This window comes from Athene cunicularia, assembly GCF_003259725.1.
Source record: "Athene cunicularia isolate RWA chromosome 3 unlocalized genomic scaffold, athCun1 chr3_part1, whole genome shotgun sequence".
Taxonomy (NCBI): Eukaryota; Metazoa; Chordata; class Aves; order Strigiformes; family Strigidae; genus Athene; species Athene cunicularia.
In genome coordinates, this window is record NW_020799097.1 from 73492591 (window position 1) to 73564340 (window position 71750).

Genomic DNA, 71750 nt, shown 5'->3' on the forward strand with positions numbered 1-71750 from the left:
ACGTTGGTAATGTATGGCTCCAGCAGGCTGCTAGCTGTGGCATTTTAAAGACTCTGGAAGTCTACCATGGTTGTTTCTGAGACTTGCTTTCCTGATTTTTGCTGAGGCTTTGTTGACTTGAAGGGTTGATTTTCTTCCCCAAATACCCCTCTTGCTGTATATCCCACGGGTCAGGGATGCTCTGTGCCGTGGGGAGAAGCTGCAAGTTTTGCACCTCAACATTGGAGGCCAAACCATCAGTTGCTCTGTAGATATTTGTATTTTTGGTTCTAGATATCCCTGGGCTAAACCAATAAAGATGCCATGGATTCTCTTCTACAAACCGGCAGAGCTGTGAGTGCATCTTTTCAGTATGTTCAGCTGCTTTTCAAGGGTATTAATTCTATTAATAAAAAGAAATAATAAATCTATATAAATCTAAAATAATAAAATCTTGGGTGATCATCCCAGCTAGTAGTTGGCAGATCATGGTGTGTAAACGGATGTGGTGATTGCAAGTGGCTGCTGCTGTTTGCCTCAGTCATGTCTGCTCGGATATGGTAGGACTAGTTACAGAGTAATGTGTTATGAAGCCCAGGGCTTTGCATGAAGATGCTGCTTTGAATATGACTGCAGACGTTTGCTTTTTGAAAAGTAAATTAAATAAGAAGGTCATGTATCAGTAATGAAGGTCTGTTCTTATTCATTTCTTATCTGAGCCCAACCTAGTGCAGAGCTCCTTAGAATACTGATAATACTATTCTGGCCATTTCCTTGGCATGCATTTTACCAATTATCTGTAAGTTTTGCACTTTGGTTGACTTAGAGTGTGTGCTGCTAGCTCTCTTTCCAGGGTACAAAGCTATGTATGTACTTTTTGAAAAATATTGTACAATAAATAATGTGGAATAAAGTTCTTTAGAAGAATCAGGGCTGGTGTTATTTCAAGATGTGAATTGTAAACAGTTTTATATTACAGGTAGATAAATAATGTTTTAGTGTTTTAATTTGCATTTTTTGTGAAGAGAAAGAAGCAGAGACTGTGTTGTTTTAGGATCTACTTTTTCCAATCCCTGTGAAGAAACTTAATCTCTGAGAGCTGCTAATGAAAGAGCAGCGATTAACATTGAGCCAGTGTTTTGTTCTTAGCAAACCTGTATCTTGCAAAACTCAAACTTTTCTGATTTATGAAAGGTTTGCAATGTGAAATAAAAATGGAGAGTTTTAACTTTTTTTTCCCCTTCAATGCATGATGAAGCTTGAATTCCTACTCTCTGACTTGGCGAGTCTGAGGCATTTTTGGCAGTTTCAAGTGGAAAGTTGAACGTGCATTTTAACTAGAGATGGAATGGAAAGACTTTACATAAACATGTGAATCTCCGGTAGAGTAAAAAATCTGTGCTACTTTACAGGGGAAGGGAGATGGTTTGGATATATTGAGGTGGTTTTGGAGAGAGGTGTAAACCAACCCCCCCACATGCATGTAACCCAGAGCTCTTAAGGAGGATGATTTGGTGGTCTGTCATGTGCGTAAATGTATGAACCAAAAGCAGAGACACACCATCCAGATTGCCAACACTTTGGATCCAAAGTTAATCTTTGCTTCATAAGTGTCTCACTGACCCTCTTTTTCCTCCTTTTTTTTTTTTCTTTGTCTGTGTGTGAAAATTACAAATTTTCAAAATCCCACATATATAAAGAAGAGTTGAAGCCATGAGTTTCTGACAGCTGTGGCTTGGTTTACACTTCTTGATGTTTCCACAAATGACTGATCTAATCCATTTGATGGGTATTAAAGTGCCCAAAATGAACAGGTTTTTGAGAGGCTCTGTAGAGTGGGGATGTACAGGTGAAGCCAGCTGGGAGTTGTCCCCCTCCACAGCCTGACACCCCAAAACAGTACAGAGAAGGTAAGCATTTGTCTCCTGCTTTGAAGATCTGCCATAAAACGTTGCAGCAGCCAAGAGTTGAGCGAGGTTTGGAAGGAAATTAGGTGTTTGAATAGCAGTATTTCATTAAAAATATTATACAATTCACATATGAAGTGAATAATAGGAGCAAAGCATAGAAAGCTTTGTGCTTTATGGATGTGGGTAACCACTGCTTGATGAGGCTGGAGTAAAAGCTGGTGCAGAAAGAGAACTGTGCTGCCTGCTGTGACTTTCCGTAAGACTAGTCTCTATCTACCATCAGGGTAATTATGCAAAATGGGTTTTTTAGCCTTTGAATGAGAAGGGCCTCATTCTTCACTTGACTGCCTCTGTAACGTGCCACTGATTTTAATGAGATTGCACTAATGTGAAAGCAGAGCAATGGAGTGAAGGTTTAGGTTCATAAGAAGTAATCCAGGTGCACAGCATAAAGATGCCGCCACGGTTTAGTTAGCCTCCTAATGAGTAGTGCAATTTTGGTAGGTGTGTTTTCCTCCCTGGAGATCTATGGTCATACCTGCAGGAAGCAGGACAGAGGTTGGCTCACAGGAGCGCATGCTCTGGCTTTGACTAGTGTTCCCTGCCAACCCACTTCAAAGCTAGCTCAGACCACTGGGACGCGGGGAGAGGAGCAGTGGTGGAGGGGATGCATGACAGCCTAGAAAGAATACTCTTTTTACTACTTTGCCTGTGGGCATCCTTTGAGGCCCACCTAGAGGGGAATAGGCTGACTTACCTGCAAGCCATCTGTACAGGGGGGCAGAGTAAATGTGGGTAGGCTGCAATGCAGGGACTCCCAGACCCAGGTCCCATGTCCAGACTGGGCAGAGCAGCATCATGCAAACTCCATTCTGGCGTCAGTGCTGGAGAGAAGGGCACACGTGGGCTTGTGGTCCTGCACATCTGGGTCACCTTTTCCATCTAGTCATACTTGTGTGGGCATCAGCTGAAGTACCAGTTTCATTCTTCAACTTAAAGCTCTGCATGTGTTCTCTTGTGTGGAAATCTCTAAAGAAAGCTTTCTCTGGGTGGCAGCTTCACAGAATATGAGAAAGCCATTAAGTCAGTCTGAGCAAATTTTTTGTTTTATTCCATGTTTTCATGAAACCATCAGAGATTTCAGATAAATGGAGCAGTGCTAGCAGATGATGTCATTTCTTCCTACTGCCATGGTGGATTTTACCATGTGCATTTGTGCCAGAGGTCAATTATTTTGCACAGAGACACATGTAGATATTATGGCTCAGAAGTAGCAGGTCTCAGTGTGCGAGTCAGTATATTTTACAAGCGGGATAATATCCATCCTGGTGCAAGCTTTGTGTTATCTTCGTGCCTTCTTTTGTTGAAAAGTTCCACGGCATTAGAGAATGTTGCTGCTCATCACAGGTTATGCAGCCAAAATCCTGCCTGGGCTCCAAGGGGTTCTTTCAGTAGCCTCATGCCCCTGACAGCCTTTGACCTGTTTGGGGGACAAGCAGCAGGCTGGGGCAGTGGAGAGCAAGTGGGAGCCCCGCTTTTCAGGAGCTCGCAGTAGAAGGGCCTGCTAAAATACATGGGTTTGTCCTGGGCGCTGGTCACAGATGAATCCTGCCCATACAGGCAGATAGGCTCATGCGTGTGTGCCCTTGGGTCTGCCATGACAAGCTATGGAGTTGCTCAGAGGGATCCGGCTTCCTCTGGAATCTCTCAGGGGATCATTTCTTCTCCTACCTTCTTCTGCACTCAGAGAGCACCATGTGAAGTGCACTTAAAGCCGCTTCCTCTCCACTAAGGGAAAGTGTTACCTCTTGTGACACCAATGGGCTGCTTCACCATCAATTAAACTGTGCATCCAGGGCCAATTCAGTTAAAGGCCCCAGGCTTTGTAGAAGTGGCTGTGAGAAGTGCGTAAGGATGGTGCATGCATGCAGGTGGAACTCAGGGATGTCTCAGGAGAGACATGGCTTCCAAGTGTTCAGCACTGTGTGGTGGATTTGTCCACCATGGTGTTCACCTCTTCTCTTCAATGGACAGTGTATTTTCAATCCCTGATTTGACAGCAAAATATGCATTAAAAAAGCAGTACGAGTCAGGTGATCCTGATTTATAAGAGGAGGCTGACCAAAATTGTACCTTTGTGGCAATGTTATATTTGTTCTTTACTTTCCTGACATGGTTTTTGAGATGCTGTATGCTTCATTTTAAACTGTCAGAAACAAAGAGGTTACGTCACTTTTGAGTAAATAAATAATGCAATTATGAAGACAAGAACAAATTGGAGGTGAAGACTACAGTCATAAGCACAGCGTGGAAAGACACCAGCTCTGAAGGGGTGCATTTTGTTCCAGATAATGTCTTGCCACAGCATGAGTTGCTTGGTGTGGGTTCATATTCTGATTTTTTCAGGCAGATTTCCTTCCTGCCATAGAACTTCTGACCAGGTCTGGAGAACAGCTTATACAAGGATTAACTAGAGGAAAACAAGCTCAGTTAACTTTATCCTGAGTTTTTGTCACGTTTGTGATTGCAGTCAGATTAAATTCAGACTGCATCACTTAAAGCGCCCTTGGGCTCTGATTTATCTCAGAAACAGGGCTTAAGATGTTGTAAGTTGATATTTGTGCTATTTCTGCAATTGAATATCCACTGAAGCCAAGGAATGTGAATTTCTTGCCACTAGGAATGATCTGAGCATCATGGGATCTGCCAGCTGAGACAGCCAGGAGTCCTGGCAGGGCTGTGTAGTGTCAGCACTGGGAAACCTCAGGTGCATCTCAGGGGAGAAGCACTAATATTCCCTCCTTCCAGAGGACAAGTGACTGAAGGGATGTGTGTGGAGGAGTCAATTGGGATCAATGACTTTATCAGGCCTGCTGACAACTCATGCTATTCCTCTTTGTCATATGGACAGTGTAAAGGAAATAGATTAGTTTTGCCATAAAGTTGTTTTTCTGTTAAATCAGTGAGTCCCCCTTCTTGCAAACCAAATTTCCAGTGACAGACATGATAAAGGAGAGTTTCCACTGAAGCTGGGGAGCTCTGTGTCAAACCTGGAGTACCACAGAGGTCCAGTCCCTCTTCACTCCCTTCTATTTGATGTTTACTTCGTGGTGTCTTTTTTCTGATTTTTCCAATATATGTTGTCCATTCTAAATTTCACCCATAAGTTGTATATCTGTGTTTTATATCCATGTATATATAACTCTAGGGAACTATTAAGCCTGCAAGCACATGCCTATTACTAGAATGTCTTTATTATTATATGCATATGTTTTTCACAAGTGTTAGTGTTACAAAACCTTAAACAATACAAATTCAGGAAACTCTAAGTTAAAAGTTGCATTTTTGGTCCCACAGTGGTGCTGAAGTCTGTTCCAGAGGGGCTGGGAACGTTGAGTCTTCTGCCTGCATTAGAGGGAACAGCCTGGCACCATTTCTGCAGTAGAGCTCATGGAAGCCTGTTAATGCAGTTGGTTAGTTAAGTAAAATCAGTTGAGGGTAAAAGTTAAATTGTTATTATGGTTTATGGACCAGCTACTAGGCTCTTTTTCATGGTCTGGAACAAGTATTTGGAATAATTTTTGTTGGTAGATAGTATCATAGTAAAAGTATGTACATCTACCATTTTGGATGCATCAGGAAAGGCAGGGATGAAGCTGTTGTCCGTACAGATGCTGTGGCATCCCACAGAGCCGTACTGCTCACAGGTCTTCTGCCCTGTCCTCCAAGCTTATGGATTTTGAGGTATTAGGAAAACATCTCAGTTTAGGGCATGTGTTTGACAATGGAGAAGTGAAGCTTGCAAAGGGGGATACAGATAAGTTTTGACTTTGAACGTGATTGCTCTGCCATGCATGGGATGAATGGGGTAATGACCAGGGTCGGTGTGCGAGAAGGGGATCTGTGATGGAAGGTATTTTGAAATAAGCTGGTTGTGGCCCCTTTGCCCTTCCGCCGCTATGAAAGAATTGCTTTTTAATCCTCCCCCAGCTCAACCTGATGGTGAGGTTGGCCATGATTAGGGCATCTCCACACCTTTGCCAGCTGGTTTCACCTGCTCTATCCTCACAAGGAGCCCCCAAAGGTGATGTCACTCCACAACCATCTTTCCTCCAACTCAGTGAAGAGGCAGTTCTTGGATGACACACTGAATGGACATTTGCAGGCCAGAGCCGTGGCTGTGGTGTGCTTTCACAGGCCCTTCAGGCTTGCTGGGGTTTTTTACCACCGTTACAGTTTGATTACTGGAGAAGCCTGGACAGGAAATGTCCAGAATTAACATATGAGAGGATGGTAGCCCAGGCTTGGTGGGTTCCCTTCAAAGGGTGCTGATGCAGAAGGAAACCTGTGTGTGGACATCAGTGAGAGAACATGAAGCGTTCAATAACTCACTGTCGGTTGTTCTTAAGTCAATACATGTATTAATTCTGTAGGAATATGTTGTTGAGTTTGGAAAATGCCCTAGTCCTACTGTGCTTAGCATTCAGAGGGCTCTTCAAAGGGAACACTGGAAACTTCTGTTGACGCTGTCAACTTAAATAATGTCCTGCGGATGCCAGGTAACTCCTCTACAGATGTATAATGAATTGCTTTGCTTAAATCAGACATTACCGTTGGATACTGGTCCTCTGCCCAAAACTCCTGGCCAGGTCTGGTGAATTATGGCACACTTTCCATTGTGCTTTGTAGGAACTGAAGCGTTCCAGTCTCCATTCTCTGAGCCAAGCAGAAGTGTGTGGAAATGTGCTGAACGATTATTTTTTTTCTGCAAGAAACAAAGGATGTATATGTCACTTGCGTCCACTGCTTTAACTGATTGGCTTATTTCCAGGAGGAGATGTGGTGCTGAGTGTGTAAATTAGTGGCATTAAAAAAGCTGATCAGCCCACACAGGGACAAGGTTGACAATATGTTTTAAAATGCTAGGGAACCTACCAACCCACCAAGTTTGAGGCTGGATTTGTCCTCCCATTTGAGTCCTGCTTTCTCTGATGGTATACTTATTCTTTTACACATGTTAACTGTGGCAATGCTATGAAGATGCCCACTGGACCTCGTTCTGTGCTCTGTGCCATGTCTAGTCTGAAGTAAATCATTGAGCCCAGAGTCTTCTGAAGTTAGAGCAGTCAGCACATCTCGGTTCAGAGGGCCACATCAGCACTGTTTGAGCTGGCTCACCAACTGCAGGAAATATCTTTGCAGAGTGAACTCTTCTCGGGATGGCCCCGATCCAGCCTTCACTGAAGCTGGTGGAATTGCTCCCATTTTCTCAACGGAGCTTGGATCAAACTGTCAACTTAAAAATAAAATAATTAAAAATCCAGTAATACTTTGCCAAAATGACATGGTACATTAATTTTTGGGTGGAAACCAAGTATCTTCCTGTGGTATTTTGTCTGTCTTCTTTCTTCTTTACTTTTCTGCTGATGTGGTTTTGGGAAAGCTGTATGGAGATAGGTAACAGTGGGAGTATGCGAAGGCGAGGAGCAAAGCAGCTGCCCCTGTGTGGGTTGCTGGATGAGAAGGGTGGGGTGTTCTCTTTCTCTTATGCCTCGCAGTTATGGTAAAATACCTTTTTTCTTTCCTGTTCATGAATAACAACTGGATTGAAAGCCTTGAGTTGCACAAAGGACAACAGAGGTCTAGATGTCTGGCTCTGCTAGTAAAGCTCTGCTTTCTCCCTTTTCAGATACACTCTGTTTTGTAATCTATTTCACATCAGGTGAAAAAATAAAATGGTGTATTGGATTGCCTCCTGGAAGATGGTAGCGCAGCATGTGGAAAACTATGCCCATTGTAGTATGAAAAAGGGATGGGTGATCATGTTGCAAAGTGTTTTTGAAAACAAGAAACTTTTTCCCTGGCAAAGGGCTGGCCATGATACAGCACTTGGTACATGAACATTGCCACCTGATTGCGGGGCTTTCCCTCCCTGGCTTCCCTGGTGCCTCCTGCGGGACTGGTGTCCCTCAGACTTTATGCGCCCCTGGGCAGGTTCCTGTCTTGGTTTCACAAGTTGCCAAACAAGGGTGATTGTAGATGTGCCCTAGGATGTGTTTGCCATGTGTGCTGTGAATGGGAGTGTCACCGCTGAAGCAGTTGCATTTAGCAGAGGCTGATGAAATAGGTTTTAGGAGTGTGGATGTTTTACGAAGTCTCTTACCTCACAAATGGAATTAATTTTAGAGTTGCCAGCTGAAGAATCAAAATGTAGTGCCTCTTACTTTCTGTTCAATTATTCACTGTCATTTTTTGCTACCAGTACAGCTGATATCTTCATGGTGTAGGGCTCAGATGCTATGAGAATACATGGTAACAGGAGTGTTATATCTCAAAGAAATATATAGCTTAGAGATCTAGGAACCACAGCTGGCTGTGGTACTTACTTTTCTAGCCCTGGTGGTGGGTTTTGGGAGGGATGCTGCAGAGCGTTTGTAAACTGAGTTGCTCAGCTCCGAAACTGGATTGCTTTTGCAGTTTGACAGTGGTGCAAGGTTATTACCTCAGAGGATGATTGGTTGTGCTTTGGAAGCAGTTAAGGACTTCTTAAGACAGGGATCTACTCTTTGAGGAAGGTGAATGAACTGAGCAGTTCGGCACTTTTTATTTGTCTTCCATACTGTTTTGTCTGTAAAGCAGCAGTAGTCTCAAATCCAGGGTACAGAGTCAATCAGTCTGATTTGATGCTTAGAACTTATTTTTAAAATAAAAATAATAAAAACCAAACATCCCCTACCCCCCCCCCCCCCTCAATACTGAGGCTTTAATCAACCCTGCATTTTGGGGCCCAAAACTCTATACACAAATTCCTGCAGCTGTAGGTAATATTGGACTTCTACACTGAAGAGAGCACAAGGGAGTGACTCTTCTTCATTTTCCAGAACAAAAGGATTTGATTTTATTTTTATTGCAGGTAGCTCTTTAGATGAGGTCTGAAGATGTTTACCATTTAGTTTGGTCAGAGAGGAGGTCCAGAAAACTGTTAAATCAGTTATGGAACCAAAAACGAAAAATAAAAGCTTAGTGATATTTACAGGGGAAAATAGCGGGGAGATGGAGAAGAATCAACCTTCAGTTCAATCAAGCACATGGTAACTGTTCCCAAAATTTATTAGAAAAAATAGGAGTCAGGAGTGAATGCATCTGAAGACTTAGGTTTTTCATTGCTACTGATTTGGGACCTCATCCAGTTTGTTGAGATCCAGTTGAATTCCTGGTGTGCTGGAGTAGGTGTTAGATGGGGAACAGACAGCCACAGTCCTGTATGCTTTCATAAAGGTCGTATCTACTGTCTGAGATAGGAGAAACCACAGACACTGTAGTAGCTGTCAGCTGTGCAGCCTTCATGCTAATCCAAAATCTTGGTTTGGAATCTGTTAGGGCCATCGTCCACCGAGGATTCAGGCAACATGCCCAAGCTTAGACCATTGAAAAAGGTAAGGAGAGATGCCTGTCAGGATCAGACTGCAGCCCAGGGAAGTGGTGGAAATGTTCCCCACTGCTCAGGGGCCCTAAAAGTGACTGATGTCCTGGGCCATTCCTGGATGCCCGTTTGTCTGGGTTGGAGTCATCTGGCCTGGATGGAGCTGTGGTATTGATGCTGGGAGTGAGCAGCAGTGCAATGCATCCATCCTGTGGTGTAGGGCTGTTATGCTGGGTAGTGAGCAAGATACTGGGGTTTGTGCTTGGTCCTCCTGTTGGTAAATCTCCATTTCCTGCACCACTGGGAGTGCAAACTCCCAGATATAATCTAATGTGTCTTTTATCCCTCTGGAAGGATGAGGTTTTATTTACAGATCTCCACACCACTGTTGCTGAGATTGGTGTACTTGTATACTTAGTGGATATTTGTGCTTAAGTGAGGCAATTTTTATAGTCACATTAATCTGTTTGGGGGAGACTGGAGGATTTGTGCAAGATCCTGCTGAAGGTGGATGAATCCCAGCATCCAGTGGCTACAACTCTGTCTTGTCCTTCCCTCATTTCCACCCATACTACTTCACTCTTAGGCTTTTCTCAGTTTCAGCACTACCTTTCTTCCCTGTCTGCATCAGATTTCCATGTGTGTTTCTATTTCTGTGTCACCTTTAATATTTTTGTAGTAGTTCTTTTCACTGACTTGGATCTCCCCTGTTTCAACTCCTTCTCTCCATGCTCCTTTTCTTGGACCTATTCTTGTCTCCATTGGTCTAGGATTGAAATGATGCCTTGATTTTTTCAAGAGGTTTTGCTTTCTTTAGCCCAATATGGTAAAAAAATCCACTGAATAGTCTCTTGAGCAGGTTCAGATCTTGCCATCTCTAGGTTCACATACAGCACCTAAATGTGCAGTGAATGGGATCCTAGTGATGCGAGAAGGTGATGGGATGTGTCTTCATAGTGCTTGATCTGTGGTGACAGCATCCTCTAATTCTTTCTTCATTAGCTGTGAGATGTTCAAGACTATTGTCCCTGGGGAGTTAAGTGTCCCCACAGGAAGGGACTACTTTGAGAACTGAATGTCTTAAACGATGCACAGGATTTATTTCTTCCTCATCCCACACCTTCCCTGATGAGTGTAGCTTGTTTAGGACAAGGTTTTTCTTTTTGTTTTTTTTTCTTTGGAAGATCAGTGAGCCTGGTCAGCAGGACCAATCTCTGGTCCTTAGGACACAGTAAGCTCTTTTTGTTGCTCAACCTCCACAGTCTCAGGGTTATCCTCCCCACAGAAATCTAGACTATTTCCTGGAGCCAAGATGACAGGAGGAGACCAGGACAGGAGAGTGCTCATATGCAGGGCCTGTGACATCAGGAAGCTGTGACTTGCTGTCACATGGGGGACTTAAGGAATGGGAAATGTCCTGACTGGGGAGTCCTGGCCCTACCGTGCAGGTAACCTGGCGGGACAGCAGCCCTGCAGGTGCTTGTACGAGGTGATGTGAGCTCAGCTTCACCTTCTTCCTCTGTGTTGCTGAAGTCAGGGCCTTCAGCCTCATCCCAGACCAGGCTGATAACTCCTGGGTTGTGGACTACAGTGGGGTGGTCAAGGTCCTTCTGCTGCTCTTCATTTTTAATGAGAAATCATTTCCTTGTCAAGTCTGGCACAGACTTCACACAAAATTACTGGTTTTGGTGGACCATCAGTTATCAGCAAAGTAATTTAAACCATTCTCTGATAGCTCCATCCTGGATGCCTTCAGATTCATGCTGGTCAAAATGTGAGAAGGAAAGATAAATAAATGCTGGAGCTAACTAGTGAAATGGGAACAATGGGCAGTAAAGTGTGGTACTACCACAAGGAAAGTGATCGAAGCCTTAGAAAGCCCTGGTTTTAAAATCTCAGCTGATCCCCTGCATTCAGCATTAGGGTTGATAAACTTCTCTTTGCCTAAAGCCACATTTGTTTTAGATTGAATACTTTCCATATGTCTCTCTGGCTGGGTGGTTCCTTTTGTATCCTTTGTCCCTTGTGACTTTCTATTTTAATTCCAGTTGGAAGCTGCAGCTTTGACTGGGGAAGCAGAGCTGATGGGCTGCAGTGTTTCTCCTGGCCACCCCGGGCCAGCGGGCTCTCAGTGTTCCATGACATAACAGGACACTGAGAGGAAACCTGAATGGCGTGCTTGCACCACAGCCCAGCAAGCCGCAGGCACCCAAGAGAGCATGGCAGGTCAAGGGGATGTGCTACTCCCCTCTGGCCAGGGATGAGCTGCTCAGGAGAGATGTTGAGGATCTGGGGAGGTGGTGGCTACTTGAAGCAGGTGGGCTACAAGGAGAGACTGTGGGAGCAGGGCTGGCCCAGTCTGACAAACAGGAGGGATAGGGTGACATCCCACAGCAGCCAACTGCTACTTGATTGGGAGCTACAAGGAAACCACTTCTTGGTGGTGGCAGGCCACAAGTTGCTGTTTGGGAGGTTTGGGTTGGACATTAGGAAAATATATCAGAAACAGTGTGGCCAGCAGGACTAGGGAAGTAATCATTGCCCTGTACTTGGCACTGGTGAGGCTGCACCTCAAATACTGTGTTCAGTTTTGAGCCCCTCACTACAAAAAGGACATAGAGGTGCTGGAGGGTGTCCAAAGAAGGGCAACAAATCTGGTGAGGGGTCTAGAGCACAAGTCTTAGGAGGAGCAGCTGAGGGAACTGGGGTTGTTTAGCCTGGAGAAAAGGAGGCTGAAGGGAGACCTTATCACTCTCTATAACTACCTGGAAGGAGGTTGTAGTGAGGTGGGTGTTGGTCTTTTCTCCCAAGTAACAAGCAGTAGGACAAGAGGAAATGGCCTCATGTTGTGCTAGGGAAGGTTTAGACTGGGTATTTGGAACAATTTCTTCACCAAAAGGATTGTCAAGCATTGGAACAAGCTGCCTAGTGAAGTGGTTGAGTCATCATCCCTGGAGGTATTTAAAAGTTGTGTAGCTGTGGTGGTGCTTAGGGTTGTGGTTTAGTGGTGGACTTGGCAGTGTTAGGTTAACAGTTGTACTCAATGATCTTAAAGGTCTTTTCAATATAAATGATTATGTGATTCTATGATAAAAGCTTTCCCCCTAGGCAGCTGGCGCAGCATAGGAGCACGTCCGTCCGCAAGGGGGGCTGTGCCATCTCCGTCCTGAGAGGTTTTGAAGACTGAGCTAGGGGAAACCAACGCTGGCCTCACACAGTGTTGGTAATAGTTTCTTTCTGAACAGAAGGTTGAGAAGAGATGTGCAGGGGTCCCTTCCAACTTGAGTTTTGCCCTCTTTCAGTTCTCCATGGTGGTGGTGTGAATGAAGGCTGTGTGCCTACGTGATCAGTGACTAACGGGCTTTTGAAATCTGTGTCGAGCAGCTGCTCAGGAGAGAGCAAGAAAAAGAAACGGTGTGGGAACAGGTGGGGTTTTTTAATAGAGTGCATGACTGAGAACATTCCTTGAAAAGTGGTCAGAAAGCCTCATGAAAGCAACCATATTTATTGTGTAGCAAAAAGTATTTATTGTTTGTTAAACACTTAGGACCAGATCACTACTGTGGTCCAGCTAGTATACACTGCTCTGGCAACATAAAGTGTCTGTAAAACCAGCCTAATTGGCTGATTAATCTGGGTTTATAACTTCTTTGTTTTGCTGGGCTGGTGAGGAACAGCCAGAAGAGAGAAGCTGCTGAAGTCCAAGTGTTTAAACTGATGATCTGTCTCTGTGTAGGCAAAACAGAAAGGCAGGGTTTACCATGCTGAGCTGTTGCCCCGTGTTTCAGTAGAAAAGTAGAGTTCCCTGGGAGTGTGCAGTTCTCTGCATGTTTTACCCCTCATCAGCACTGAAACCTTGCATTTCTCAGTGGGATTTCAAGAGAGGCTTAGCAAACAGCTTTGAGAGTTGCTACGATCCTTTCCAAAGGGTAATTTGATAGAAAAAATCTTTGTTGGGAGCATGTAAGAAGATGCAGCCTTGTCAGCAGATCAAGACCCGTGAGCACTTCAGTTATAGGAGGTGACACTGAGCAGAAATACTGGAAAAGGTCCTGCTTTTGGTGTATATAGGGACATGCAGACATCAATACAGACTTAAAGTAACATGTTTAAGCGCTGTCATGAATAAATATGAGCTCTCGAAGTGTTGCTGGAAAGAGGATCTCACTACTGTTTTGACAGGGTACTTTGGTGCATTGTTTTTTGTTGTCTGTCCAGGTTCCTGTCCCAGTCTCTTGTTCCCTTAACACTGCTGTGATTGCAATGACTGGCTTAGCTGGCAAGTGAGAGGGTTTGAATACAGCGTGTGGCTTCTGTGCTGGCAGGTTTATGCAACCTTGTGCTTGGGGGAATGGCATTGCTAGAAGAGACTGAGAGAGTCCTGCTTTGAATGTGAAATGTAAAAGATAAGAGGAAAAAAATCACTAGAGGTGTGAGATATCTCAGTCCTGGTTGGTGCTGCCAGCACTTTCCTTCCTGCTGTCTGCTCTGCTTGCAGTCTGCACAGTAGCATGGTGCGGGTCATATGCAATGGAGAACGCTACAAAAAGTGGGGATGCCATTCAGAGCAGCAAAACTGATTGCTTGAGTAATCCTTTTATCAGTGCCACTTCTTAAAAGAATGCTGCCAACTTGCGAGCAAGTGTAAAAATAAATGACTTGCATAAGGTACCTATTACAGTGCTAGATGCTCAAGCGTTAGTATAAAGGGAGTTTGGGGAGTCGATGAAGCATGTGCAAAACAGACCTGTTAAATGCGGGGCTGTCAGAGAACAGAACTGTTAGTGATGGGTTTAGGAGAGGAGAACCTGCTTTTAGTGTGGATTGCTTTCTAAAAGAAAGTTTAAAAAGAGTGAAAAAGTTCTGTGCTTCATTTTACACTGACCTTTAGCACTTGACAGAGATATAATGTACTGGTGTGCCTGACTAGGGAAAGGGGATTTTAAAAAGAAAAAAGGAAAAGATTAAACAGGAAAGCTACCCCAGTTTCTGGCAGGAGTCCTTGTATTACGATATGTTTTCACTTTCAGTGTCTTGCAACCATCTGTCTGGAGAGCCTGGGAAAAGATCCTATTGAGTATGTACATCCTGCCTGGAAAACTTCTTGTTACTGCAGTTGAGTTTTATAGCAAAATTAAAAAATGATAAAATTATGCCCTTTATTCTGATGTTATTTAATAGATGTGCTTGCAACAGACATATGTGGGCTGCTATACATGTCATGTGCTTCATAATAACTGCGATGTGTGTGTTTGCTTATTTTTTGAAGAGAAGGACATGCCAAACAGACCTTTGAGAGTGCGCGCCCAGTCTCCAGATGGCAAGTTATCTTTTCGGTGGAAGCCACCTTATGGAGCAGGCTTCAGGGGTCCACGCAGCAGATCCCAAGGTTACCTCCGTGGGTACGGAGAGAGCAGCCGAAGGATGAGCTATGCTTCACTCCTGCAAGAGCGACAAAACCAGGAAGCAAGAAAACTAGGTGAGTCAGAATTCCCTGATAGCATCTAGCTGAGCTAGCATACTTCTGTAATCCCCTGCAGCTGCTAGGTGATCACAGATCACATGTTGTTGTAGCCATCAAAATGACTTCTTCCTATAAATTGAAATACTCACTATAATTGCATTCTGAACACGTTCTTAACAGAAAAATATGATGACAAGGGTAGAAGGTGTAGCAAATTTGATGCTGCTTAAAGAGACACCATGTGCAAGTTATTCATTAATAGCAGAGGGAAGGGCTGGGGAGGAGAGCCGTAGCTCAGATTCTCCTTACATGCAGTGGGACCACTCTGAAATCCATTGTTTCTTGTCCTCTTCTTACACTTTGTGTCCCTATGTTACTTCAGGCCAGTGGAGAAGAAAATAATGCTTTAATTAAATGTATCCATGCTTACCATTAAAACTGTTTCATGGGCTCCATAGCAGAGTGTTACACTTGGGTGCCCATGTTCTCTCCAATTCCTTCATGAGGTCCTGGTCACTAAGGGCTCCTGCGACAGTCAAGTTGGCCTCTTCTGTGCCCGGCACCCTGCTGTGCTGTGATGGTTTGCACTCATGCCCTAGCTCACCTGCCCTTGATTTAGAGGATTTCCTATCTAATGGTATCAGTGGAGTTTGCAACGTTTTATGTCCCCAGTGGCTGAGCATCTCCCTTTGCACTATTTGTGTCACTTGCCTGTGTTGTGGCTGACCTACCTCTGTCCTGCTGCCGGAGCTCCTCTTGCCTGAGTGGGTGCTAGGCCTGCACTTACAAGCCTTACTTTGCTCCTGGGTTGTTCCAGTGCATTTGCTCGAGGTTAGGCTTCTTTCTCAAAATCTATCCTATAGGCTGGAAGCTCGTCCCACAGATAGTTTGGTCTTGGCTTACAGAACGAGTGATGATTCCAAAATTACACATCTGCCTGAATTCCTGGCTTTGCAATGTCAATGTCTATTTCCCCTTCTGCTTTGTGGGGTTTGTATTAAACACACATCTTTATCTATGTTTCTCCAAAGAGAGGGAACTCCTCAGTCACCTTTCTCAGTCATTCCTCCTTTTCCTAACAGGAATCTCATACTAACTTCTCATCCCTTCTCTAGTATTCACTTTTTTGTCTTTCTATGCACCACTTATGGAGGTGCCAAGACACTCTGATGTCTATGCCAAGGTAACAGGGCCAAAATATATACGTGTGGGAGATGTTCTGCTGTTTGTTTGATGCACAGCATGTACCACTGCTCTGCAGGTTGAGAACCTGTCCAGGCAGTACAGAAGTCAATGGAAATCTTGTCATGGACTTAGTGGGAGCTCAGTAATGAACTTAATCTTGATGAGAAATACTATATAACATGGTTAGGAGCACCTACTACTTGTTTTAATTACTTTTATACTATTTTTTTTTAAAAAGGGAGAACAAATGTTATTTAAATAATCAAATTATCAGATTAACTCAGTCTTAGAATATAGGACTTTGTCCAACTTTACCCTTCTTACTGCATGCATATTGAACTGACATAAATGCTGTGACTATAAATAAATTTCAGGTGAGCTTCTCCTTTTGTATCTCAAAAAAGAATAAAACAGAATTCTGCCTGATAAAGACTAAAATTTTTTTTCAGTGAAAAAAGTTACAGGAAAGCCTCTGTTTTTTCTCTGATTATACAGCCTCTGAGCCAGTTCATGTGGTTTCGCTGCCATCAAGGAGCTCCCAAGGACGGAGCCAACCTGTCTATAGGTCATCTTTAACTAAAAGAAAAGTGACAGGTATGTTTCTTTCATATTTGTTGTCAATTCATGGAGACATTTGAATGCATTGAGGTAGCTTTGTGACTTTTTAGACTGCAAGTCTTCTGGTGCTGGAGCTGCTAGGTTTTTTGCTGTGCATTAAAGAGCTTGGTGGATGTCTCCAGTTGCTTCTGTAATTCAAGCAGGATTAATAAATGATACAACTCTGCGATATGAGTTGGTTGGGTTTCTGTTGTTGTTTTTTTTGTTTTGTTTTTCTTAATCTCCTCCTCTCTAGCTACTGGCAAATGTTATGCACTGCAAGAAGACTTAATTAAATCAAAGCCAGAACCTCCACAATAGTATGCCTTCTTGTCAGATCTTCACCCCCTTTTTTGAAGGGTTGATTTCCAGAAGCCTAAACCTGGTCAGCAAAAGTTTTCACTTTTTTTTGGGGGGGAAAGAAGGCATTACATACTGCTTCCAAGGTTAAAAAGGATGAGAGAGATTCTGAGTCATCTCCATGCCAGCGCTGCTTTCTCTCCCCCTCGCATTGCGATGAAAATGCTGTGGGGGTGACAGAGTGTTTTAGATATTTTGATGGTGATAGAGAACACCTTTGTCAGAACTGACAACTATGGTGTATTGAAATCCCACATCGCACCTTTTCTGGTGAGGTGATGTCATCCAGTTCTCACGCTCACTCTCTTTCTTCGGGTGCTCCCATTGCAAAACTTTGTGAATATGTCCCCTAAGCCACTTGTGGGTAGTAGATGGGTCCTCTCAGCCATTTTTTGTGCAGTAGCTGTTTGGCTTGGAAAACCTGGAATTGTCTGAGAACACTCTGCATTAGAAACCTGTTTGGAAAAAGTGAAATGTGCTTCCCTGCTGTTTGCCTTTTGTGGGGGCAGTGCTCAGTTTTGGGGTAACATGCCACCTGCTGAAGAGAAGGGCAGTCTTTCCCTGGACTTAGTCATACATGACTAAGGTCCCTGAAGAATGAAATTGTACTCCAGAGTTTACTGGCCTCTTTCTTTTCCTAAGACATTGATTTTTTTCCAGTGTTACTCTTCTGTAAAACTTGGGCTGGAAAGTTGCACCTTGTGCATTCTGTGCCTCTGGGAGACAGTAATAGTTGCTGTGACACTAATAGGAAAAGTAAATTCTTCATGAGGCTGTAGGTAGACTACACTGGAAAAACTCTGATGGACAGATAGAAAAAAGAGCCTCTTCAAAATTAAAAACCTCAAAAAATCAAATTGGTTTAACTTAATTTTAAAGTTTTGTAAATGATTTGCAAAAGATATTCTGATACGTCAAAACAGCCAACTTCAATGATTTTATTTTTTTCTTTCATTTTTAAAAAAATTTTTGTCTACCATAAAAAATGAAGAGCTGAATTCAAACAACCTGTTTGAAGCACTCAAAAATGTAAAATATGCAGGAATTCATTATGTGAAGAATTTTTGATAGTCCTTGATTTTATTGCCTTTCAAAATGAAACCAAATTTTGAAATCTCAAAATTTTTCATAAGGCAAAATTTCTGCTCACCAGGCAGCTCTAGCAGTGAATTTGCCAGAGACAGTGGATGTCGGTATGTTAATAAGACATTTGCTGTAGGTGACAGTTTGGGGACTGATAGAATAGTGAAGGGCTGTAGAATATATTAGTACTCTGGTCCTGTAAGCAAATACCAAAAGAAATTATGTTTCCGTGGATTACCATCAGTAATCAATGTACTTGGTTTTCCACTTCCACTGTATTTGTTATTCATCTTTGCTGTGTGCACGTTATAACATCAGTTGAAGACAGTTACTGTTTTTTATGAGAACTCCGATGTTGTTATTGATATGCTATTTTGTTTTGCTGTTTCAGAGGAGGAAGAGGTGGAGGTGGCACAAGACATAACTGTTCGAGTTATGTCCTCTCAATCTGTGCTCGTTGCTTGGACAGACCCACTGTATGAAAAACAGAAGGTTGCAGCGAATAGGTAATTAGCCCTGTTTTCTTTTCTGAATGCATGCTGAAGGTGAACTGCTGACAATGCACTGCTGATGGCTTTTGCTTTATTTAATTACAGCTGGCTATGAGAATAATTGAATTTGCATATCCTCCCTATAACAATGTCTGGTAGGGGATGCTTCAGAGAAGTTAGAAACCTGATGTGGGTGGATGTGGGGTGATGTACCCTCCTTGATTCCCCGTGCCCTGGTCTCCAGTATTTAGAGGTCTATGTAAGTGCTGGATGACTGGGCTTAGGATCCCTTCTGAAATGTCATCACCATCAGCTAGGGATATTTCCCTATTCAAATGCTGGTATATCACCACGGTCAGAAAATCTCCATGCATGCATGGGAAAAGATGGGATGGGGGACACAGAACAAACAGCCCACAGAGGTGAGGTGTTGAGTTGGGTTGTCAGAGAAGACTACAGCTTTGAGATGACCCTATGGCAGGTGAAGGAAGCATCACTGCAGTGGGAAAGACGCCCATCAGTGCCCCTGCATCAGCATGCCGCAGCAGTTGGAGACCAAAACAAACACAGAAACTGGCTGGAAACTGCCAAAGGTTTGAAAGTGCTGGATTCTGTTGCTCAGCCTGGGAACATTGAAGGGCTATGCAACCACACACTAAAACACCCCGAGGGGCACAGCAGGAGAAGTGGTAATTTTAGATGCTTTCAGTTTATGCAGTTATCTGAGCAGACGTGTGGGAACCAAGCTGCTGGTGCTGCTCTGGGAGTGAGGAGCTCCCAGCCATCCGGCCTCACTCATGGCCATGAGGCGGTGAGATGGTGGTGTGGAGCCCCCTGGGATGCCTGGCTTGTTTCGAAAAGCCCTGTGGCTTCCCCCCGGGGCAGGGAGTGTTTTGAGTAAGAGGCTGAAAAGAGTGGTCTGTCCCTTGGGGTGGAAGCAATCAGACTCGGTTAGAGGAAGGCACAAATGTTTGCTTAAAAGATGTTGGCTCTTGGTGATGGTGGTACTTTGTTGTTTGCATTTGGGGAGAGCAGCCCTGTTCCTCTCTGGTTCTGCTAATGCTAGGTTTTGACATCTGAATTTTTTATCTTTGTGTGTTTCTGATCCCAGGCAATACAATGTTCGCTATCGGGAAAAGGGAGAATCAGCAAGGTGGGATTACAAGCAGGTGTCCAACCGACGGGCGCTGGTGGAGAATCTGGTGCCAGACACCATGTACGAGTTTGCTGTCCAAATCTTGGAGGGAGAAAAGGAAGGCAAATGGAGCGTGTCTGTTTACCAACGGACCCCAGAGGCAGGTATGTGTTCAAAACATCCTTGACATAACACGACTTTTACAGTTTGGTCTGTGAAATAAGGTTGACTTGAGGGAAATCCAGAATAAGTGGTTGCCTGGGGCAGCAGAGGGTCGGTAATGTAGGAAAATCCTCTGTGCTGCTGCCTTGCCTCCCTGCAGCAGTGCTCTGGGACCTGCTCTTGTGGTACAAGAACAGCTGCTCTTGTGGCATGGTGAGAACAGGGGGAGATGGTTTGGGTATTTCTGGGGGATGGGTCAGTACCTTGAACCCATGCAGCTGGGTGTGCCCCTTGCTTTGGGAGGAGCAGCCTGCCTGCTGTTCTTCTCTGTGGACAGCAAATTTAAATTCTGCCTTCACCACTGAGAATCTCTGGGGCTCCTTTGATACAGGGAAGTGGTGCATAACAACTGAATTACCATGTCGTTCCAGCTAAACCACAGCAGCAGTCTCATGCAGACAGCCTGTTCCTAAAATTACAGAACAAAATTTCACCACAGGAGTCTAATAGAGAGATGTAATTTAGGCACACATGGACCTGAGCCGTATGTGCTCTTCACATTTATCTTTGAAAAGGCTGTATAGGAATTTCTGCTGTGAGAAGAAGAACCAAAAGGTGCATGCTAAGTCAGCTGTTTTCACTTGCCTCTTCTACCTATGGCTGTTTCACAGCTCCTGCCAGTGCACCTGAAAATTTGGATGTTTGGCCACTAAAGGGGAAGCCAACCTCCGTAGCAGCATCTTGGGATGCTCTCCCAGAGAGTGAAGGAAAAGTCAAAGGTAAGTCACCACTGTCAGTTTTTAACCTCATCAAAGAGCTGGTCTTCTTGAGACTAGACGGCCACTCCACAGCAAGCTGGAACCACTGACTGTGCTGGGATTTTTTCTCTTGTTAATGGCTTATACCCAATCAAGATTTTCTTGTTTCCAGCCCAGCATCTCCACACCGCCACTGGGAAGCCATCATCACCATGCACCTGGGATGTCGCAGAGCTTCCTGGGGTGTCACATGTGCACGCTTATCTCTTCTTCTGTTAATGAGCAGGTGTAAACAGAACTCAGGAAGGAAGTTTCCCAAAGGATTTGTAACAATTAGGTGAAGAAGAAGTTGGTTAGTTGCCAAGAAAGCGCGTGGGTTTATGTTGTGCTTTATTTCTAGTTTATCACGGAAGGAAAACCTCATCTTAAGAAGCAAGTGCAAATAGTGATTTCAACAGATATCACACATAAGCCTTGTGTACTGCAGTATTATTGTATGTGGTCCTAAAGCTAACTTGTCAGTGGCTACTTATTTGCATAGGACTTTAAAAAAAAGCTTTATTGGATTTTTTTTTTCCTTTTTCCCCCTAAAAATGAACTGGCTGATTTTTTTGGCGGCTCTCATTCTCCAGCGGTTGATGGGATTGTGTTCTCAAATTACAGAAGTTTCTGGAGGTGCCTTATCAGCACTATAGCATCTCAGAATTTAAAAAAACCCCTTTGGCCTGGAGGGAAGTGCACGGTGTCTGCATACAAGACCTACTTTATGTGTTCTTCAGGCAGTGGTAGAATTCCTTCCTCTTTGAAGTCAGTGGGAGTCTTGCCAATTTCTTCAATGGAGCTGCAATTGTGTCCAAGAACTATTATTTCATAAAGTAGGGTCATGCAGGGACATTATCTGAAATTTCAAATCTGCTCCTAATTTTGAGCAGTCTGTAGCCCTTTGTCCATTTTTGTCTGCTGATCTTTAGATTGTTCATCCAAGGCAATAATTCTAAAGATACCTGATATTCAAGGGCTGAACACTTATATGTGTCTCATATATCATTGTTTTTCTTGAGTATGAAGTATTACAGGAGAGGTTTTATTTTTAAACTAAATAAATGACAAAAATTTCATTTATACTGGCTAAGTGAAATCACTGAATTAGCACTTCATAGTTGTTTTCATGGCATATGGTAATCAGGAATTTTTGTCTTTTAGTCCTTTTGTTTTTCAACCCTGTCTTTTTATATATTTATACCACATATTAAAGTAATGGGAGAAAATGCCCTCTAGTAGTCTTTTGAGAGTTACCAGAAGTTACACCAGTGCCTCTGCTATTAAAGCAATTCCTGTATATCTTAAAACAAACAAAAAATCCTAATCCAAAGCTTATCATGCCTTCTAATAAATTGATTTTTGTTTTCAACTGAGTATTAAATGCATTTGCATATAAAATATTGATTTTTTTTTCCTCAATTTTGATCATCCATCCATGGCTTATTTCTTAACACAATTAATATGGGCTCATTTTCAGAAAAAAAAAAAAAATCATGTTTTTAAAAGTATTACTATGTTCTAGAATTTTCCCATTGTGGCACTGTGACTCCTCAAGTGTTATTGTGTTTCTTTGTGTAGAGAGGCAAAACTGTCAGCCTTTGGAATTTTATTTTCAAAACCCTGTTTTGGTCCAATACCTGTGCCTCTTACAGAGGATTGAAAAGAAAAGGAAGCCTGTGCAAGGCCGAAATCTTACCTGTACTCCTTGGGAGTTTAATGGGAAGACTCCTCTTCATGGCTACGATTATTCCTATAGGGGTGGAATTTCTCTCAATACAAAAAGCTAATACGAAGCACAGGTACCACAGTAATCCTAAACTGGAAAGTGAGGGCAGGACAAGTTTCTTAAGTGGCAATATGACCTTGCTTTGCTTTCTCGGCAGTGGTGTTTAGCCCTGGCTATAGTTAAGCACAGTGTATTAGATTTTGATTTTGTTGGACAGGAGTGCTATTGCTGCCATTTGGCAATATACCGTGCTGTTATTTCCTGGTAGAAGTATCTTTTCTGAATAAGAACCTCAGTCATCCAGGCATGAATTTTACCTACTGGCCTGTAGATTACAGCTAAAACCCCTCTAAGCAAAGACTCAGCTGGAAACACTTATATTTGACTGCAGTAATATTGTTTCCAAGATTAAAGTAAGTGACTTGGTGTTTTCATGGGGATGTCCCTGCTGAGGAATGAGTATATGGCCTTTGGAGCTGATAGACTTTCACCACGGTGGACTGTCAGAACTGCTTTTGCATGACTAGGGTCAAAAAGTACAGTACAATTATAGCCGTGTCAAGTCTCTGTTGGAAATGTAAGATAAGAAATTAATTAATAGTAATGAACAGTGTCACCTGAATTTAATACTAATGTCTTGAATGATAATGATGCGAATACACCATTTTATGCTTCCAAATAATTTCTGTGTGAAAGAAAGTTTTTTAACATTCTTATTTTCTGTGGACATAGCTACAGTCAGCAACACAATTGTGTGTTGTCCACCATTATGAGCAAGTTATGTTTTGGAATAATATTCTTGGGTTCATGTGTTGTTGATAGCAAATCTGATAGCTAATCAGTAAGTTCAAAATATCTCTTTCTCTTGGGAAGTCTAAAATCTGCTCATGGTTCATCAGCTGTAACCACACAGGTATTCTGATAATAGCAATCCTCCCTACCTAACATTTTGCAGTCTTTCAGACTAGTTTTCCACAAGTAATAGGACAGTACATATTTTCCTGACAGTTTTCAAACATGTTTTCTCTTTGTAGGTTTCCTCTGTTATTTCTGATTTAGGGCAGTTAATTTTTTCAGAGTATTCATTTCAGAGGACTCATTCAGAGGACAAAAACAAGGTCTCCTGGTGCAGCATACCAAATCATGCAATAGTTGGTGCTGTAACTTTATCCTGTCCCTGACACTTTCTCTGGAAGTGCACATGGCTGTCATCCAGCTCCTCTTGGTGATACTTCACTCTAATGGACATTGTTGCTTATGTATTTTTACAAAGGTATAGCTAACATATTTTGTCTCAGTCACTAGGTCATTGATGTGATTTGGTTTTGTCTGTTAAGATGAACAAATATTCAACTTACCTACATACCTATGTATATATCTCTCTCATGTCTTTATACTCCAGCTGTTGACTCGGCGTGCATTGCTAGTGTATTAATTTTAGTAATGCACGTTCTAATTCATCCTACCCATACAGTCTGTCCGCTGGAAACAGGACTGTTTTCAGTTTCCTCCTTCCAACCGTCTGCCAAATCATTTCAGAATACATTCTTTCATACGCCCCGGCTCTCAAACCATTTGGAGCAAAGTCCATCACCTACTCTGGAGCTACAACATCAGCCATAATAGATGGTCTGCAGGCTGGGGAGCGCTATATTTTCAAAATTCGTGCAGCAAACAGGAGGGGACCAGGTCCTCAGTCTAAAGCCTTCAGTGTCGCCATCCCAGCAGGTGAGCACCAAGCCATGTACCAATTCTATAGTCCACCCATTCTTGCCTCAGTCCCAGTTATGTTAATTTTTACTGACAGCTTCCTCTGCACTGCATCTAACCTGTGGGATTTTACTTTCTTAATACTGTTTCTGTTAGCTCTTTCATCATTATATTGTCCAAAGAGATTCTTGTAGGTAAGCATTTATCACTCTGCAGCATGTATAAGGATATTTTATGGACATTTTAACATCTTAAATAAATGCATATCATACTCTATTTCCTGCATGAAAACACTTGTGTGCTCTTGTTATCCAAAGCCTAAAGGATACAGTGCTTTGGGTCTTTGGTTGCTCTATTCCTGACAACTCTCAGTCTTGAAAGCCACTTAGAGTGGCTTACTCAGATACGATTCCTTGCTTTTGCTTCTTGTTGAAAAGATGCTGTTGTGGGAACAGCAGATTTGCTGAGTTAACTAAAAATGTGGGCCACAGCCTCAGATGGGATAATGCAGCGCCATGCCTCAACATGACTAAGCTCTGCTGAAGATTTGATTCCACTGATAGGATGATGCAGTCCCTGCTTTTAGATATTTGATTTTAATTGCTCTAAGTTTTACCCAAGCTGCAGTAATTCCACACAGGTACTTTCCTACAACACAAAACTTACTCAGCCAGACTCCAGAGACTGCCTAATACAGAAATAATTGTCGTCTCATACTTTCATAAGTTGTTTTGTTCTTGCTGTCTGGCTGGTTTCTTTGCTTGGTGTGTTTTTTGTGTTTCTTGTATTGTTGTGAATAAATGCTTTATTTTTTTTTTTTCCCCAGCTGCTCATGAGGAGTCAGTTGCTCAGCAACAAACAAGTATTCAAGATAATTCAGAGGTTAAAAAAACTGTGACTGCTGCCTCATCTCCTTCTCAAACTTCTGTTTCTTCAAAAGTCCAGCCATCACTTTCCTCCAAGCAGTCATCTGTTCGTTCACCTAATGTTAGTGATAAGAAGAGTCTTCTTTCTGAATATAAGAATAAAGTCTTGACTCGAGGAGTTCTAAGTAAATCTCAGTTGCCTTCTAGAAAGACAGGAGAGCTGGAACCTGATCTCCAATCCACTGAGGTGACAGATGATCGTGATCCCTCCCAAGAAATTCCAACGATGCCACCAAAAGCCCAGGATCAGAAGAGGAATGTTAGACCCTTCTCCCCTAGTCGGCCAGTCCACCCTGTCCTTGCCTCAGGGAGGACCTCTGTTCGAACCCACACATCAGAGGTGTCACAGCAGATGAGCACAGAGAAACATGAGCCACCATCGTCAGCACAACACTCTTCTGCCTTGTCTGGTCCCAAATATACAGATAATGAAACAAAGCAACTGAGGCAAAGCAGCCTTAATGTGCCTTCTCAAGCCTCTTCCCATACTCTGCCTGTCAAAAATAATGATCTTGTAGGTAGTGTGGAAAGAAAGCCAGACACCATGCCGGTGAAAATGTCTTCTAAAACTTCAGAACCTAGCCGCCTGGCTTTGCCATCAAATCGGCAGTCTGCTGTCTCTCATGAGGTTGTCCAAAGCCATCCTAGTAGGTCTGGGTCTCTAGGTCATTCACATCAACCCTCTTCCAAATCAGCAGATTCCCATGCTCGTGATAGCCGTAATGAGTTTGGCAGTGAGGAAGCAGAAGACAGAGGAGGACAGACCAGTTCTAGGTCACAACAAACAAGGCTTCCCTCAGGCTCCAGCTCTCGCACATTGAAGGATTCAAAATTAGCTGCAGTGGCAGTCTCATCAAGGTCTGCTGTTTCTGGTCACACTCGCTCCTCCACCAGTGCCAAATCTGACAGAAAGGATGTTGATAAGAATTACAGGGAGGACTCACAAAATGGAAACCCGTTATTTCCTTCTCTACCCTCTTCCAGGCAGTCTTCTTCAGCAATCTATTCCAAGAGAAGAAATCCTCAGGTCGATTCTGATTCTCACCTCAGAGACACACACAGTGAAAAGTCATCCCACTCTGACTCAGAAGAACAACGAAGTCAAGCAGCTGCTCCAGAAAAGCATACTCTTTTGCAATCTTCTCTTTCCAAACATAAGTCTGAAGAGCAGGACAGTCGAGAGGTAAAAGAAATGCTTGCTCAATCAAAACCAAGTGTATCTTTACCTAAAAAGACACTTCCCTCTCGTCTTCCATTGGAGAAGACCTCTCACTCAGAGCCTCCACAGAGGGCACAAACCAGTCCTTCGTTACTACATTCAAGGGGCCGTCGGCTCCCATCTCACGTCTCATCCCAGAGTAACGAAGAATTGCAGGAAGGTGATGATGGGGATATAACAGAAGGGAGTGACAGAGCAAGCAGCCACTCAGTGTTTCCTAAAAAGGTGTCCTCTTCTAGGGGATTACCTGCATCTTTCTCTCAGGGAAGCTCAAGTTCATCTCTATCAAAGCAACAGCAGACAGGTTCTCAGGTACCTTCCTACAAACCAAAACTTACTCAGCCATCCTCCAGTTCTGCCAGTGATGCAGCAAAAGACAACCGGTATAATCCAAGGTTGTCATCCACTTCTTCGAGACAAGCTCGTCCTTCATTACCTGCTCGCTCAAGGGTCACTACAAGAACAGAGTCCCAAACAGACAAAAAATATAGCCTATTGCCCTCAAAAATGTCCAAAGCTGAACTTCCTCAAAAAGTTCCTTCGTCCTCTTCAACTAAATCTCACCAGTCAGTTTCTGATGAAGAGGATGATTATTACAGTGAATATGATCAGAAAGAAATGGAAGAGAAACCCTCATCCTTGGCAGCAAAATGGTCCCCTTCTGTTTCTAGAGGTAACAAGAACACATACGATGACACTACTAGCAATAAAAGGAAATCTATGGACACTCTTCTACCTCACAAAGTAAGCTCTGAAGAGGAAGAGAAGGAAAAAACCCCAACATTAAAAATATCTTCTCCTGAGTCACCAGGAAGTTCTGCCGTAGCATCACGGATTACTCAGTCCTCTAACAAACATACCCCGTCTAAACCAAGCTTTGTCTGGCCACGTTCTTCTGCATCTACCATGACACACACTGTTTCTCCAACAGTTTCTTCTTCCACTCTGTCCCCTCGCCAGCGACTGTTGAACTCAAGGCTACGGAACCCTTCCCAACGGCAATTTGTTCGACCTCCTTATAGGCAAGGTATCTTGTCTTTGTTGTAGTAATCTCACTGGACTGTGTTTTTCCTAAGATCAGCAGTTAGATGAAAAGCCCTCCATCAGAATGCACTTTCAGTTATTTAGTAGAACGTATTACTTTTTATTTTGGTGGTTTTCAGGGAGCCCAGTTCTTGAGGACATGGGCTCATTGGTGTAATGTGGTGCCGCAGTCCTTTGGTCCTGTGGTCTGATCCTCACAGAATCCCATGATCCACAGAGGAGATGACAGAGATAGGTGCTAAATTGGAAAAAGGATTATGTTCCTTATTGAGCAGTGACTTCACTGAATGCTCACTGAAAGTACATGTGTACATATGACAACTTCTCGGGTATATTGCTCTTCATCGTATGGATTACTAAAAGCTTTTGTAGGTTATACCTACAAAGTGCTACTTTGACCACACCTAGGTAGTAAGGTGTTTCTTCATCATGTCCTGTCATTCTGTTTTCTTTAATTAATTTTTAAGCCTTTTTACTTTTTTCTCCTCTTTTTTTCTAAGTGACAGCTCAGGGTTTCACATTCCTGTTGAAGACTGCTCACATCACAGTCAGGCCATCTAATACCTTTATGGCTCTGATTTACTCCAAATGTTAGAGGCTTTCTGTCTGGCAGAATATCTGCTGACCCTGAGTGGTAGAACAGAGGGTCCCCTACACATCAAGGTGTGTCACGTATTGATTTCCCATGTCACCTATGGAGAATCCCAGTCTCAGTGACTTTGCTGGGTAGAAATAATTTTTCTCCCTCCAACGCATGGACATGCAAAATAGTATTGAGTGACGTGAGTGTTTTAGTAAATACCTTCTATGCTATATGTAGATAACGTTTTGTTCAGTGTGGCTGGACTATTGTATTTGCTATGTTTTAGTCAGATTCAATGTTGTGTAGAGGTCTGCCAGCTTGCAGACCTTTAAGGTAGGAGTGGACCTTAAATAATAACATGGAGGATGAGATGCATGGCATGAAAGAATAATAAATTTCTCTGTGGAGATTGTGTACCAGCTTACTGCTAGCCATGCAATTGGGGGAAGTTAATAGCTGAGGAGTGTTCAACTAGTGTATTTTTTTTTCAGTTAATATATGTATATATTTTCATATATTTTTCTGGAGGCATGTCTCTGAGCTAGGATCTGAAAACTTCTGGCCTTATTGCCCTGGGGGGGCCTGTAACTCAGTGCCACTCCTTCTCCACTTCTGAGCCGAGTGTGCCTCTATGTAGCAGCGTTTTTTCAGCAAGAGAAGGAGAGTCCTTCCTTTTACAGGTTGAAATAAAAAAAAAAGATAATTCTCATCCCCTCTCCTGCAGTTAATCACTACAACTTTATATAAGGATAGGATTGAACAAGTTGTGTTTAATAATGGTTTCTTCCCTCTTCCCACTCCTTAAATGTTTACAAAGATCACAAACATTTTGATGGCTGTAGTGCCATCTAGAAATATTTCCTTGCTTTCTTAAAAAAAACCAAGAGGGAATAAAGAGACCAAATAAACATGGTAGAAACAAACCATGAGTGTTTAATCTCTTCAGGAGAAACCATTTCAGATGCTTGTGTCAGCTGTGGGGATCTGACAGTGTCACAACTGTTCCAAGCAGAAATTAAATGCCTGGTTTGCCGAGTGTGGTGAGGGTTCTTTCTGTGCTCGTTTATGTCCAGATCAGTCTGAAAATGCATTTCTTTGCATTTTAAAATGTGGTTTGTAGGTTGCACAACTTTCTTCAGAATAGTATTTTCTTCTCCATTTCAGGTTACAACAGCAGACCTAATCTTACAATGAAAAATGGAAATGGAAATGGAAAAATAATACCTGGTAATAATGGAAAACCAAGTGGACAGAGAGTAATCAATGGCCCTCAAGGAACAAAGTGGGTAGGGTGACCTTCTCTCCAAATTCAAGATGCTTTAGCCTTTTATTGTACTTACATTTTTATTAAGAAAGGAGAATAGTGTCCTCAGTCAATGAAGCCGTAAAGTGAGGTTATACTTGAGTGATCTGGTTTCCACTGTTCATTGAAATCTGATGTGAAATTCTGCATTTCATTATTTGAACATTTTAAATGTCTGATTTAAAGCCTGATGGCTTGAATTTCAACTATAGCATCGCTCCCATGAATTTAGTGAAACATTTTTTTCCTCAAAGTCAGTGGGACTTACGCTCCCCAGTGACGCAGGGCTTGTCTGCCGTGCAGTGTTAGTGGGGACTACCCGGGATAGCTGCTGTGAAAGACATGTTCAGCAATGCTTCTCCCAGACTCACACTCCAGGTTGAAGCTCGTGAACAAAAGTATTGAAATGTAAAGTTACTCTGTTAAGTGTCACAGTGCTGCAAATGTACATACATAGGTATCTTGTACATTTGTACAGACATGTTTCCAGTGATATTTTCAGACAATCTCAGACACCATTAATAGGAAAGCCCCACTAGGTGCCTACATGCCAAGACCTTGTCTTTTAAAATCCTTTGCGGTGAGTTTGTAACGGACCAATGCAGGGAAGGAACTAGTGTTTCCTGTGTGTTCATCCAAATGCTGAGCAGGAGGAGACTCTGACCATCCTCCCTGGCACCTGTAGAGCTGGTCACACACAGTATGACACATAAAGACATTGATTTTATGGCCTCTTCAATCTCACTGTTTTCATTCGAGGAACATAAAAAGGTTCATCAGGTATGTCACATTCAAGGGAGGCATTTCAAAAAGCATACCCAGAGCCCTTTAAATAGACTCCAGAAAGTGGGCTGAAAAGGTCCTTGGGAGAATGTGGGGCATCTCTCTCAACCCCCACGAGAGGAGGGCATTGCTGCAAGCAGGACAAACACCTTGTAAATCAAGAGGTCCTGTGTCAACATCTGGGGACTGGAGGGCTTTGGAGACTGATCTCATGATCTGCCGTCCCTCCTGCTACAGTCTTTTCCCCATCACCAAATGTGTTTGTCTTGCCAACCTAGAACTGCTGCTCATGTCCTCTTCCCAGTTTTCTCCCAGCACCTTTTGCATTTTTGTGTTCTGTGGTTCAGTGTCTGTTACCTCGGGTTAAAACAGCATATAATTCAGCTATTTTGGGTTGAAATAGCAACAAGGACTGGATTTTAACTACAGTTGCATCTTGAATTCCATCCAGGCTCTCAGACAGATTTGTTTTATGAGACAGAGGCTTTTCTTCAGTCTCCTACCCCAATTAAAATCTTAGCTACTTTGTTTTCACTGCTATTTCAGTCTAAATTAACTAGTTTAATTTTTTCTTTTTCTTTGTTTAGGAGACATGCTTTTAAATCCTGTTTTAGAAAAGGTCTTGGGGTCATACTCTAAACAGTATTACAGAAATCCACCTTAGGAGTTGCGCAGCCCAAGAAAATCAAGGCAGTTGCTCCTTTGCACGAGATCTACAGTAGATGATATGAATATGGTTGTTGTGCAACTCTAGAGCCCAGCTCCTGGTGATTTGCTTTCTTCAGCAGTCATTTTTCAGTGATTACTATACAATTAGTGACTCACTTTTGAAAGTCTGTGGGTGTTGTAGTTATTCCTGAACATCACACTTAGCATCTGAATTTCCCCAGGATTTCTGTTGCTGTGAAGTTTCATTTCAGCTCCTCTTGTGTTAGCTAAACTTGAGTCCATCTATTGCTTTTAGATTGTAGATCTTGACCGAGGACTCGTGTTAAATGTTGAAGGAAAATACCTCCAAGATTCCCAAGGCAACCCTCTCCGAGTGAAATTAGGAGGAGATGGACGTACAATTGTTGGTAAGTGGCAGCTTCCTTCTTATGGAAAAAAATCTGCAGTTTTTATGCACATGGAACAAGTCTTTGAGCTGCTGAATTCTTTAGCCATCCCCAGGTCCCATGCAAGCATTTGGAGCTGCTTGTACCTCAGGTCTCCATCAGGCAGCATGTTGCAGGACCTGGGGAGTCTTTGGAGCATCCTGTGGGGCTCTGGAGTATGAGGCAGCAAGAATCACCCAAATCCATCTCACTTGTATCAGCATTAGACAGGACTGCAGAACTGAGCTAGGATAAGGATTGACTCCTGTTTGTCTTCTTATACATAGAAGTAATTATTTCTCACCACTAGCACTGTACTAGCCATATGTATGTGATTATTTTTTCTTCTGAAACTGATCACAAATAGTAAAAACCCCTGTGTGTGATCTGTAAAAATGTTGCTGTTTGCATATCAGTCCACCTGTATAGATTTCTTGAACGCAAATTCAGTGCCTACTGCTAAACTGATTGCCATGACTGTTTGCAGTATCCAGAATATGGCACAAAAATTTATCTGCAGTGATAGCATCTCACCAGCTCATCCCAGTTTTTCCTTGTGCATGTTTGACATTAGGGAGCAGTTCATCATACCTTTCATCAACAGTTACAAGACTGACTTCAATTAAATGCAGGCACAGTCTCTACATTGTGATTCTGAAGTGAAACCTCCCTGCAATCTTCCCGTTATCAAACAGCCGATAAAAGTGAACACCACTGTGGTTTATCTGAGGTTCTTCTGAACTATTTTCCAGCTTCCTTAGCCATGGCTCTTTCCTAGATAACAACCTTTTCTGTCAGTTTAGTACTGAACCACACTCTCAGTGCTCTTGTGGTATCTACTATTGATAAATACCATGCTATAAGCCTGAAATTGATTAATAGTGATGGGTTTTTTTCTGTTTTGTTTTTCTCTCCTAGATGAAAAGGGTGCCCCAATGGTGAGTCCCGATGGATTACCTTTGTTTGGACATGGCAGATTTAGTAAACCTGTAGCGAGTGCACAAGATAAACCAATAATAAGCCTTGGAGGGAAACCTCTGATTGGTCTTGAAATGATTAAGAAAACAACCACTCCCTCAACTACTACTACTACAACAACACCCCCAACAACTACCACAACAACTACTACAACCACTACAACAACTGTTGCTACAACTACCACCACCACTCCTGAACCAACCACCACTGAACCACCCACTGAGAAGCCACCCCCAACCTGTCCTCCAGGCACTTACGGACACTATGATGACGAGGGCAACTTGCTGTTGGGATTTGATGGCCTGCCAGAGTGCAATGCAGAAGGTAACTTCATTTTGTGCTGTTTGAACTTCTTTGGTTGTATTATTTGTGCAGCACAGTTACACAAATGTAAAGCAGAAAAGAATCTGCCTCTGAAGATTTTGGTCCATGTGATAAGGTAGGAGCAGAGATTTAGAGCAGCTAAAGGAGGGTTTGGGTGTTAAAAGGTTTTTAATTGAAAAATATCAACTTTCCTCAAAGTGGAAGTTTTTCATGGATGTTGATTTCAGTAAAATTCTTACCTTGTGTTGGATCCAGTTTTGTCACATATATTCGTGCATGTGAGCAGAAGTATAGGCAGTAGTTTTGTAGCTAAAGCACTCACATACAAGAAAGTCCTCACTTGGGTTCAGGCCAGGGAAGGACCTGAAGGCGCTATACATTTTGACTATTTTATGTTCTTTTCTCACAATAAATTCTGAAAAGTCTCTCTTTTGATCCATGGTGGAACCAGCTTTTGCAAAATGAGATTCTTGTTCTCTTGCCAGCCCTCGGAGATAGAGATTGTCTAGCAGGAATGTAGCACAGCACAGATGAAGCTGGGGAAAGACAACCCTGGCTCTGCACAGATAAGACAGAGAGTTGTACAGTAATTTCTTTCTCATCTGAAACTATATTTGAAAAAAGGAAAACATCATTTCCCTGTTGCAGTTATACAATCTTAGAATGTGGTGCCAAACTGAAATCCAAAGTAAACAAGTATAAATGCACTATAGTCTTACGGCACTGATCCTGTTCCTACCATGTTTTACTCTTTCATCACCTGAATGTTGCATTGCAAACCAGTTAGTTGCTTATTTTGAAAAACTAGATCAGGGAGCACCATGGTAGTCCTTATCCTTCCCATTTGTAGGTAATCCCTAAATCAGTCTGCAAATGGGCACTAGCAGCATGGTCATAACCTAAACAACAGGTTGGCAAGTCAGATATCTGCCAACTGCAGTAGTGAGTTTTAACGGGTAATGAAACCTTTCCCCCATACACCTGTATCTCTGAGGCCAAAGTAAATTTACAAGTAGGTCATGTAGCCATGGCCTAGGAAGCTGAACTATCACTTTGAAGGGTGTAGAGATATGGAAGGATGTGGCTTCAGCAACTCACAGTGAGTCTCAGGATGGCATCTTTGGAAAGGATCTCAGAAACAGAAGACTGAAAATCCCCTTACCAGCTACCCTGGGTAAGTAATGAGCCAGAGATGTTAGTGCCCTGTGCGGGTGGAATTACAATGATTTTTAGTGTTAATATTTACCTAACAACTATCCTCATGTTTGACAGTAGAAGTGTGCTTGCATATGTACATATGCCTGGATGTGTACACACAGAGACATACGTATATAAAAATTAGCATTTCTTTGAAGATTTTTGGTTTTCTCTTTAGTGCTTTCATTGGTTTTAATTGTATTTACTGTTTGAACTGTTACAAATATTTTATATATAATATTACCCTGGTATTTTCAAAGTTGCCTAAAGGGGACTGTAATTTTTGGTAGAGCCTCTCCCAGTCCCACCAGATCCTTTTGCTTACCTTAAATGTCACTTGTATCCTGTAATGTTTTCTGTCTTTGGCCTATGCTGTTTGATACCTGAAGGGCCTCTTTTGAGAATACATGTAAGAACAGTAAGAGTTCATGAAATATGGCTGGGGTTAATATGAATATAGACTCCAGAAGCTAAAAACCAAAAAGCTTTGCAGTATTATTTTTAGCAGAGTTGTGGACTGGGGAATTTTAATGTGATTTTATGAACATTTTAAAACGTTCTGCTTGGGTTTTTTGCCTTCTACCAGATGGACTTGATGAATCCTTGACCTTTGTTAGAGGCATGAATGAAAAATAGTTTTTTATACAGGCTTCATGTTCAGTGGCCCTTAAGTCACTGCTAAACTGTCTGGCATTTTGACAGTATGTCTGCAAATGCATCACAGTGGAAGAGTGAAAGGAAAAGATGGTGCTAGATTTCTACTTCTTACCTGCTATATAGCTTGAGCAATACTAGTTCCTATCTTGCAATAACAAAAGTTTCTCTGAAGAGTAATTATTAGGATTTTCTTGATTTTTTTTTTTTTTAATCCTGATGACCTGCCTCAACATTTGACAAATGCAGCAAAGCAGCCTGCCTGTTCCACAGAGGAACTTGCCTGAAAAGAAAGCATCTTTGGTATTTATTTAATGATGGCTGGTTTTGTTTAGCAAGTGCAGTGTCTGTTTCAAGAGAGATAAACAACTACTACTTGAACTATCAAAACATTTAATGCAGCTTTCCCTTGACCATTTTCAAATCATATTTTTATGATGTCTTTCCCTTTAATCTGAGTCTGGAAAATACTTCAGATCCTTTAATGAAATACTTTTTCTGCCAAAGCTTGATATTTGTTGCTAAGTGCTTTACTCACAAACAGTTGGGGGCTGCAAGTGCCAAAACCCACCGCCAAACATTCTACTTAAGCTTTGGCAAATTTGCTTGCTCTCTGGCAGGATTTTTACTTGACCCAGCAGAATTTATTGTCAACATTTCACTAGATTTAGCACTCTCTAACTTTCACAAAGGAGTCTGGCCACACAAGCGTGACTTGTCAGTGAAATCAACTTTTTTCATGAACTAACTCACAAGGGGAAAAAAGGTGGAGTCTTAACCACGTGTTACATGTGATAAAATCAAGTGGTGGTTGCAGTGTGCCATCCTTACAGATGCCAAAAGTCTATGTCAAGTGGTCATAGGAAGACTTTGTCTCATTTGGTACAGGCAGGGTTCACTGAAGAGCTGCAGTGAAGGGTGATGGAGCAAGCTGGGGAACTGCAGCTGCTGTACGTATGTATATACAGAAAATTATAAAGTGAGAGGTCTTTTGAGAAGTACCCCTATTGCCGCCATGCCACAGCTAATGCAAAAGAAACACAGACAGTGAAGCAGAAGAGACCGAACAAGTACAAAAATAGAAAATAATGTTTTTGCTGGATTGTACATAGGCCAAAGGCTAATTAGCTAATATGTGTGAATGAGTTGAAAACTGCACATGAAGGACTTCAAATTTCTGCATATCTGAGCCTCTTGTTTATTTGGATATTGTCAAAGGTAAATGCCTACATTACAGACATTGGCTGATGCTGGCCAGCTGTGGTAAGATCTGCAGAATTCAGCAAATGATCTACTTTGTCACTGACTACCCTCAGAGAAATCAAGTAGCTTACAAGTGGATGATCTCCTGATGAGTGGCTGCAGAAGTCTACCATGAGAAAATGTCAGATTTTGCTAGATGAAAGTCTGACAAGAATTAACTCGTTTCCTGTGTTTTCAAAGCTTATTTTGGCATTAAAATCACTACAATGTATTTAAAAAAACCTTATTGTAGTAGGAAAAAAATCAGTCTTGTACAATAATTGTTGGTTCTAAATAAAAAAAAACCCATGCAAAATGAAAATGTAACATTCAGATTACATATATGTGAACTGACACTGGCAGTTGAAATTTTGCATTGTTTGTATTATTACTGGCTTAGTAAAAAGAACATTGTTGCTTTCATATCAAGTGTTACAGGAACATTGAGTTTCTTTGTAGTATCCTGAAGTCAAAGCTGTATTTCTCTTGCCTTTATTCACACACTGGCCTCTCCCCAGCCTCGGCATTTCACTGAAGACTTTTGAGTGTACCTACAGTGGGTTCCAGCACAATGCTTTTGTTGTTGCTTTGCTTTTCGTGGCTAATCTGAGCTTTGTGTACTCTTTTGGCTTCCCTGAATAACGTGGAGAAATGCATTTCTCAGAGTGTGCAGGGAAGCCGCCAGAATTCACAAGATGAGGTACTTGATGGCTGATGTATCTGGATACATGACCTACAGAGATACTGAGATAATATGTAGGGATGGGCATCTGGGAAGCCTGTGGGTGCATTGGTTTTTGGGGTGGATCGGGGAGAGTTTTTGATGTGCACCTCACAGTCATCTCTTCTTGTATGCTTTCATTTGCATCATGGAGCAATCTCAGTGTGCACAAACTGAATTCCTGTTGGGTGAAACTAAAGCAGAAGCAGTTCTTCAGGATGACATGTATGTGCCCCAGCCTGTAATGAGCATTCAGTCCACAGGATCAGACTAGAGCTAATGCAAAGTAAAACCCCAGAAAATCTAGCACCAATTACTTCATTCTACAGATCAATTCCTTTTGGGCTGCACTAAGTAACTAGCATAGGCACAGTCTGTAAATTGCATGGTTCTGTGGGTTGTTTGATTTTTATTCCCCTGCAGAAATTATTGAAGTTTTCAGTTTATTCCAATTGCTTGGTTGGGTTTTTTTATATGATTTTCTCACATTTGCTGCTTCCGAGACTATAAAATTTTGTCAAATCCCGACCCAAGTGTGACGCGGTTGCTGCCAGCCTGCCTTTGCTCCAGAGCTGATGGGCCTGGAGCAGAGCTTCTGGAAGGTGCATTACTCTCAATTTTAAGTAGCACCACTGAACCCATTTTCCCGCAGCAAAACTCCTGGCTACTGCAGTTAGCCACTCATCTGTTACTCTAAATATGCCAAGTGGACTGTCACTGTGTTATTTGGAAACTAGGAAGTTATCTTATTTCTTTGCAAATCAACTGGCTAAAGATTTTTATTTTAAACTTTATTCCAGAAGTGTTTTACTAGGAGGGTAAGGATGAGACCATTGAATTCTTACAGCATTTTTTTCTTTCTCCTTCAATAGATACATTCTCAGGACTGGATTCAGATGTGACAGCAACTCCAGAGGCATATGTGATATACGATGACGGTACTGTTTAACTGTAAAGTCTGTTGCAAGTGGCATATTTGGGGTTGTTTTTTTCCCTGTCTTCTTTCTTTGGAATCGGATTTGAGGGGGCAGGTTGGTGAATGGGAGCTTAAGCAAGCAGTGGTGAGCTGGAAAAGCTTTCCGGAGTCCTGCATCACATGTGAAGATCAAGGGTGCAAAGGCAACTGTTTCTGGATGTGAAAGTCCCTTTCTACCAGTCCTGCAATTTAACAGGAACCTATTGTGGAAATAAATTATGTTCAGAGCTGCGTCATACAATCACCAATTCAATCCCAGCTTTACTTTCTCTGGTAAAACTTCTAACTCCAGCCCAGTCAAAGTCAATCAGCTCTTCTAAAATAGAAGATCCAAATAATATCGGAGCCCTAGAAACTTGAAATACCTTAGTGAGTTTTTAGCACTCTACAGCACTATGAATATATTTTTTTATCCTTTTATTTTTATGTGTAGTCTGAATTTAGACTATAAAACATGCTCATACTGATTGAGATCACCTACATATAAAATAATTAATCTGCTGAATTCATGTGGAATTTAAATCAAAGAGATTTGAAAACAGATAAAAGGAGAATACAGAAAGATTTTTGCAGTTATATTCGTGACATCTTGATATTATAATCCAGGACACACAAAATTTAGCTGAAGAGGCAGGTTCAAGTCCCAGCATTTAATTGTATGTTTGCATAGGGAATGCAAATTCTCTGTTACTGGAACTAGCATTCACTTTCTGCCATCAGTGACTTCTGATGTTCTGCTCCTTTTAATCCTCAGATTCCAGCTCCTACCCCTGCATATTAAAGTGGATAAGTACTCTGTTAAAGTCGAAGCCTTATAGTAGAATTTATGGCTCTAGAATAATAAGATTTTTTCTTTGTGGATGCAGTGCTGGGTTCTTAAGTCAAATCAACAACAGAAAAGCATTTAAAAAGAGAGTGCAGCAGCTGAGAGGAAGATACAGACTTTTGTGCTTTTTAGTCTGATCACTTCATACTGAGGCCAACATTTCTAATGTGGGGAGAAGAGTGTGAACTAAAAATTGCACTAGTCTTACATCCCCTGTTGCTTACATCCCCATGAAAGTGGAATATCCTCAGTGCACAGGTCTTTTGCCAGGCCTCCCCTTAGGTGCAGGTCACCTGCAGAAAACAAATGCTTTAACATTTTAAAGCCATGAACTGAATCCTTCCACCTGTATGAGGACACGGCAGGGATACCAGATGATTCTTCCCCTTCATTTCGTGTGTCAGTCTGGTAGCACAGTAGCTTTTCAAGGAGCACTGGATTTAATAGGATTGAATATCAAGGAGTACTGAATATCAGGACCACGAATGGTAAGTGCAAGACTCCATGCCTCTTAAGTTGCAGGAGGGTGTAAGAGCGCTATGAACCAGCTCTAGCATTTTAGAATAATAACACAGAGTTTTCTTAAAAAGCCATTTTTTCACTCCCTTATCTCATTGCTTTGGCATCTGAGGGCTGCAGCCAGGGATTCAATTACTGTGCTGTCTTCTCTTGGGTGTTGTAAGGGAAGGTGCCAGACAAAGTGTATTCAGGGTATTGGGGTATGAATACATTTGTTTATTGTCATCCTTTTTACCTGTGTGAATGAGGTCTAAATCAGCAACAATGCTGGTATTCTAAGGCAAAGGCTTTATGCTCGCTGTCCATCAGTTTGGTAGAAACCCTCACAAGGCTGAGGTGTGACCAACTCTGACTTAGAGGCCTGGGAGGAGTGTGAGGCACCTAGGGCAGGGTGCATAGCACTGCTCTGGGACTGTGGCTGGTGATATAAATGTTTTCCTTCTTATACTTAAGCCAAAATAACACGAAGCAAGCTAACATTTTCATCTTATGTTTTCTCTGAAGACTATGAATTTTTTGAGAGCACTTTGCCATCAACCACCACCACCATCACCACCACCACTGCTTCTACAACGACAGAATTGGATGTTGTCTATCCAGAGACTAGTGATGTTGGCACCGGCCCTGTGTCAGAATATGATATTGCTGGGAAGAAACGGTTCACTGGTAAGGATGTCTTTTGGTTTATGTAGATTACTACTTGTGCTGCAAATAATTATTGTTCTAGCAAGGTCAGCCCTTAAACTCAGACCATTGCACAAATACATCCAACAGACTCGTGTGTGGTCCTTGTAAGGACTGTCACCTGGGAAGCCCAAACAGCAGAGCTTTGTTCATAGCTTTGTTGCTTGCACGTGTACGTGTGGACCCACACCAAATTTGTTGAAGCAGTGCAAACCTCTTTGTACTCTTTCAGTATAAATGCTCTGCTCTGTATTCTGCATTGTGTTTGCTTTAGCTGAAGTCAGTAAGAGAGCAAGACTGTCGACTCTGGTGCTCAGCTCAGCTCTAGCTACATCATTTTAAGTTCACACCAGTAGTTCAAACAGTGCAAGTCTCCATGTAAGTGTGAGTATTCCTCTGTGGGACCAAATTTTTTTCCACTGACTCATGCAACCCCAGTGATTTCACCCACCACTGCAGAAGCATGTATGTTAAAGGTGTGCTTCAAAGTCAATGAAGGAATGGTGTTTTAGATATGATCTTTCCAAAAAGTAAAACCAGCAGAGATAAATTTGACTTTTCTATTTGTATCTTTGCTCTGTAGAAGTACCTTGGTGAAGGAACCCCCAATACATTGACATGAGCCATGAGGCTGGCTCCTATATGTGAGCCATTCAAGTGTGTAGGTATGTGTTGCAGCTCTGACTTCAGACCTGCTCTGCTTCTTTGTCAGAGAAACAGCTGGGGGCCAAACTGGAGGGATTTCAATGTGGTAGAGCATTCCAGCCTTCACCCCAGACTGGTGACATCCCCACAGCCCTTTACAAACCTCTGGCATTTGAACTGAGGTCAGGTCAGCTGCTGGCTCACCTGGCATTTCAGAGGGGAGTTCAGATGATGGAGAGTCAGCTTTGACTCATGTCTTGCTTTTCCTTCCAATATCCACAAGCTTCATGTGGCTTAAAGTGGAGGTCTGCTGCTGGAGTAAAACATTTGTTTTTATATATGCCAAGACTTTTTCCAGTGCATCTTCAGTTTCCCTGTCCAAACAATTTCATGATGTTTCTATTCGGCTCTCTCACTGACAGTGCTTCTTGATTCATTTAGCTGGAGAGGCTAAAATTAACTTCATTGCAAGATCTGGAAAAAATCCCTTTAGGGCATGAAATCCAATAAGATAAACCAAGAAATGTTGGTCTATGAACATTTTAAGTCTCTAGGGAAATAATATTACCATTTCAATGAATTGTATTATTGCAACTGAATAAACATTTCCAAAGCAAATTTTATAGTCCTTACTTTGAATGTTACAGTGACTTTTAAGTCAATAAAAAGATGGTTTAATCTTTTCCTGATCTGAAATGCAATTCCAGTCAGTGTAAAGCTTTTAAAAATAGAAGTTACAGGTTGAGAGCATATGCCTGGAAGGTAGGGATTCATGACTCCCGGTCCCATAGTACCCAGGGAACCACAGCAATAATCCCTTCTTTTAATGTGGCCAGACTTCACCTTGGAATTACTCTTCCTGTCCCCTCTGTTGTTTCACTCCAACTTTAAGATGTTTGTGTAAGAACCAACTACTTAGACCCGTAAAGTCTTAGATGATCTAAGGCCCTGGCAGGGATCTGTTCCCGTGAGTGGAAAGGCAGGGAGTTTGGGTGACAATTTCAACCCCACCTTCCAGAGCAGCTGGAGGTAGCCTGTGGAGGGTCCTGCAGTCAGACCATCTCTTATAGCAAAGACAATCCTTCTGTCTTTGCATAATTGGCTACAGTTGTGAGTGAGTGTGGGATAGACCTGAATATTGGCATCTCATTCTCCCTGCTCATCAATCAAATTGAGTGCAAGCCATGCTTTGTTGGCAGCAATGAACTGTCTCTGGGCTGGAAGGGGAGAAATTTTAAAATGCATCACAAAACTCATCTTTCTTCTTTTCAGGAAATCACCAACCTGTGTGCTCCTCTGTGGTATGTACGAACTGCTAACTAAACACCACCCTTCCCTGTCTCTTCCAGCTCCTTATGTGACCTATCTCAATAAAGATCCAGCAGCCCCCTGCTCCTTGACAGAGGCCCTGGAGCACTTCCAAGTGGAAAGCCTCGATGAAATAATCCCTAATGACCTCAGAGAAAAAGATCTGCGTCCCCTTAAAGCCCCTCACAACATCACTGTTGTGGCAGTTGAAGGCTGCCACTCCTTTGTCATTGTTGACTGGGCCAAACCTGCTCGAGGAGACATGGTAACAGGTACTCTCCCAAGGATTGCTCTCCTGATGGGGTAGTGGGGAGGGTTGTCTCAAATGACCATTTTTGCTTTAAAATGAGCCAAAGGCTCACGAAGTTCTCACTTCTCTGCAATTTTTTAAGGGAAGTGAGCTACTTTCTGAGGAGTGAGAAAGGTCCCTTGTCCCTCAGTGCCAGACCAACCAGCCCATGTTGGTCCAGATATCAAGATTTTGGCACTCATTTTGTGCCAGTGATTCTGAAGGCACCACTTCTTGCCTGGATGATAGCTGTGATAGTGCTTTGCTCAGCTGAGCACTTCTGCCCCCAGGTAGTGCCCTCAGCAAAACTGCAGGCACCTCCCAAGCCTGTCTTTGGAATATCCTTCACACTCGGCTTCTGTCCACTCTGAGCAAAGGTGATGGCATATCTGGAGCCGGTTGGAATCCTGCCTCCCAGTGAGCGTGGCTATAGGAGCCTGTAAAGAGCCTTCTGGCTTGGCAGTCTTCTAGTCCTCTTTTTTTTGTAGGAAAAGAATGTATCAGGGTCGATTACCTTGTTTTACTGAAATTTTGCTCAAATATCTGTCTAATAAGTGAGGTCCAGAAATTGGGAGTGTGTTAAACAAATGTATTAAATTAGATCTCCTTTAATGTCTTTAGACCTTTTGAGAGCCAACTGACTTCAAGAATGAATCTCAAAAGTTGCTGGAAAAACATGAGTACATAACCAAAATATTTTAGAAAGTAATCAACCCCTGTTTGTCAGTGGACCCAAAAGATCTGGAGTAAACACTGGAAAGCGCCACTGCTTTGGTGCTAACGTCCAGTTTTTGAGGAGCCTCGCCCAGCTCTGTGGCTGACAGCCATGGCAGAGGGGTGGGAGCTGGTGGAGACGAAGCAGCAATAACGGCATAGTTGGGAAGGGAGAAGGTGGCACTTGAACAGGCTGTGTGGTGTCTCCCACAGCATTTCATTCTTCAAGGCTGTTGATCTAGTTGCTTACCAAGCTCAGTCTGCATAACTTCTTTTTTTTTTTTTCCCTCAGAAAAACCCCTGGCATTTCTAACTGTATTAGTTTCTGCACAGTCAGTGTATCACTTAAAACAGTGAATGGGTTGCTGCTGTCATCTTTTGCCTTCATTGTGTTTTAAATCAGAATTTGCACCTGAGTGCCATCCTTTCATATAATGCTCCATCATTATTAGCTAATGACAGGAAATTCTTGTAGACTGAGATTTTTCAGGAGAGTTAGGAATCAAATAATTTTTATATTCAAAGATGCTTCTACTCCTTTTGACCTATAAAATCTACCATGACACCTAGGGATTAAAATTTATTCAGAATCCTCACAACTATTTGTCTTTCCCATTTACAGGATACCTGGTTTACAGTGCATCCTATGATGACTTTTTAAAGAATAAGTGGTCAACCAGAACTGCAGGGACTACTCATTTGCCAATTGAGAACCTGAAGCCCAACACACGGTAGGGAATTTGATCTGCTCTTTTTCAGTTCTGTTAGGGAAGTAAAGCAAACTTTGAGAATTGTTAATTGTTGTTCTTGGCCTCAGTATAAATGCTTACATCTGATCTAGATTTTACTCATTCTGTTTGACAGCAAATTCTTTTTCTAAACTGCACACAACTACTTACATGTTATTTTTACCATATTGACCCTGGAGCAGATGACCCTGTATGTGCATAAGTGTTTGTGATATTAAACCACATATCAATAACAGAGAAAATCTTAATTTAAAAACATATTTTATAGTCTTATGCATAACTGAATCAAATTTTAGGGGGAAGAGTATAGCCTTGGTGTGATGTGAGTGGCCATTCCCACATAATGGTGTGGCCAAGGCTTGATACCCAGCTGGTGAGGAGAGGTGCCACTCCCTGGGCTGTTTTTGCTGTCTGTTCACATGAATTGTGCTGGAAGAGAAGACTTGGAGTCATATAATGAGGCTGGGACAGTTGCTTAGAAGTCAGTTTGGCATGAACTTTAAGTCTTTATCTTGCAAAAAGTGTCACTGAAATGGCAGAACAAGAATGCATGCTTTGCATGATATTGGAGTAATTCATGGCAGTTAGGTGGGAAGTAAATGGCCACAGAGGGACTTCTTTTTACAGATGCTTGGTGTCTCTCATACTTTTCTCTCAAATTCTGAGTCTGAAATAGTTTGGTGCTGTCTTAGGTGAAGTGATTGCTCTTCATTTGCTGATGACTAGATGACTACAGTCTCTTAGACACTGGTAGCAGGTGTTGCTCACATATTTGGTAACATGGGAGATGCACTGGGATTGTGAGCTAGAACTAGCATACCTCACCTGATGATGAGCTGCAGATCAGAGCATCCACTCCTAGGACAGCCACATAGGGTTTGTGCCAGGGCAACATAGGAGAGAAATTATGTCACCTAAAGTATATTTTTTTTCCAAGACTATTTATAGACAAAGGGGGGGTTCTACAGGTTAAAAGAAGTTGACTGAGAACCTCAGTCTAGAAAACAGAGAAATGCTTGAGCATGACCTTCATCTAAAATCTTAACAGATTAAATAATAAAATAAATTATGAAAAGTCAATGCAGTGTAGCATTTGGGTCTCAAATATGACCAGGCTTATTTTTTCTGACCACATCACAGTGCTTCACCACACAGCTCTGACTTTAGCATAGACTTACTTGTGCCTTGCCCCTGCAGCTGCTCCTGCTGGCCCTGAAACATCCAAGCACCAAGAAATCACAGTGTGTGTTAAGAGGGGGGTACTACTCCCCTGTCTCCTGCCCCGACAGTTCCCTCCAACCACAGACTTCTGAGGTCATGGCATCACTTTGAGAGACTCAGCACCAGAGCAACTTTAGCAGCAGTTCCTTAGGCAGGTGTACCAGGGACACGTCCCTGGAAAAACTTTGTGCCACCTTATCTTCTCCTTTTCTGTCTACAGTGCTGTCAGTCCTATACTTCATGAGGCTTTTTCTTACATATCCAAGAGATAAAAAAAAGGCAACCTATTCTGAAGATTAATAATCTAGATCTCAGTGCAAGCCCTTTAGAGTGGTTCATGGTGCATTAAAGCAATATTATTTGCACAGTAGAGAGCTGCAATTGTATGCTCTGCCTCTGCTAGTGCCCTTGTAATAAAATATCAGTTACAAATGTATGGAAAGTGGTATGGGGCACTGCTTATCTGTGGATTTCACCTGTTATAACAAGATGGAAGAGGTCTGAGATCTCCTAAAGTCTGTTCCTAGGTAGCAAGGGAAGCAGGTGCAGACCACCCTGCCTTTGTACATCCTTGTCCTTGTGACTTGAGGATACCCTTTCCCTAAACCTCTCTTCTCCTGCCACTAGTCCCAGTTCTTGCCTCCACATCCCAGACTCCTGTACATCCCCAGCCCTTTTCCCCTTCACTGGTTTTCACTCCTCCACTCTGACCCTGTCCCCACACAGGCCAGGGAGGTGTGCCTGTATGCCCTAGCTTCCCCTGGCCAGGCTCCTGTCTCTTGCCTCTCTGCCATTTCCACCTTCCAGCCACAGCTCCTCACCTCTTCACTGTCTTTCAGTCAAGTCTCCCTTTCCTGCTGCCCCAGGGACAGTGCTGAAGGGCAGCGATAGCTCTCCGCTTCTTGTGCTCACCATCTCAAGGGCTCCAGGTCACCAGAAAGAGCAGTTGCAGTGAAAGTGCCCAGGAGCCCTGCAGCCACTGTCCCAGCCTTGCTCAGTGCGGAGGAATTGGTGGGATTTGAGCTGCCAACCTGTGATACATCTGCTGAGATGTACATTAACTCCAGGCTTCAGAGGGTCATAATTTGACTGTATTTGAATGGAGTTTTGTAGGAACAGCAAAGTTATAGGTTTATGCATTTCCATGAACCTAGCAACTCCCATGTCAAATATTAAGGTTCTGTTTCAAAGTAGGGAGGTTCAAGCAAGTGCTGTTTGTTTTAAGCATATTATTTCCCCAGCATCTTACTGGAGAATGGTATCATCCATTGGCCCCTGTTGTATGCTCTGTGGAGGCAATAAAGGCTTCATGTGGGGTCTGTGGTGGAGAAGGAGAATTCTTTCCAATAAAGAAATTGTGTGTATCAGCCAATCTCATTTACATTCTCTAAATCCACAGACTGAATTGATTGCATAATTTTTGTCTTAAAAATAACTCCCTAACCACTGGGAAAAGACCCCATGCCTAACTAAGAAAATAGGGCATGAAATCTGAAGTTAGTCTAAAAATTTTGTGTTTGCATTGTTAGTGCCTTTTGTGAGAAATCTCTGATTAAGTCAGATTTACTGTATACAGATGCTGTTGAATGCTGGGCATCCCATGAGGGGCTATTGGTGGTGCAATCTTGTGGTATGAACAGCATATCAAAACGGGTTGGCATCTTGGCAGGAGTCAGTCCCAGAGAAGATTTGAAGATGTCAACATATCCTGGAAAACATCTGCCTGGTATTTAGGTTTTACAAACGAAACGGAAGTCTATGTTTAACCCATGTCATAAGTTTTCTTCTGAGACCTGGTCTAAATTCCATTTGAGAAGTGGAAGCTTTTCCATTAGCAAAACTCTGGTCATCTTCAGTGGGCACAGGAGCTGCTTTTATGTGACATGCAAATGTAAACACTAAAACTACTTTAAACCTTATTAAGTCTTAAAAATGGGAGTCTTGACAACATCCCTTCCCTAACCTCAATTCTCAGCTGTCACAGAAAACTGATGCAAAGGGCATCCGTGCTATCACTAAATCCAGTCTCCTGCAGTCACAAACATTATAATCCTCATCATAAACATTTCAGTCTCCTTCTTGAGCACAGTTAGGCTTTTTCCTGCCTTTTTGCAGGAAAGCTGTTTCAGCGCCTGATGGGAGTGACTAGGTAGTCTCATAATTTAAAACGCCATCCTTTACCACCTTATCTCCATGTCTCATCAAAACTGCTTCCCTGTCCACTTGGTTTTTGTTCCCTGGAGGGAATAAAATTTTGATCCCACAGTGCCTGCTACCAATTCCAGTGCTTGCACAGAGCATTTCATAGGAGGCTCTCAAACATTTACTCAGGGCTCACAACCACAAACAGAGCCTGGATCTTCTGGCTCTGGGGGGAGATGCACCATAAATTTCTGTTTCCTATCTGTATCTCCATTAAAGCAAAGTTGCAGTATGTCCAACAAGCAGCATCAGCTACTGTGTATCACCAGAGCAGCACAAAAGAGGTAAGATGTCAATGAAACCCTTGTCCTGTGCAGGTGGTTGACCTGTGTGGCACATACCTACCCCACACCAGCTCCTCTTCCAGGTCTGCTCTAGTGTATTTTATAGTATTTGTTGTAAATATTGATGATGTGATGATGATGTTGTAAATATAGATGTAGTGCTATACTATTTTTGATGGAGGGAGATACTTTGCACTAGCCTGTGAATCTTCAGGCAGCTGATTTACAGGTTTTTCTTCTGGAGGGATGGTGCAGTTGTAGGAGGAGGGTTTCAGCCCCTGCTACCCTCTCCACCTGCTCATGGGAGGAAACCTGCCTGTCCTTCTCGACCCCGTTCAAGTATCTTTTCCCCTTATCCACAGATTCTGCTGGGCAGGGGGGTCTGTTGGCTTGTCCCCTCTCCTTCCTGGGCAGTGCGTGTCTCTCCCTCCTGAACAACGGGTCGGGCATGCCGGTTCCCCTCCCACAGGCAGCAGCCGCATGCTCTGTGTGTCCCCTATGTGCATCCAGCCTGGCTCTCACCCAGTGCTGATGGAGGTCCAGCAGCCTCCATCCCACCATCTCTGCAGCTGGCGTGTGGTCACAGTGCAATAGCTTCTGCCCTGCCACCTGCAGCACGTGTGCATGGATGGTACCACTCTGAGTCCCATGGCTGGATGGCATCCTGCCATCTCAGCCTGCCGAAATGGTGTGGAGTTGGGGCTCCGTGCAGGCATGCCTTTGGAGAGGCTGGAAAAAGGATTTTACAGCTAACCATTTTTTCTAAAAACAGCTGCTTCCCTAATTAGCATGCTGAGTGATTATCTCACTTTGTGGCTGTGAGTGCCAGCTATTTAATTCCAACAGAAGGGAGATACCTTGAATTAAGTCATAAAATCATTTTGCTCTAAGTGACAGGTATGGTGATACGATTAGTCATATAGTCTAAATGAATAAAAATACTACATACTCATTGCCCTATTAGTTTACTCTGTCATTTCTTGACATGTGAAATGGCATATAAAATCTCAAAGGAGGTTTATTCTTAGGAGGAAAAACTTTTTTCTTGTCTGTATTGAAAATGAACAAAGAACGGTATTGCGTCTGTTGCAGCTGTGATTCTTCTGTGCCTGTTGGTAACAGTTCATTGCAATTCTTTCTAAGCAAAGTGTAATCAAAGCACAATCAACTTAAATATTACAATTTTTGTTCATGTATTTATGTGATGAAGAACAGTTGAATTATACTGATTTGAGATTTCCTGGCAAATCTATCAGCTGAAGGATTCTGAGTAATGAAAATGTCAGATGCCTGGACCTAGGAAGGCTTTGGCAATTTCTTTTTTATTTGTCATGTCTGAGAAAGAAATATATCCTGACTGTATTATTTTACTGACATTCTTAATACAGCAATCATAGCATCATCTATGTTTAAATCACAGGTCAGCAAGTCATGAGACCTGGCTCTCTTTCTGGCACAACTAGAGGGTTCTTGTGTAATATAAAGGCCTAGAAACTAATTTTCTGATTTATCAAAGAAAAATGTACTCATAACTGTTCTTTTTCCAGACAGTCAGGCAGGCAACTTAAACAATCATGTGTCCCAGACAGGCTTCTATGTGCATAACAGGACACCTTAATGTAACATTGTCCTGTTGCATAACTAAGCAGTTCTTGCATTATGCATTAGATACAAAACTGCATATTTTTCCCCACTTAAATAGGTGTAAAAGGTTCTTGGGCTGCTCTCACCTCTTTCAGATGTGGATCATCACACGTATCTCATGGGAATGTTTTGAAGCTAGTGTTAATACATACATATTAAGAGCATTGAAAGGCTTGCTCAGAAGGTGCTGCTGTGTTGTGAAGGTGGTATCAAATTATACCTCTTTGGAAGCATTCAGAAGTCAGGCATCAACACAGATATTTTCACTTTGAAGCATTACAGAAAAGATACAAGCTGGAAAACATTTTTCTCCTGCTCTTCTGAAGTAGTTACACTAAGCACTGGGTGAAGTCAGTACAGCTTGGTGCTGTGTTGTGGCCATTTTGAGAGCCAGCGTGAGGAATCATTGCCCCGTGTTTCATCCCTGTGGTCAGCCTTGTGCTGCTGACCCCTGCCTCGATCCGGGTGGAGAAGGTGAGAGTGGGTGAAGGAGGTGTGGATGGGTACAGGTGTCCCCTAAGAGCCTTGGCAACTATGGGGACTAAAGCAGTGCTCAGGCTGCCGTGCTCTTTGGGTGGTCAGAAGTAGAAGAGTACACAGGAGGCTTTTTGCCTCCCCTCTCCTCTTTCTTTAGCCATGCTAAACACTCAGAAGCTACAGTTAAGAAATCAAGGTCAATATTTAAAACTACAGGCAAATATTTCTGCCAGCAAGAGGATTGTGCTAGGCACAAGTAAAAAACACAGCCTTGCTAAATTTTGCTATTTAACATGGCTTGTTTTTGCAACAGTGTGTGCGTCTTTTAAAAGAAGAAAACCATGAATCATTTGTGAGCATCATATAGTCATTAATTACAGGCAGAACTGGCTGCAGAAAGCAGGAGTGGATCCAGTTTCTAGTGTCTGCTGTGGGACACAGCAGGGACAGGCGGCATGTCCTGTCTCAGCCCAGTGTGAGCCATGCAAGTGGGGCAGTGCTGGCAGGTTTCTGTGCAGGATGGGGAAGGCTTTCCCACCAAGAGCAACCTGTTGTTTATAATGGTGCAGGCTCACTTTCACCACCTGAGGAGCGTCAGGCCTGCCACTGGGATGGGGCATTGCCAGGGGAGGTAATCCAGTACTTCATGGGAAGCATTCCTGCAAGTAACCACTTGTCCTGTCAAGTGGGTCACATATGGAGCTTTTGGGGATGTCTGCTCTTGGATGAGAGGCTAAATCAAGATTCAAACGCTATGTGTGTATTACAGAGACACACTCTTTTTTTTTTTTTTTTTTTTTTTTAATTAATTTCTGTACAAGAATGAAATTGAGCAAGCCGGCAAGAAAGGAAAACCTAAACTCATGCACTTTAAAAATGCTGTGCTGGAAATTTTTACAGTAGTCTTGCATTCTAATTGGTTTCTGCTGTACCAGATAGAAAGATAAAAGGAAAAGAAGAAAACATTAATCTGGGGAAAAAAATGTCAGGGTAGGCATCAACTAAAAATCATTGTATTTGGAAATTAACTAAAAATGTGCTTACGGATATTCTTCTCTAAGGAGGAGGATAATTTTGCTTCTACTGAGCAAAGAATGGAGTTCTAGTGGCAAGTCATGTGCTTTGAGTTAAGCGTGTGATTTAAATACTTTAGGGGAATCAATAAGGCAACATGTGAAGCTTTCTCATATCATTCAAGTATTGTGATCTTAATGCTGCTAGAGTTTTTACAGAAAGGTCAAAAGCTTAGCTTCCAATCTCATATAAATCTGATCCAGTTTTAGTTTGCAGTTTACACGACTGCTTTCATAGGAGTTCATCTCATTTAAAACTGTTGCTGAGATCAGAATTTAATTTCCTTGCAACTTTTTTTTTTTGTCTGTTGGTATTAGTTGTTTCATATAAAGTGGATGTAGTTGTGTGTAGTTTTTGGAAGAGGGATGATTAAATGATCCAAAAATATACACGGGAGCAATTGCAGAAATGAGAAATTCATCTGTAACAGCCAGCTCTTACCCTGGCTCAGTATCCAACTCCATTTAATGCAAAGGACACCTGAACTCAGTGGAATTCTGCTGGTTTGATTCTCACCGGTTTTTAGTATTATTTATAATTTAGCCATTGAAGTGGAATCAATGTTTTAATCTTATTTTCCTTCTCTTTTTGTTTCAGTTATTATTTTAAAGTCCAAGCAAAGAATCCTTTTGGTTATGGACCTGTTAGCTCTTCAGTCTCATTTATCACAGAATCTGGTATGCTTTGCTTTTTATATTAATCTCAAAACTGAATTCCTAATAACAGGTGTGGCAGGGCAATGACTGAAACCAGCACAGTAATGAAGATGATCCTGAACTTGCTGTTCTGAGATATTATTTTTTAGGTTAATTATTTGTTTTCAGTAAAGCTAGGAAAATAATATGCACTCCTAATGCCACTATGAAAATGTAAGTGACATTAAAGTGAGCTTCAGGGGAACAGGAAGTTGAATTTAAAATACAAAAGAGTACTAATGTTCAGCAATACAGAAGCAATGGGAAGTTTAATGTCTTTGATAGATCAACCAAACATTTAGTAAATTAGCCTCGTAATTGTGAACAGCTGAACAGTTGGAAGCAGCTGTCTCTGGAAAAATATAGGAAACAATTGTTCTGTCAGACAGGCAAAGTTCTCCGTTCTTTTTTTGACAAGGCATGCTGCTCTTTCACAGGGCTAATAGTGCGCTCAAGAGCAACACCCCCTTCTAAAAATAGTACATTAAATGAGCTATTTTTACCCATTTCTTCTTATTCTCCCATTGAGCCAGAGGCCAGTGACTCCACTGAATAATGAAGGACACATTTTTCAGTCTTGAGGGAAAGGTCTGTTGTCTTTTGCAGATTTTGCCCTTTTGATGACATGGGGTTTATTCAGTCTCTGCCTTTGCTCATTTGACATTAACCTGTACAGCTTGCTTCATAAGCTCCATTAAGAACACTGGAAGTAAGTCTTTGCAGAAGGGAGGCAAAAATGCAAGTAAATGGTCCTCCATAACGTATTCAGATTGTTTTTTAAAGGAGTAAGAAGCTCAAGTATAAATCCAAGCAAAATATATACATTGGAAAAATACGGCAGTATGCCCAGGTGGCCAGGAAAGCCAACAGCATCCTGGCTTGTGTGAGAAATAGCGTGGCCAGTAGGACTGGGAAAATGATCATCCCCCTGTACTGGGCACTGGTGAGGCTGCACCTTGATTCCTGTGTTCAGTTTTGGGCCCCTCACTGCAAAAAGGACATTGAATGACTCAAGCGTGTCCAGAGAAGGGCAACGAAGCTGGTGCAGGGTCTGGAGCACAGGTCATACGAGGAGTGGCTGAGGGAGCTGGAGGTGTTTAGTCTGGAGAAGAGGAGGCTGAGGGGGACCTTATCACTCCCTACAACTACTTGGAAGGAGGTTGTAGCGAAGTGGGTGTTGTTCTTTTCTCCCAAGTAACAAGCAGTAGGACAAGAGGAAATCACCTCAAGTTTTGCCAGGGGACGTTTAGATTGGATATTAGGAAAAATCTCTTCGCTGAAAATGTTATCAAGCATTAGAACAGGCTGCCTGGTGAAGTGATTGAGTTGCCATCCCTGGAGGTATCTAAAAGACATGTGAATGTTGTGCTTAGAGACATGGCTTAGTGGTGGACTTGGCAGTTAACATTTGGACTCAGTGATCTTAAAGGACTTTTCCAACCTAAATGATTCCATGATTCTGTGATTCTATGCTGTATCTTGCAGGGAGTTTTACTGATTATCTGGCTGCCAGTTTATGGTCCTAAATGCCTAGTTTTCTCATCCAAAATCAGCTGCCTTGTGAGCTTTAATAGGTTAAATCCACCAAATTTCAAATTTTATTTCCATCATCGTTCTTTCATTTGTTACATGGCCTAAGGTGGTTTTCTAGCTGGCAGTTGCTAAATCTAAATCAGAATAAATATACAATCCTGTGGGAAGTTTCATCAACTGAGGAAAACAGTGGAATAACAAACACTCATTAGCTCTGCAAACTGACGAGACATGTAAATCTCACATTCATAAAGGAGCTAAAGGCAGTTACCCTGCAACTGATATTGTATTGAGTGACACTGTATATTTTATCTTATAAAACAACGTTTAGAACAAAATATTAAATTTTGTGTTTGTTTCATTCTTCTAGACAATCCTCTCCTCATTGTCAGACCACCTGGTAAGTCTTATTTTGCCATTTCTTTCATGAAGTGCAGAAAGCCTGTGCAAAACAGTTACAATATAGGTTTTAGAAGCATGTTAACATGCAGTTTGTGTTACAGTTTTGAGCAGGATCAGGTAGTAAATTGTGCTAATTCGCAAAATATTTTCTGTCTTAGGACCCCTTATTCTGGTCTTTGAAAAGAAAATTTTTAAAGATATGTTAGAATAAGCACTTGATTTTGGTCCATCTTTTGCCTGGTACAAGAGCTAAAATATATTGCTTCTGTATCTGTGTCCTTCAGTTGCCTGAGCATAGCTTGAACTGTGGAATCAGGTTTTCCTCTCTCTAGCTGTTATGCTCATCTATACTGAACATCATGCCATTATAAAAACTAAAAAAATCAAGGATTTGTTCCTGATCTGAGTGATATGCCATGAAGTTGTTGAGCTTGCTTTGCATTTCTGAATTTGCAATAAGACAGTTCAGCCCCTGATCAGAAGATCCGATTTCCTGGTGATGGAACCAACCTTGTGGACATGTGCATTGGTAGGGTAACCCCAGGCAGCACGTGCTCTCAGAATAGATGCAAGAAAAATGACCTCATAGTTATTACACTCCATCAGCTTTCCTAGGCTGTTCAAATGGTTGGTTCTGGGGCTTTTTGACTGCATCGTTCATTAAAACAATGTCCAGCCTGTCCCTGCCTTCTATGTTTTATTATGCTTGTTAGCCTGTTTTTTCCATGTCCTCTCAGTTGTCTCTGATGATTCACAGATACTGCAGAGCACACTATTTCTCTGTCAGTCAGTGTGGGAGGCCTCTGAAAGCAGTGGCCTTCCCCTGTTCCCGGTCACCTTCAGGTTTTTTGCTGTCAGTTCTTTTGTGGGTCTGTTCATGGAAAAGAGGTGTTGGAAGATGATGGCTTGTAGTTTCTGCTTTGACTGGACAGAGAGAAAATATTTTTGTGTGGCTACATTAGTAGAGATGATAGACCAAAAAGAGGTGGTAGACCTCTGGGAACCTGTGGAAATGAAAAGCTTCTGAACATTCAACGCAGCTCTTACAGAACATGCTAAGTCTGTCCTTGAGGATTTCTGGAGTGGGCAAAAGTGGTGGACAAAAGCAGACTATTCACATCAATAAAACTGCATTCAAGGAATAGGTAGTTTATTGTTTTATTCTAAAGATAAAACTATGGCTAGAATCCTGCAATCCTTTCACCATGTGGCTAATTGCATAAAAACAGTTCAGTTACATTTGTGTCCATACCGGTGGAGTTTTGAGGACTGCTGATCAGCGATTGCTTCTCACATGCAAGTGTTTGTAGGATTTGATCTGTGTGCCTAGTGAGAGGCAGGAAGAATGACTAACAGAAAAAAATCAATCTAATTTGTAAACCACCGCAAAACAGCACAGTAAAAACAGGACTTTTTGCTGTAGCCAGAGAGAAAAATACCAATTATCACATTGGAAGCTTTTTGTGTAATTCTATATACATTACTACAATAGCAATTTAAAAATAAATTATATTGTCTTGATTAGTATAAAGCAAACATTTAGGTAAGCCAGTAGGAATATTTAGTGTTTTGCAGTACAGTTAAGCAGTCTCCTCTGCAGCAGTGCTCTGGACAGAGTTCCCAGGAAAGGTCTCGCTTGTCTGGTTTTGGAAACTCACCTGTTTTGATGTAATGTGAGAAAACAAAACAGAAAAGTATGTTTCTGATTTGTTCTTTTTAACCAAATAGCAAGAGACTTTACTTCACATCACAGGCTGTTAGTCACCACAGAATTCTTAACAGCCGTTCTTTAGCAAAAGGGACAAGTTTTGTACTTAGTGTTAAAATGCAAGTGACTGTATTTAGACAGTGTCACTGTCAGACCTAAGATCAGGCTCTGTTGAGAAAAAAAACCCTAAGTATCACAAGGTAGAGAAGATGTCTTACTAAAAACAGTGAGACAGTTCACTTAAAACTGTGGTTCAGTACATGAAATAATCTTTTAAAAATTATTTTAACAGTTATTATTGTCTACTGCCTAAAAGTTACTTAATCAAGTCCCTTCCTTTTGGCTGTTTTTTTTAGATTTGTTCTTGAAGTAGTATTTCTGGATATAGAAAAGTTGCGCATTAATCTGCTGCAGCATCTCTTGTAAAACATATTACTGGATGTTAACCTCAGCAAAACTCGGGCTGGAATGCTAAAGTCTGCCCCTAATGTTGATTTTTTTTTTCTTCAAGGTGGTGAACCTATCTGGATCCCATTCACTTTTAAATATGACCCCACCTATTCAGACTGCAGTGGAAAGCAGTATGTGAAACGAACTTGGTACCGCAAATTTGTAGGAGTCGTTCTTTGCAACTCCTTAAGGTACAAGATTTACCTCAGTGATGACCTGAAAGGTAGGCACCAAGATTAATTTCCTGACATATGATTCCTTGTCATCTCCATCTTCTCGCTTTCTTCACCTCATCTGTGATAGAATTGTGTGACGGCTATCTGGGAGTCCTGCTCTCGAGAAGGTCCAGTGTGGTAGCCAAGCTGCCCTGCTTTTACGTTACACTCATGCCCTGGGCATTAGCTTTCAAGCAGAGCTCTTTAGACAGAGGGCAGGAGGAAGTTTCCTTTGAAAAGCCTGTGTCTGTTTGTACCCTGAGAAAGCAATGTGCTTTGTACTGTGAAAACAAAGTGCTGCTCCCCACACATCTCCCTGGGAAATCCCATGCTTGCTCCATGGGTGGGTGAGCCCCAGCTGCACATGGTCGGACAGAGCAATACACCCTAGAGATCCCTGGGGCAGACTGAAGTGGGGAACAGTGAAGGAAGACTGGTATTACAGGGACTGGGTGAGCAGTACTTCTAAGAGTTAACAGTAGATCTTATATGGGTGTATTTGCTAAGAGATAATGAAGAACTTTCCATATATTTGATCTGAGGTACTGGGATTATCTCAGTGGCTTTTCAGATTATGCTAATATGTTATTCTTATTGCAGTGCATTGGTATAGTTTGAAGGCAGTGTTTGAATATGCAATAAGAAACAAACAGGGTGGCAGGACCCACCCCATCTGTTAGAAAAAGAGAGCTCCACAGTTTTTAGTTTTGATTTGAGACTACAATCAAACTACTGGTATTGACATATACAACATTTTTTACTTTCACATGATATATTGAAATGACTGGTCAGTTGAAATGGTGCAGTGTCCATGGACTTGTAAAATGGGAGTTATTCCTTAGTGAGCAGTTTATATCCATAATTTCTCCTTCCATACTGCGAGGTAGCATTCTCCCTCTTTCCAGCCACTGTTTGTTCATTGGTAATATCATGTTTGCCACTGTAATACTTCTGCTTTCTCCCACATCTATTTTCCTGGTGGTAAAGAGCATCCCAAACAAAAGTAATTCCAAGTCAAATAATCTGTCTGTATCACCCTTCAGACACCTTCTACAGCATTGGGGATAGCTGGGGAAGGGGCGAAGACCACTGCCAGTTTGTGGATTCACACCTGGATGGAAGAACGGGACCTCAGTCATATGTTGAAGCCCTGCCCACCATCCGAGGTATGGCAATGAGGGAGTGGGATGCTGGCCAGGTGCCTGTCATCCCATCCATACTATTAAGGGGTAGGGAGTGGAGCACAGAATGGAGCTCTTTGTCCACAGCTGCTGATATCTCCATGAGGACTTGTGGGTGCTGAGAGAGAGAGAAAGAAAGAGAGGGACATATAATGCAAGTAATTTACAGGAACAAAATGCAAAACCAGAAATATAAAAATTGTATAGGTCTATGAAACCCTTCTCTTATTTATAAGACCTGCATCATTGAATTGAGGTGCAAAAACTCTTCCACATGCCACAAAGGACCAGCTACATCTTTGCAAATGGTTTCTGACCAGTTCATTCAATGCAAAACACATAACAGTATGTCTAGTGACTTAAAGTTGGACTGCAGGACTTTTATTCTGGCCTGGTAGATATCTCCCTCCAAGTGGAAATTCTCACCTAGGAGTTCCTCTGAGTAAACTGCTCAGCTTGTATGGCCAAGAGGATGATAGCTTGCTTCACAAAATGAACCCAGTCACAAAAGTCAGCCAATCTTTTCAGTAAGTCTATTGATATAAATTATTCAGCTGGCTTTAATGGTTTCCATGTTAAATTCTTTGTTGATATTCTTTTCATGGTGATGTTACCAGGAAGAAGCTGAAATAGTCACTGATATTTATATATCACTGGGAAGTACTGTATTTCTCAGTTCAAAAGAGGGGTGATTAATCCAGATGTGTATTACTAGGTCTAGGAGACAGAGATAGAGAGCACACAGAAATTATATTGTTGGCACAAGACATGAGTGTTTCAGATGTTCCAGTGCACGAGCTATGCAGAGAAGAATGCTGCACCTCTCCTAATGCTTTAAGCAGTCACATTCTTTCTGCAGATGAAGAAAAAGGGGAAAAAAGGGCTTAACTCCATATTTACTGCATGAAATGATACCTTTTTGTTTTGTGAAAAGCTGATGTTTGTTGATAGTCTCTTGAGCCCTACGAGATAAGGCGATTTGATGGTATTTTTTGCTCCAGAGTCCTTCATATATTTAAACTGACTTACAGACTTCATAAGCACAGCTGAAATATAGCCACCTTTTGGAGTGAAATGCAGAAGCTGTTTGGCAGACCACAGCATTACACAATAGCTCAAGATATTTTGAACAGTAAAACCAATCAAAACTACAGGAAATATAAAGGACCAGGGTTAAATCATTGAAGAAAGATCTAGACCAAATACCAGGGCTAGCAAATACCCATTTGACAAAACTCCCTACCGGACAGCTTCTAAGTTTTCATTAGGGCTGTGGGATTGACTCTCGGTGCATCTGTTACTTTTGTTAAATTACTGTGCCTTTGTTTTGAAATGCAAACGGGTGTTTTTTCTTCTGACAGGGTATTACCGCCAGTACCGCCAGGAGCCTGTATCATTTGGACGCATTGGACACACAACACCCTACTACTATGTGGGCTGGTATGAGTGTGGTGTGCCCATCCCAGGGAAATGGTAGCAGTCTGCCTTCCTGTCTTAGGCAGACCATGCTTTTCAAATTATTTCTACCAGCGGACTGTGAGCAACTGATTCAGAAAAGAAAGAAGAAAAAAAAAAAAAAAAAAAAAAAAAAAAAGAAGACCAGCTGCTCAAAAAACCCTTGTGAAGCCAAACATGGTCTCCCCTTTACCAGCCTAAATCTGTGGTGCTGCTTGATTTCTGCTGGGAAGCAGGGACAGGATAGAAGTTTGGTGTCCTACCTTCCTCCTCTGGGTCTTTAAGACCCAGAGAGGCAGTTGCAATGTGTGCAACCTGTGAAAACTAGAACTGTTATTAGCTATGAAAATTTGGAAGTTTCTTATATCTTGCAGGAACGACCTAAGCATGCTGTGCTTGCTTAATGGGATGCTAAACTGTCCTTTGCTGCCCACCAGGGCTACCCTATGCGATTGTGCCGTGTAACTGGCCACCCACCAAAGGCAATATATTCTCCTGAAGACTTACCCTGTGGGTTCGTCCAGTGCTGGACTAATCACCAGGTCACAGTGTAAATTCACTTTGAGATATATGTATATCTATATCTATATAAATACAGTACTGCACATCTGCAGAAGTACTGCTTAGAGATGCTGAGATTTTCTTGTTCACTAGATAAATATGTTTGGATTTTTTATGTAAAAGGTGCTGTTAATTCTTTGAGATATTGCTATGCACAATATATTAACCAAGGAAAGAACTGTATTCTTCTTGTCAGTACTGTTGATCTAACATTTGAATTACTGATCAAAAACCTGTGTCCCACTTCCTTGGCAGCCTTTGGACTGGATGTTCAGTGGTATCCACCCCTCTATCTGTGTTAGAGTGGCACTGTATAGTCCAGAAAAAACATACATTCAGCAGTTTATCAGGATCAGTTAAACTTCCTATCCTTTTCTATTTAAAAGTTTTGGTTCAACTTTTCTTCAATCCATCCTCACCTTATTTGTTATTTATTCCTTGTCAGTATCTTTTACTTTACTGTGCAGAGACATGGGATGAGTAACTTGCAAATTAGAAACTGCCTTTAATTTATTTGCCCTCCAAAAAGAAGCTCAAGCCGCCAATACAAGAGTCAACTAGCAGGAAACTCATGTGACTTTGATCCGTCCTGGGGACAAATTGGTATACACTTCCTTTAAAGTATTACTGAAATCTCTTCCATCCAGACCAGAAAGCAAAAGCTGACATGGATGAAAGGTATGATGATGTTTTTAGCAGGCATTTTGAAGCTTGCAGTAATGTAGGATTTTAGTAGTCCTTCTGGGCAATCTAGCATTAATGGTTTACCCAGTAACTGTCACAGTCTTACTGTTTCATGGTAACATCTCAGCAGCTTTTGCTCATGTTAGTAAGACTCCCCCATTTTGATAGCCTGGGAGAGTAGCAGCATACCTGGGGGACGGATCTGGTCTCTGGTCCATCTCTCACTCTCATTCCAGCTTACATGTAGTGTAGGTCTAATACCTTTTAATTTGCTTCCTGTAGTTATTGTAAATTGTATGGGGACAAAAAATGAACTAAAGTGATTAAAAGAGCATTTTATTTTTCATGGTGATTTGGGTTTTAACATTTTAATTGTTCTCACATGCTTTTGCTTCAGTACAGTGCCAAATATATGGCCTTGAAGTATAACTTTTTTCCCTAATAAACCTATGATACGTGGTTCAATTTCTCTTTCATCCTTTCTGGTCATCTGTGTGAAGTATCTGACAAAGTCACAAATTGTTAGCTTTCAAAAAGTCTTTCTTAGCAGAGGAGTTGGTGTCAACTTTTTCTAAGAAATTGGAAATATGTGAGTGTGTTGTTCCCTTTCAAAGGTGGTTAGCAGCTAGTGTGGAGTTACCAAGGGCAAATCACACCTGAACAGTCTAATCATACTCTTTGTTGAGATGACTGGCTCTGTGCACAAGGGGAGAAAAGTCGATGTCGTTGACTTCAGCTTTTGTAAGGTGCTTAGCATGGTCTCCCACTGTGTTTATACACAAACTGGTGGGATATGGCTTGGATAGTTGTTTAAGGTGGACATAAAATCAGTTGCGTCATGAGGCTCAAAGGGTCGTGGTCAAAAATAGTGCAAATTCCAAATGACAGGTGGCTACAAGTGTCACCCCAGGGGCCAGTACTGGGGCCGGTTCTGTCTAATGACCTGGACAATGGGATGGAGTGTGTGGATGGAGTGCACCGTCAACAAGCTTGTGGCTGATACTGAACTGGGGCTGGGGAGTGGTTGATGTGCTGAAGGGCAGAGCTGCTCATCAGAGGGACTTTTAGGGGCTGGAGAAATGAGATGTCAGAAACCTCATGCAGTTCAGCAAAGGGAAGTGAGAAGTCCCACACATGGGATGGAATAGCCCTTTGCAGCAATACAGGCTGGATGACTGTCTAGAGAGCAGCTTTGCAGGAGAGGACTTGGGAGTCCTTGTGAACAACAGTTTGAATGTGAGCACCCCAGAGATCCATTCCAACCTAAATTATTCAGTGACTGTTTATGATTCTAGAGGAGCCATCCAATAATAATTTTTTTTTCTTTTATTGAATCAAAGTCATGCCTTGGTCCAGAGCCCAGTCTTCAGCACTTGTGAGTGGGACTTGTGCCACTAACTCTAAAGAGCAAGGCCTGGTTTCACCAGTTATGGTTTGTCTTACTACTTAAAGATGGATGTTTCCTCCCCACAGCCAATGCTTTCTGCATTTTCACCTTCAGAGCCCACAGGTGGGTTTCGATTTGTTCATCTGCAGAGATGTGGTTTCTTTATTCTCTGCTGGAAATACCCTGGGGGTGGAACAGTCCCGTTCAGAAATGTCATCATGAGTGAAGAACTGAGGCCATCATTTTTTCTGCAGCCTCCTCTGGGGAGGAACTGTGGAGTGCTGGGGGCAGGGGTGGAGGGCATTGCACACTATTCCCCTCCAGTGTAAATATTCTCTGAGGCTAAACCAGCCAGGGCAGAGTCAGCAGTAGGACACCACAGGGAAACACATGAAATGCAAAGTTATGCAGTCTGTTCCCTTCACTTTGAGGTCTGGGTAAGTCTTCTGTGCTGTATGAGGTGATCTGATTGACACATTTCCATGCTTTGTCCCATGCACATTTTGTCCCATGTACATTTCATGATGGTAGTTTTTTGAAGAGATTATACAGAGATAAGAGATGAAGAGATATATTTTGCTCTTTGTTTATCTAAGAGGTGATATGATTAAAGGGGTGACTAAAGCCATGTGGGTCAGGAAAGCCACGTCTCATCCAGTTCCTCTCTCCAAGGCCCTGACTGTGCCCTGACCAAGGTGCCACCCTCTTTCCTTCCCACCCTTCCCTGCTGACCCCGTGACACACTGGTCCTGCTGTGCCACTGTAAGAGAAGCAGCATGCCCACTTGGAGGTAAACCCCGTCTCTATCAAAATAGCTGTACAGCTTTGTGACTGTGCTGTGTACCAGGGGACATCATACAGCTCTGGATAGTGCTAATGGGAGAGGGACAGGTCTTTTCCTCCATTAGCTTTCCACCCATGCCAACCTTACTGGCAAAGCTACATCTGCATCTGGTCTCCAAGCCCTTGGCATCATCTTTGGAGAATGTCATGTCCCTTCGGAGGCTCTGAGGGGTGATGCACCACCCCTGCAATCCACAGAGCTTGTGACTGCATCGCCTCTGGTACAAGTCTCTCTGGGCAGAGGGATGCCAGGGCCCTGCCTGGTGGGGAATTGTACAGAGCTGGAAAAGAAAGGGAGAAAAACACAACTGGGGAAGGGGTGGGGAGGAAAAGAAAGGCAAAGAAGTTGCTTGGAGCATTGTCTGGCCCTGGTCAGTTCCAGATGCTAATCTCTGATCACTGTACCATATTTTTGAGAGAACTGGGATTTCTGCCTCAAAGGCAGCAGGAACAATCACCACCATGTGAGAAATGCCAAGGGCTCTCGGGGGCAGCCAAAGCTCAGCATGTGGACCCAGGATGTGAGCAGAAGAGCTCTTTGGTGATGAAGGAAGCATTGGGCGTTGCTTGGAATGATAATTGAAGGCCTTTGCGGGAGGTAACCCAACTCACTGAACAATGTGAAATGCTCCTTGTGGTTCCTCCCTACAAGAAACTATACGGTTTTCTGTCCCCAAAATCCATGTCCTTTTTTCTCACCAGGCAGCTCTTCATGTGAAGAGCTGCCTTCCTCTGGCAGAAGAGAATGAGGTAAATGCAGAAGGGAATGAGGTCAACACTGCAGCAGCCCAGCTCTACTTCCCAAGGCAAAGCTGACATCCATGGATGTCTAAAAAAACCCACCCTTGGAGAGCTGCCAGTCTGCCTGAGGGCCCTTAGCTGGTAACATTTGAAAACAAAGCCATGCCTTGTACTGCTGCTCCCTTTCTCATCGTGCTTTTGTGTCCCATAAAGCAGGAAGCACTCCTGCAGGACTTGTGCCACATCACTGTGCCAGCTTGCACAACAGTCAGCCAAATGTATGGTGCTGATGGGAATGAGCATCCGGAGCAGAATAATGCCAGAATTGTAGCTAAGTGCGATAATCATGATGTCAATATTGGGAAGTCAAGTGTCAAAGGCAGCAGCCCAAGGGCCAGGTCCTCGGGTGCTAACAGTTACCACAACTCCTCAGTGCCAGTTGTGTCACCCAGGTCCAAACACAACCTGACCAGCAGAAGAGCTGAGGGAACTTCCACATGGCACATGCTGAGGAAGCATGTACTTGTGACAATGAAGGTCAGCCACAGACTGAGCTACATTAGCAAGGACACAGTGACGTACTTCTCTCTTCAGCACAGGTGAGCATGCATGTAGAGTGCCCTCCAGTACAAGGCATACTGGAGTAGATCAAAGAGAGGATGACCACAATGGTTAGGGGACTGGTGCACAAGATGTACAAGGAGAGGCCAATCACTGGGTTTGTTAGCCTCAGGAAGGGAAGGCTTCACTTGTGGATCTAATAGATCTTCAACAGCCTAATGGGATCGTAAAAAAGATGGAACCACAATTTTCTGAGAGATATACAGTGAAAGGATGAAGGGCAATGGACACAAACTGCAACATGGGAAATTCCAGTGAAGCATTAGGGAAATGTTTTTATCGTGGGGGTGATCAAGCATAGGGACAGTAGACCAGAGAGGTGGGGAAAACTCCATCCCTGAAGGTGCTCATAACTGGCCAGGAGAGGGCCATGAGTAACCCAGTCTAGCTTTGAACAGTGTGTTGCCAGACTTCCAAAGTTTCCTTCCAGCCTGAAGAAGTGTGCAAGTCTGTGAATCATATCAACCACTGCACCATGCAGCTAGACAAAACCAGAATCAAAATTTCACAGAAACAAAGCATAAACTCCAGAAAATTGTCACAGTGGATTTATTTATTGGACAAAAATGATCATAGACTCACAGTATGGCTGAGGTGGGAAAGGACCTCTGAGGATCATTTAGTCCAATTGCCTCTGCTGAAAGCAGGGTCAGCTACATCAGGTTACTCAGGACCGTGTCCTCTTGCGTTTTAAATATCTCTGAGGATGGAAACTCCACAGTGTCTCTCTGCAACCTGGGCCAATGTTTAACCAACATCCCACAGTAGAAAATGTTTTTCTTTTTTTAAAATAGGATTTCCTGTATTTCAGTTTGTATCGACTTCTGTCCTGTCACTGGACACCACTGAGAAGAGTCTGGCTCCATTTTCTTTACTCCCCACATCAGATAAGATCCCACTGAGCCTTCTCCTCTCCAGGCTGAAAAGTCCCAGCTCTCTCAGCCTTTCCTTGTATCAGAGATGCTCCAGTCCATCATCTTTGTGGCCCTTCCATTGTACTCTTTCCATTATATCTGTATCTCTCTTGTACTGGAGAGCCCAGAACTGAACACAGAGTACTCCAGGTGCAGCCTCACCAACACTGAATAAAGGGAAAGGATCACCTTTTTGGAAATAAACACCTTGATTTAAAAAAAAAATGCCTGCCTTTTTTTTTTTTTTCTTCTCTAAATGGAAGGTGCAAGCTGGCTCCCAGATGACCATTTGTGAGGAAGTGAGGGAGGCTGTGAGGGCGAGAGAAGGAAGGAGTGTAGTCTCCTAGGCTCCCGTGTAGAATCTCTGACCTTGGTTTCTTGATGTGAGTAGGTCCTGCACATGCTTTCCAAATGTGACTTATGGAAGCTCACAGCTGCGTCTGGGGGTCAGGTCACACGTGAGCATTGGGTATACCCTCATGCTTACGCAAAAAGCCTCTAGATGGCAGGAGATGCTATTTGGCCAGGCCTTGCAGCAGGCCCCTACAGCAGGGGCTGAGTGGCAGGAGTGCAGATGGCATGTACATTCAGCGTTGCACACACATAGTGAGAAAACCGCTTTATTGAGAGCAGTTTTGGTTCAGGAGCAGCAGTCCATTCCCAGGTCTTAGAAAGAATCTCTAAGGAGTCCATCCCTCACAAGGCAAAACTTGCAATCTGTTATTTGGAAGATTATAAGTAGAAACAGACAGAGTGCAAATACACAATGTGCTCCTGTTGTGCTTTCCCAGGAGGTACTTTTGCTAAAACTGAAGGCACTGTGATTTTCCCCAAAGTACTGTGGGTAGCAAGAACCAGTGTATCTTGCAGTAGGAGTAAAAGTTTTACAGACTACTTCCAGGAGGTTTTCAAACTCTTCTTGAATGTAATTGCAATAGTTTTCTGCCTACCTAATTGTTTTCTACACTTCATCCTTCTGAAGGTCTTTGTTCTGTGAGCTTCAGGTCCTATTCATGCCTTAAAAATGTGGCTGTGTTTATTTAAACTGCTAGTAAAATCCCCACAAGCTTTTGCTGTTTCTCCATCATTAACCTCCTTTTTTTTCCCTTCATTGACCTTCTTGCTTCTGTAGTTGGAGATTCTTTCTTGGAGCTGAGTGAAGCACTGACTGTGTCCTGAATGTATGGTCTAAGGCATGTCCAAAAATGCTTCATAATGAAGCACTCAGAGGTTGGTGTTCCTCCCTGGCACCCATGGGCATGATCTGTCTTGTCCTACTCAGTGTCTTCTAGCAGATGTTTAAACTGGATTGCCCACACATTTCTCTACTGCATAAACAGGTAAGATGTTAATGCCACAACTCTGTAAGTCCCCCAAAAACACACAGTAGCAGTGTTTGTCCCTTCTCTATGGTCAGTAGCAACATGAGGGAATGAAATGAAGGTAATAAAAGACAAGAGAGAACCTAGGGTTGAATCATCCCTGCTCCTCCAGCTCAGTCAGCATCTCTGGCTTCATGCTAGGCCCAGGCTGCAAAATTTCTCCTGTATGAGCCCTTCTTATGCTGCCCATGGGTGTCCCTATCAAGCAGGAGTGCTGGCATCATGTCTCTTGCTTGTGGCAAGCTCATGTGCTGGACTCAGGCACTACGGAGTCACCTCCTTCCCCAGGCTACATGTGCCATTACACTGGGTGGTAAGGATCATTTTGGCCAGCCTTGGAAGGTCTGTATTCACAGCTGCAGAGAAGAAGGAAGGGGCTCCTCCAAATGGCTCCTCAGAGTGTCCTGGCTGCCCTGCTTTTTGGTTGGCATAGCCTTGAGAAAGCCATTAGGGCATCTGCAGAGCTGCACCCCTCATCTCACCAGACCTCCTAGGGCAGATGCTGGAAGTCCCATCCCTCAGGGGAGGGCAGGGTGAGAGCCCAAACCTGTGTGACATGGCGATCCGTACAGATTTAGCTGCTGAAGACATGAGTGAACAGATGAGAGGTTGCAAAGAGCAGATACACTACACATTCTTGTGTTCTCTACCAAAACAGAAGAGTATGTAAATACAAGTCAGTTGAGGTCGTGTTTAGTTTATGCTGCTAATCAGCAGTGAACAAACAAGAGAAAATGTTCCAAGCTGTGAATATGTTACTATTTCCTCTCCCTGAATGTGAGAACAAACAAGACCTACAAAATGAATAGTATTGTCAACACTGGCTTTAGGTAGTGTAACCTAAATAAAACAGAGAAGTAACTAACCAGAATGAGGACTCATCCATTAATTTCAGGTAGCACTATGGGTTATTATTACCTCTACTGTTCATTTTTTGGTACTATCCTGCTCTAAATGTTTACCTTTCAAAACCACACACTGATAAGCTTATCCACTGTATTACATCAGCACAGTGCACCCATGGTCATGCTGCAGCCCATCGGCTCTCCTGTCAGGTGCTCTACTAGTCCTCAGTCTGCAAAGACTCAAACCAGATCTTTCCAGCAAACACAGCATGATTTTCAAGGTGATGGGGAAGCTTCCTCTGGTGGTAAAGCTGGTGATTCCTAACTTTCCAGCTTGTTTTTTGCACAGAAATGATCTAGGTTAGATCAGAGCATCTTATAATTGACCAGCCATTTCGTAGTTGCCTTTACTGCTGCTGTTGCAGCTCTCATTTTACATTTTAAGGTTATACTATTTTTATGGATTTTCAGCTCTCCTGATAGAAATACGCTTTTTGTTCCAAAAAACACTCTACTTTGGATTCTTCCTTTTGAAATTTTCTTTTGAAAATTATTCTGATATCATGTGTGCTAAGAAATCTGGACTGTTTTTCTTTAGAAGTCTAAAGGTTCAGAAACAAAAAAAACCCATGTTGCTCAGAATGACTGAAATGCCATTTATTCATACAGTTAGTGAATTCTTGTGTATATCTGGAGTATATTATAATATTGTATACATCAATCCATATATCACATCACATTTGATTAACCTATACTGAAAACAGGATTGCTTCAAAGAGCCATCATATAAGATATAGAGACAAAAAGCTTTATAAGGATGGTTTGAGTTGCATCTGAGGAGAAATATGTATGGCACTGAAGTACATAGCGGATGTAAAACACATGGTACTATATAGCAAATTCTTAGTGAGCCTTAGTAATACACTAATGTTTCAAACAAGTAGATCAAGTAGGATTAAGTAGGTATTAGAAGATGCTTACACATTAGAATGATGCTTACACATTTTGCCCAAGACTGAGTTTGTGACCCAGGACAGAGTGAGGGCATGGGCTTGCTGTCATGCTGAAGACCCACCACAATGCATTTCTGCAGACTTTGTAAAGTTGTTGGACCTGCTTTAGAATCCCCACAGCAGGAGGAATAATATCCTCATTAGACAAGGGGAAGATATGCTGTCAACAGTGGGAGGGCAATTTAGTGCATGTGAAACCCCCATGCAAGTTGCAAGAACTTGGAAAATTCTGAAAACATTTGGAAATCTTTCACTGGTCCACCTACCGCAGCACTCTCAAGAGGCTGCACAATGTCTCTTGCTACTGCCAGTGACACCTAAACAGCTTGAAGTCAGTTCAGCTGAGTGATCAAAATGTGATGCACTTGTGATCCTTCAAACTTCTGAGATTCCCAGGCACTGACTTCCTTTGCAAAAAGGGAGGGCTGAACCACGGTCTGCCGATGCAAGCATGTTTGGTTCAGGGATCTTTGCTCTGTCATCAGCAAAAGCAAGCAGCTGAAGACAGGTCTCTAGCTTCTCCATGCTGAGGGGCATTCCTATAATCCTGGTGCCTAATTGCAGTTTTTCCATTCTTGTCATCCAAATTTTCATTTCTGCATTCTGTGCATCTGAGGGGTCACATCTCCAAAGAACAACTTCAGGCTTATGAAAAACATTTTCTTGAAATAATTGTGTGATATATCAGTCGAGAGGTAAAAATATTGTAATGTGGGTTAATTTCTGCAGTATATGGAATATTGAGATTTTTACAGCTCTTATGTAAAACAAGCAAGATTGCCTAATTTGCATCTCTCCATTCAAGACTTTATTTATTGGCTCAGTTATTGTGGAGGGGAGTGTCCTTCTGCATGATATGCATTCATTTTTCTATGGCTATCAGCTGATGTCAGCCACATCAAACACAACACGTTTGTTTTCCAAAGAGAAAAGGAGGAAAAAGTCAGTATGATAGCCAGTTGTCCTCTGGGTTTTTGCTGACTTTGTCACGTGTCCCTTGTTCATCCCTTTATGATGATAATATATGTCCTTGGCATGCAACTAAACCTGAGGTCTTCTTACATTCAACACCTTGCATTTCATTCAGTAGCAGTACAGCAAACAAAGGATGCTTTGGTCCTCTTGGATCTCACCCTACCAAGGAATAGCAGGGAAGGAGTTTGCAAGAGTGTTAGTGGAACCATTTCTGAGGGTTTTCCTGTATAAGAGAATCCCCTGATAAATATTATCCTTGTCGTAATGTTGCTTTATGCAATGACAGAAGTATTACAGGGACTCTCTGAAATCCCCACTGACTCCTGATGCTTCACAGGACTGGACTCAGATCTATCTTCGGGATCTCTCAGCATGGGTCAAAACCTGGCCATGGGTTTCTCCAGGCTTCACTGGCCCTGAGAAACTTGTGCATTGTTTAGGAAGCCCCATTATAGGGAAAGCTCCTCAATATGGGGCCTTGTTTTCATGTCTTTTCCATCACCTTTTTTTTCGGTTGTTGTCACTAAGCCTGAAAAACGGTAAAAAGCCACTTTGGTACAGGATCACACATTTCACACACATGGGTTGTAGTCCTTTTTTCAGGGCCTCAACTAACAATCCGAATCACAGGTTCCTCCATCATTCGGATACCCAGGGCTTGGGTTAGCCAGCTGCTAACAGCTGCAAGGAAACAGGCTGCACCTAGAGGCTCTAGACCAGCTGATTAATCCCCATCTCCTTCCCTACATTGCAGCAGAAAAACTTTTCACTTACTGAAAATGCAAAATCTGCCTTCTGAAAGGTTTCCTATTAAAAAATGGCATTAATTAGCAGTAGTTGGTTGCCTCAGTACTGGGTTGGGGACAAGTTACAGTTTCACTTCAGTTGAGTTATGGTTTTGCTTCAGTTGTCAGCCTGAAGAGAACATTTAGTGATCTTGAATTTGAACTGGTATATAAAGCTGGACAACTAACTGTTTACAGATGCAATAAACTAAATGCTTGTGTTTGGGCTCATATTGCACTTTCTGCCTTGGTGTGCTGCCAGGAGGGCAGAGCAGCCATGATAAAGTCAGCAGAGATGTCTCTGTTGTGCTTCACCTATGAAGCTCATTACCTTTAAGGTTGGAAGTGACTACAGAAAACAGTACTTTAGAGAGTGAACAGTACCGTCTAAGGGTTTGTTTGTCATTTACCCCATTCCTGACTGATTCTAGGAGTCACACAGCAAATGTGGCTTTCTTCACATGCATGTTATTGCTGTATTTCCCTGTTTTATGAGAAATGTTTATTTGGCTACTGTTACATTGCTTTGTGTTTTGTGACATTGAACCAGGAAGTGGTTCTCCTCCAAGATCTGAGTAGATCTAATGGGAAATAATGCATGCCAGAACATGCAGACATGGTTCGACAGAGACAGTCAAACCCCAGATGAATTGCAATTCTTCCACTCAGGTAGGAAATGGCAAACTTAATGTCTGGAATAACCACAGAGAAGCCAATATCTATGTGTGGTGGTTTAAGCCCTGCCAAGACCGGAGAACACATTGCCCTTGTCCCTCCCCCACCCTCGGACACAAGTAGGGCACAAACCCCGGGTTAAAATAAGAAGAAATTTAATACAACAGTGTGATAAGCAATCTGAACAACAACAGTAGCAATGATGACAACAATAAACAGCAATAACAGTGAACAAGACAAAAGATATACAGAGAAATACCACAATGGTTACAGACAGTCCCGTGCTCCCTGCAACCAAAGCTACAAAGGAAAAAGTTCCTGCGCTCCTGTGCCTGGACCTGATCTCAGCATGGTATGAATAACCCGCCTGGACATCCCTTTTCCCTGCTGGGGAAACTTAACTCTATCCTAGCTGAACCAGGACACTGTGCCAGGATTACATTTGGCTCCCTTGCTGTGTGGAGGCTCCAATTGTTGGCTGTGTTGACATGGACAGCTTAACCCGCTCTTGAACTCCAAAAAGCATCTCAAGAAATGGTGCATCCACATCTGAATATGTCTTGCTTGCCTAGACTTGTCTTCCAGAGCTTTCAGCTTTTTCTGTAGAGTTTAAATAGGCCGTATTCAGACACATGTATTTGTTCATCCAGTTTGTCCCTGTGAAACTAGCAGAAGCTAGCCAGCTGTAGTGGGGCTGGAAGCCAGCTATAGAAGAGACTTTGCTGTTTCTGAAAACAGCCTTTTGCAATGTTGTATGATGAATGCTTCATAAGAACTAGCTACAGGGGGAACTCCATATAGTAAATGTTGGCACCATTCCCAACATTTGATATTTTGCTCTTGCAAATGGTCTTTAAAACAAACTGCACTGTGCTTCCAGAGTTTCTGAGCAAACAGACAATAAGTAATTACAATACAGAGTTGCAGGAGAAGGAAATGGAGATTAGAAGTGATTTCTCATCCTCCAGAAAAGAGTCAAAAAATGAATTGCAAGACTTTTTGCAGATCTGCCATCAACAGAGGAGGAATGTGAGCTGGGACAGTGCTGGGGATGTGTTCCAGGGAGATATGTGAGTTACCTGGGACCATGGGAATTTGTTTTACTATAACCTCTCTATGCTTGGTATAAGGTAGAAGACTTGCCAAATGCCAAGACCTTCACCAGAACTTTGTTTTCAGGAGCTAGAGTTTCTTTCTAAGTTGGTAGCACAGATGGTAGTAAGAGAGATGAAGGCATATAGATATGGGTAAGACAGATTCCCATATGAGAAATGGATGAACGCAAGGAGATTTGAGTGTCCTTCAATGGCCAATAAAATCAAGACAGGCCCACAGCAGACTGCAGCTGTCTCAGGAGAGTTCTGGAGAAGAACCCAGCAGAGCTCAAGGACAGCATGGTTAAAAATCCCTTCCCCTTCTGTTGAGGTTGGTGTGAAAGAAGAGTAGCAGAAAATTTGGCATTCAGTGTGTGGGAAGCCGACTTGTGTGTGAGTGGGAGGAAGAAGAGTTAATTGCTAAGTAGGAGGGAGGCAGAACTTCACACTGGGAGGTTTTACTTATTTTATGGGGCTTGCTCTAGGCTGTGGAGCTTTTATGGGTCTCTGAGGAAACATCTGAGCTGGCTAAAAGTTCTGCTGAGCTGGAAAGAGGACAAAAGTACAGTGAGCTGGAGATAAGAAAAAATACTTAACCCAATTTATATTTACCCTTTTTTTAATCCACACATCATTCATATGTCAGTATTTGCTCTTTCCCTGCTACCCCCCAACAATAAAGTTTTCAAAGCACTGAAGTGTCAGAACACTTTTTTTTCAGAACACTGCAAAAGTCCCTGGAAATCTTAAACTGAAAAAAAAAAAATTACATTCCTAAGCCCTGCCATTTCCAGGATGTTGGGGACAGGGACAGAAATCCCTCAAGAAATTAAAAGTCACCAGCTTAGTTTGGGGTTTCAGCGGTTTCACTGTTTGGCCTGTGCTGAGAAGGCATTCCAAAATACACAGCTCCTGCTAAACACTACTGCCAGAGCACTGCTCCCTCACCCATGTTTTAAAGAGTCTTCTCAGATATATGAAGTAGTAGAAAGGGCCAAGATTGGAAAACCTGAAGACCTAATAGAGCCAGAAGAATTCTGAGGCAGGTACCTACATGTTGCATCCAGACTGTGGCTGGCCAGGGTGAGTTTGTGTCTGCTCTGTACTGTCAGTACAACACAAACTGGTATAGGGCAGCTCTAACCCAATGCTTTTCAAGCTCAATCACTTCCCTTTGTGATTGAGACATCCTATTCCAGGTCCAGGTGTCCCTTGCCCCTTGAAAGCCACAGGTAAGTTTTCTGAAGTAAGCAGTTTCTACAGCTGTAGTTCATTTTCCACGTTATAAAAACAATGCAGAAACTAGAATGTCATTGAAATCTAGACCCATATTAAATACCTTGTTTGGTACTTCAAGGTGCTTGTACTATAACAAGCCCTTTAGAGCTTCATGGAGCATAGTGATCACCAGCAGAGCCCCAGCATCCCTATCTCTATTAAGTCTCACTGTGAATCCACTGGTTACCAAAGACATGATTTGAGTTCATCATCTTCTGACAAGGAAATGCTGAGCTATCTGAAAACTTTTGAAATGTGCTATTTCCTTCAGAGCAGGGGTGAGGAACATTTTCCTTCTTGAGACCCAAATAAGTCCAAGTTTTGGCAGGCCAGATCCCTTAATGATATCCAGTAATGTAATAACGTGAGCATGGAGGGCAGTCAGATGGCTGGGGACCATAAGAATGGCACCACAGGTTGTAGCTGGTCCCTGGTCAACCTGGTCACCCATGGCCTCCTTCACAAATTAGACCAGACGACTGGTTCCCCTAGTGATCAATATTATCACTGCTTCCCAGCATTATATGGACAAGGCTAATTTGAAAAGCTTAGTCTATGAAGTATTTTCTGATATGTAATGATATTAAATTAATAGGGAAAGAAAAACC

General features: G+C 42.5%; 1 protein-coding gene across 2 annotated transcripts; it reads left to right on the forward strand.

Annotated features, from left to right (window-relative positions):
* The first annotated feature begins 14589 nt into the window (after positions 1-14589).
* FNDC1 (fibronectin type III domain containing 1) lies at positions 14590-57447 on the forward strand. 2 transcript variants are annotated; one of them, XM_026845849.1, is made up of 19 exons: positions 14590-14791; positions 16457-16555; positions 18393-18507; positions 19604-19791; positions 20461-20568; positions 23855-24043; positions 24852-27197; positions 28962-29083; positions 30848-30959; positions 31896-32279; positions 36966-37031; positions 38919-39080; positions 41093-41323; positions 42677-42785; positions 50303-50382; positions 52304-52333; positions 54555-54716; positions 55752-55874; positions 57251-57447. In XM_026845849.1, exons 1-19 carry the CDS (start codon positions 14590-14592, stop codon positions 57364-57366), a joined length of 4944 nt encoding a protein of 1647 aa, XP_026701650.1. In that variant the 3' UTR covers positions 57367-57447. The 2 variants fall into 2 exon arrangements, with proteins under 2 accessions (XP_026701650.1, XP_026701651.1); XM_026845850.1 differs by lacking the exons at positions 14590-14791; positions 16457-16555; positions 18393-18507 and having other exon boundaries at positions 19677-19791; positions 20461-20572.
* Positions 57448-71750: the final 14303 nt, after the last annotated feature.

Bases quoted from the DNA above. Each gene is read 5' to 3' on its own strand.
- FNDC1 (XM_026845849.1), top strand. From the start codon at position 14,590: ATGCCAAACAGACCTTTGAGAGTGCGCGCCCAGTCTCCAGATGGCAAG. The intron at 27,198-28,961 runs GTATCTTGTCTT...TCTCCATTTCAG, and splicing joins TCGACCTCCTTATAGGCAAG to GTTACAACAGCAGACCTAAT. The intron at 42,786-50,302 runs GTAGGGAATTTG...TTTTTGTTTCAG, and splicing joins AACCTGAAGCCCAACACACG to TTATTATTTTAAAGTCCAAG.